Raw genomic sequence first — 72089 nt, 5'->3', positions numbered from 1 at the left:
TTGGAATCATGGCCAAATGGTTATTGGTGGAACACAAGGCTCTCATAGAATTATAATAAGAGATCCTGGAGGATGAGTAGACAGGGCCCAAGTTATACAGTGTTATGTATGTTAACAGAGAGGTCTTGAATAAAGTTGACTTGTTTACAGGAAGCCAGAACAAAGTACGCAGATGTTGGGTGGCATGCTCTCATCTAGGAAGACATGAGGGCAAGCCTGGCGGTCGCATTCTGCACTGTCTGTAATTTCCTGTGGCCAACTGACATATAAACCATTGGCATGGTCCAGCCTGGACATTTTCCAGAATCACTGTACTCCTAATTGGAACCAAAAGGAAATGCAAAAAAGTTTTCATCATACGCAAGAAGCCAAGGCAAACGCCAATCATCAACTTGATTTGCTTGTGGAAAGAAATATCTTTGTCAAATTTAAACTCCAGGTTTTCACCGTATCAACTTGAGTGTTGGGTGGGGAAGCCCCTTCTGGCCAATGCACTTCCAGATTGCGATCAAAGTTGTGTCCTAACCTGAGAGCCTCAGTCTATGCGATATTGCACTTCTGTTGATTATAGGTCATCCAGCGAAAAACCACAGAGAGACAAGTTTGAATAGCATCCTGTTAGATTGGTACTCCCTTATCAAAGGAAAAGATCATCTGTGCATCATTGGCATACAATGTTAATTTAGCTCTCAAAGATTCCACTAAATCAGTAAGGAGAGACATATAGATGTTAAACATTGAGGGGTTAAGGGCCGAACTATGAGGAACCCCTACAGAGACATTTTGACTGCCTGACGAGTAAAGGGGTAGCCAAACTCTGTGACTCCTTTCTTCCAGGAAGGATTTTATTCCCTTCCAGGCATTGTCCCTAATGCCAATCTCTTGAAAGCCGGCGAGCAACCTAGCATCTGGAATAGTGTCAAATGCTACCAGCTGGCAAAAATCAAATAAATTAATCACCTTCACTCACATTTCTTAACTCTCTGAGGTAAACTAAGTCCACACCAGGCAGCAGGATAGGTCAACTGCTGTATTTACAAGACCATAGGAAATTATTGGGTATAGAGCTACCCATGTTGATAGCACTAAGCAAGGTTTATCTATCCATTGGTAAGAAATAGCTTTTTGTATACTACACCACACAAAGAAAAGTGAAAATAGTTGTAAAGTTAATCTGTAACTGGTCTAATGAAAGGAGTTTGACAGGAGGACTTTAAAGGTCTCCGAATTTAGCAATGACATGTTCTAGCTGGTATCCTCATTGTGAACAGATACTCACTGTGCCTTCTCAAGGTTTTTTTTTTCACCTGAAGAGTGGGTGGTTTCTGGTGGTGTGCAAAGTTTGTGTAATTTACTTTCCTATAATTACAAGAAATGTTGGCAAAAGTGCACAACATTATGTGAAATGCAAATCCGTCATTTTGTGTTATAATATAGCGCATTTAAAAAAAGCACCACTAACAACAATGGCACACGTTCAGTTGTTCACATGTGTTTGTGGCAAACATTTACTATGAATGCCATGTTTCAATGGCTGGTAATTATGTAAAGTTGTGTAATTGCATCATTTTAGGAAATTCACTAAATTATTTGAATTAGGCAAGTGTAAATTTAAAAAAAAAAGAGAGGTCATCACAGATCATTGAGCAAGAGTGTCCTAAGTGTTAAATGACCATGGACTACACATACAGCTTTTATATTCTTTCTTCATACACCAACAGGTCAATTCAATTGCAGGGAGTCGAAAGTGGGACCCCAGAATGTGGCAGAAGGATGATGCTGACTACTATGGAAACTCACTAGTGTCAAAGATGATGAAGGAAGAAATTGGCCAAGCGGCTGAGAACAAGGTAAATGGGACAGTATGCTGCGAGGATGAGGGAAAACCTAGGAAGTGAGAAAATATTTAGACCAGGTCAGCTGAAGAAGAGAGAGACACAATCTCAGGAACAGTGAGGATAGAACACTCTCGCCCTTATTATGAGGGGTGTTGTTAATTGCTATATGTGAGGTAACTGCTGTTACAGCACATATCACAGTAATTACTTTTGTGATAAATATCAGCAGGTCAAACTTGTCAATATTTAGAGGGGGAAAATGCTTAGTATTTACTGGTAAGCATTAAAGTCTGCATGTTGTTCCCCTAAAACTCCTAAACGGATGCTATTTATCACACATGTGTGAAAGTTCCTCTCACACCAATTACTATCTGCTCATAATTAGGGCCTAAGACTTGGAGTTGTTATACTTCAAGGGTCCCCACTATAGAAATGGAAGATGGGTGCCAAGCTAGGGCAATTTGAGGATAAAGAAGAAAGAGTCAGGCCTGCCACCTGCCTGTGGCCTCCAGTTCCTGCTTATTTCAGAGTAATCCTGTGACACTGCCGCTGTGCGGGTTTTTCCTGCCTGGCTTTTCCTGCCCGGGTTTTACCACTCGCCAACAGAAGCTCAGTCCATCCCAAGACCTACTTAATGCAGGCTGTAGCGCAGGCACACTTCTGATGCACCAAAGGCAAGCTCGTCTCTGCCCATTCGTTCCTCAACCACACCCAACACCACAACCCATGGCCCTTCCGCCCCTGATGATACCTCATGGACGAGCTCTACACCCTCGACGAAGGAACAAACACTGCCACCACACCGACCCACGGAAGGACTGCACACCTGCCCTCATTGCCACTTCACCTGCCACAGTACACACACTAGGCCACTGACCAGCCCCACCCAAACACACCACAAATACCACCTGAACAAAAATTCCAACTTGCATGCTCCCTTCTCAACACACACTCACTATGCAAGCATTCCACCGAATTATGGGACCTCATCACTGCCCTTGCACATCATCTTCCCCACTGAGACCTGGCTCAACCCCACATCCACCCCAGAAATTGCCACATTGATCCCACCATGGATATAAAATCACTCACCAGGACCACACCAACAATCCAGTAGGAGGAGCAGCCATCATCCACAAAGAGACCATGCAATGCACCACCACCACTGACAACACCACCACCCCACATAACATCTCAACTTTAAGCTCCACATTAATGACAAGACAACCATCATAGGCACACTCACACACTGACCTCAAGGCCTGTGCTCCAGCTTCTGCAACATCATCACAGACTTCATTCAGTCTCTAGCCTTCGACTCCAAGAACTACATCTTCCTCGGCGACCTAAATTTCCACATTACAACCCCAACTACGTCAGTACCGCACACCTCTTCAATAGTATAAGCAGCCTCGAATCGACCCAGATCGTCCACAACCCTACATACACTGCAGGACACACGCTGGACCTGATTTCACCTCCAACAACTGTGTCAAATACAGCCATACCACAGAACTCACATAGACGGATCACTCCATCGTCCACTTCAGCATCTCCAGCCCCTGAACAGACACCCCCAAGACAACCAGCGCCTCCCACTGGTTGTGGAGTAAAATCTCAGTGGCCAGCTGGACGGATGCCCTCAACACCTGCAACCCTGCTACCGTCACCAACCTTAAACAGGCAGATAAAAACGTCAACACCTGGTTCGCCAATTGCACTAACAGCATCGTCCACATCAAGAGCAACACCCAGAGAAAGTCCTCTAAAAAAGGCAAGCTACTACACCCAAGTACTCAGAACAGCGAAACAAGACAGCGAACAGCTGGAGAGGAGCTAGCCTTCAAGACCTCCCTCAATCTCTATCATCACCTGCTGAGGGCAACAAAGAATTCAGTCCTAGACGCGCTCATCGCAACCAGCACCAACAACACCAAGGAACTTTTCAACATCATTGAAGAATTCTAAAAATCGGCTGCCAGCAAAAACATCACACTCTCACAGGAACTGCACAACAACCTTGCTGACTTCTTCCAAAAAATTACAACCATATACAGAAGCTTCAAACCACAACCCAAGGAGCTTCCACAGACCCAATCCCACACCACATTTTCAACCTTGGAAACTAAAGGATCAGCCAGGAACTCATTACCCTGATCAACACCTCTAGCATCACCGCAACTTTATCTGATGCCTGAAACATGCTGAAGTCAGACCACTGCTCAAAAAATTCTCTGTTAACCCCATCGACCTCCAAAACTACCAGCCAATCTCCCTGCTCTAATTTCTATTCAAGATACTGAAAGAGATCATCAACAAGCAACACATAACACACCTGGAGCACAACAAGCTACTTGATGCTCTCAGTCTTTGACACTGTATCCCACCAAACAATGATCGAAAGACTCCATCACATCGGCCTCCAAGGGGATGCGCTCAGATTGATCACTTCCTTCCTCATCGGAAGAACCGAGAGGATCCACCTTGCACCTTTCACCTCTGAACCCAAGAACACTTACAGTGTTCCCCAGGGTTCATCCCTCAGCCCCACGTCTTCAATGAATATATGACCTTGCTGGCCAATATCATTAGATTCCATGGTCTCAACATAATTTCCTATGCAGATGACACCCAGCTCATCCTCTAACTCACGAAGACCCCCTCCTCCACCGGAACCAACTTCCACAGATGCATGACAAGCATTGCCGACTGGATGAAGAAAGCTGCCTGCAAATGAACTTAGACAAGATGGAAGTACTGATCTTTGGCAACAGCAGCAAAACATGGAATGACTCCTGGTAGCCATCAGACCCAGGACCCGCACCCACTCACTCTGACCACACCAGAAACTTCAGAATCATCATTGTCAACCATGAAATCACAGATCATCGCTGTCTCCCCGCCTGCTTCCTCACACTGTGAATGCTACATAAGGTCTTCAAATTTCTAACTCTAAACATGTGTCAGGGGGCATCGTCTCAGAGTACACTGATAGCCAACAGCAGGATTCGGAGTAAGAAAAGCACTTCGGGCTGGAAGAACTCTGTTTCCTATCATCCAGTTCCTGACGCATCACACGGTCTTGAGAGTGCTGTCAGGAAAACGGAATATAGCAGGAGGATGCATCCACGGAAATGCCAATTATTTTGTGGATGCTCGAGAGGAGGTCGAGGTTTGGTAAGGGTGCTCATTGCACCAACGTTTGTCCTTTCCAAAGAAGTATGATCATGTTGGGTATGAAGTTACATTTTGTTTATTTTCCCCCTTTGGCGTGACAGGCCTGGTGACGGTCTCATGCGGGGGAAAAAATTGTGATAATCCATAATATTCATCAAACACTACTTTATGCCTTATTTTTCATGTGAAAGGGAAAGGATGTATTTTCAATCTGCTCCGTTGGCGAGTTTTAGTTCATTAGGACTCATGCGTAGCAGATCTTTTATCATGCAAATACCTGGGAGGAACTGATCTCTCACCTTTAAATCTGAGTGGTCATTCTACAACGAGCTTTGCAGGCATGGAGAAGAGATTAGCCCTAAACTCTATTTGTACTCTCATGCATATACGATTGTGGAGTAAAGGAACTCCCAACCATGATTATTGTTACTTTTGTATTGGTAAACGATTTACACACCTTTGCCGTGATCATTTCGAAAAGACTCTGCAGTCTGTTTGAACCAGGAGTTGTTCCAAGAGAAAATAACTATAACAGTGGCCTTTCTTTTGTGTTTTCTTATATGTAAGGTCAGAAGGGGGTGACCAGGCAGTCAGTCGCCTCGTGCACTTTTGAGTTCTTCCAAGATGCCGTACTTGGTAGGTGAGGCGGTCTAGGTGTTTTCTGTTGTTCATAGTGCATCGGATTGCTTTAGAAAAGTATTTACACATGATCTCCATGTTTTTCTTTCTCCATGACAGTGTTTGTTGTTGGTATCCTGAAAACACCCTCTCATCTCTCCTGGTAAAGGGTAGCTTTTTTCCTTTACAGATAGCTATTACACACATCTTGTATGCTCCTACACTTAGCATCTAATGAGGTCTTTACATGAAGATTAGAGGAACAAGATTGTTTATTACTCTTTATTGTCATACTGAGATCTCCCTACCTCCCTGCAGTTCCTACCCTTTCCTTACACCGCTTGACCATCCTAACAGTCTGTGCTAATCTCTATATTCCGGACTTGGGGCTTTCGAGAGGTGGGCCCCTCTGAGCATCGGCACAACCCTGAGGTGAACTGTAACAGAATAATCGGGCCACGAATTACTTATCCTCCTGGTCGGGCTGATTCTGGAATTGCCACCTTGGAAGATGTTCTAGTAACCCTTGCCTTGGTGCAAACGGAGCTGAATGTTTCATGCAATGAGACTGCAGCCTTACAAGCAAGAGTAGAGAGGATGCAGGAAAACGCTTTTGATGTTGGTGGACCTTCACTCTCCGCTACTAGTCCAATAGTGCTAGAGGTTCCACCACAGATCCCTCCTGAGAGATTTTATGGGGACATTAACAAAGTCCAGGTGTTTCTAACCCAGGTATTGTTACATTTTACTTGTAAACCAAAGATGTTTGCTACTAATCAAGCCCGATTAGCCTTCCTGATCTCCTATTTAGCTAAACGGATTGGCCGGAGTTAAAGCAAGCTGCTCTCTTCTACCAGGGGTCAAGGATGGCTTAAAAGACATCATTGCTCAACTGGATCCTCAGCCTCGGACTTGTACGCCCCTTATCAACTTGACCGTGCAGTTCGATCATCCTTCGAGAGAACGCAAAGGAGACCACAAACGAAAATAATGATTCCCACTGTATTATGAACGTCCTAAGACACTAGAAATTGGAACAACCCCACCGGAACCATTGGAGATCTGAACTGTGTGAGCATATCTAACTCCTAAAGAGAGAGAAACCAGACATAGGTAAGGGATATGTCTATCCTGTGGGAAGAAAGGACATTATCTAAAGGACTGTCCCAACAAACCTAGAAACAGTCATCCCAGATTTGGTCAAGTGGCCACTCTCACAGCAGACAAGACATCAGAAAACTAAGTCCCTTGAGGTATAGTGAAGGGGAGCCCTCAAGCGTTCGTGTGATCCCTTCAGTGAAACAAGACTCTACCTTTGGACAAGAACACTTCTTCATCCTTATGGAAATCCAAGTTATTTAAGACCCTAAGAAGATCAAGGCAATGGTTGGATCAGGAGCCACAGGTTGCTTCTTGGATGAGATAGAAGCCCAAAGACTGGGCGTGATGCTGATACCCAAAGCCACTCCTGAGAATGTTTTAGCTGTAGATGGCAAGCATTTGGAGCAGGAGCCATTTGTTATGCAACAGAAGATTACGAGATATGGTACAAGGAAGACCATTGTGAACAGTTATCGTTTAAGATTATACAGGCACCAATGTATGGAGTGATCTTGGGCCTACCTTGGCTACAGAAACATAACCCTACCATTGAATGGCCAAAAAAGGTGTTGAAGATGGAGTCCGACTATTGCAGAGAACACTGCATATGAACACCAACTATCCCTTCAAAGCCTTTAGCATTGCAACATCACATAGCTACCACCTTGGAAAAAGAAGTGGTCTTGAATACCTGTTACCAGAAGTTCACAGATATCTTTTGCAACAGTATGGCAAAAGAGTTACCTCCACACAGGATATACAATTGCCAGATTGATCTCATCCCGGGAGCTGTGGTTCCTTGTAGCAGAATTTACACCCTTGCTGAGCCAGAAAATGAACATCTGCGACAATACATTGACAAATATCTCTCTTTGGGGTTTATTTGTCACTCCAGGTCTCCTGCTGCTTCTCCATTATTCTTCATACCACAAGCAAACAGAAACCTAAGAACGTGCATCGACTTCAGAGCATTAAATGCTATCACTATCAAGAATCAATACTCGCTTCCTTTGATACCTGTCTTGGAACAAGTGAAGGTGGTGGTGATTTATACTAAACTTGATCTCAGAGGGGCATACCATTTGGTGCATATGCGTGAAGGAGATGAATGGAAGATTGCCTTCAAAACCCGGTACGGATTGTACGAATATCTAATTCTGTATTTCGGCCTCTGTAATGCCCCCGCAGCCTTTAAGTTTTTCCTGAATGATGTTCTCAGATAGTACCTGGATTGTTTTGTGGTCGTCTACATTGATGACATGCTTGTTTTTGCGTCCAACAAAGGAGAACATACGGAACACATGAGTCTTACTCGGCAGACTCTACAGAAGCACCATCTTTTTTGCAAGATCAGCAAATGTGAATTTCATGTTACCACAGTGGAATTTTTTGGGAGTCATGCTTACCCCTTCAGGACAAGTAATGGCTGAGAGGAAAATAATGTCAATTTCAGTGACCACATCCTCAAAACATCAGACATTCAATGTTTTTTAGGCTTTCCAATTTTTATAGGCGGTTCACCAACCGGTTCTCGAATACGGCAGCACCTATTAAGAGATTGTTGTGAAAGAAGACTCCATTCCAGTAGACTGAAGAAGCACAAACCGCCTTTGAATCTCTCAAGAGGGCATTTTCTTCAGCCCCTGTATTGGCTCATGCTAATCCAGAAAAATCGTTTATAGTGGAAGCAGATGCCTCGGAAGTTTCAGTAGAAGCAGTATTGTCCTAAAGGCATGCAACAGGCCAATTGCATCCTATAGCTTTCATGTCCAGAAAATTGAATAGCGCTGAACAGAATAAACCATAGCCGAAAAGGAGCTAATTAGCCATTAAAGAGGCCTTTTTGGAATGGAGACACTGGTTGATGGGGGCCAAACACAGAGTGACCGTTTACACTGATCATCGCAATTGACAGTTCATGAAGTCAGCCAATCAGTTAACTCCAAGTCATCTTTGATGGATGCTGTTCTTTGCCGGGTACCATTTTGTCGTAACCTTCCGACCTGGCAGAGAAAACAGGAAAGCAGATGGTTTAACGCGTCAAGAAAATCAAACAAAACTGAAAGCAGTTCAAGAAAGGACGATCATCGAACCACACAAGGTCCTTTGTGTGACACAAACCGACAATTTTCTAAGAAAGGTGATTCGGGGAACACATACGTTCACCTGGAAAGATTGGTTAAAAACAACATCCTGAGTGACATTTGCAACAAGGTATTCCGGTGAAAGGAAAACAGGTTTTAATTCCTACCAAGGAATTGAGACAAGTGTTTCAGTGGTGTCATACACTCCCCTGTGCAGGTCATTACGGTACGGAGAAGATAACTGAAAAAATCTTGGGACAGTTTTGGTGACCATCTCTATGACAGGACGTCATATCATGGGTAAAAAGCTGTCCCATTTGTGCTCAAATGAAGGCTGATAAAAGCAAATCCCAAGGTCTCTTACAACCATTTCTAACTCCCGAGAACCCATGGGAAAGATTATCTGTGGATTCTCTGTGGATTTTATAGTTGGCATATACAGTTATCCTAGTGGTCATTAATTATTTAACAAAAATGGGACATTTCATTGCTTGCAAACAGATCACTTGTGCAGGACAGTTAGCAAAATTACTGCTAGTGAATGTGATCAGGTTGCATGGTCTACCACATGTGATAGTATCAGATCGTGATACACAATTCACAGCAAAGTTTTGGAGTGTGTGGTGTTCTGAGTTATAGATATCTTCTGCGCTGTCTAACATATTCCATCCGCAAACTGATGGTCAGACGGAACGACTAAATCAAATGCTCAAACAGTTCTTGAGATGTTACATTGACAGTAATATTGAGGCATGGGTGGAATGGTTATGGTAAGCAGAAGTCACATACAAAGTGCCACTCACAGTTCCACGAAACAGCTCTGTATTATAGTTCTTAGGATTTCCACCCTTGTTTCAGCCTTTCTTATCTCCCAGTCACAGTCAAAAACTTCCAGAGGTACATACAAGATTGATCCATATTCAAAAGACCTTGAAAGATACACAGAAACACCTTCAGCATGTAATAGAACTGTAAAAGAGGCAGGCAGATATACACCGGAGACCCAACCCATTGCATAAGAAAGGAGGCTTGGTTTGGCTCTCCACAAGAAATATACGGTTCAAGAAACATAGTGTGTTTAATCCTGAATACATAGGTCCTTATAAAGTATTGAACCATGTAAACCCTGTGGCAGTGAAGTTGAGTTTACTAGCAAATTTCCAAATACATCCTGTATTCTATGTCTCTCTTTTGAAACCATCCCATTGTCCGGTCAAGAAACAACCTGTTTCCTTGCGAGTGAATCAGGATAGGGAATTTGAAGTAAAGGGAATACTTGATTACAAAATCACTAGACAAAGATTGTGGTAGCTTGTGTCTTGGAAGGGGTATGGTCCTGAAGAGAACTCCTGGGACCCATCAGCTGCCATACATGCATCACTTCTGGTGGCGGCATTCCATAAGAGGTTCCCGGACAAACCATGTACCTGTCAGTGTTCTCCGAGGAGAAGTTGTACTATCAGGGTGCATCGTCTTGGCGTACACTGATAGCCGGCAGTGGGAGTTGGAGTAAGAAAAGCACTTTGGGTTGGAAGTTCCTGATGTATCACCCGGTCTTGAGCATGCCATCAGGAAAATGGAATATAGCAGGGGGACACATCCACGGAACTGCCGATTATTTTGTGGACGTTTGTGGCTGTGGATGTTCGAGATGCGGTTGAGGTCAGGTAAGGGTGCTCATTGCATCAACCTTTGTTCATTCAGAAGAAGTGTGATCGTGTTGGGTATTGAGTTACATTTTGTTCATTTTCCCCCGTTGGTAAGACAGGCATGGTGACAGTCTCATGCAGGGGAGAAAATTGTTATAATCCATAATGTTCATCCAACACTACTTTACGCCTTATCTCTCATGTAAAAGGACAAGAATGTGCTTTCAATCTCCTCTGTTGGCGAGTCTTAGTTCATTAGGACTCATGCAGAGGAGACCTTTTGTTATTTTGTATCATGCAAATACCTGGGAGGAACTGATCTCCCACCTTTAAATCTGAGCTGTCATTCTACATCGCGCTTTGCAGGCTTGGAGAAAAGATTAGCCCAAAGCTCTCGTCGTACTCTTATGCAGATACGATTGTGGAGTAAAATAACTCCCAATTGTGATTATTGTTACTTTCATATTGGTAAACTAATTACACACACTGGAAACTTTTGCTGTGATCATTTCTAAAAGACTCTGCAGTCTCTGAACCAGGAGTTGTTCCAAGAGAAAAGAGCTATAACAGTGGCCTTTCTTTTATGTGTTCTTATATGTTCCTTACAGGGGAGGTCAGTAGGGGTTGACCAGGAAGTCAGTCACCTCGTGTACAATTTGAGTTATTCCAACACGCCGAACTGGGTAGGTGAGGCTGTCTTGGTGTTTCCTATTGTTCAGAGTGCTTGGGAGTGCTTTTTAAAAGTATTTACACATAATCTCCATGTTGTTCTTTCTCCATGACAGCATTTGTGTTGGTACCTTGAAAACACCCTCTCATCTCTCCTGGTATAGGGTAGCATCTGTTCCTTCACAGGTAGCTTTTACACGTTTTGTATTCTCCTACACTTAGCATCTAATGAGGTTGTTACATGAGGATTAGAGGAACAAGATTGTTTATTACTCTTTATTGTCATTCTCAGATCTCCCTCCCTGCAGTTCCTACCTTTTCCTTCCCCGCTTGACCATCCCAACAGTGTGTGTAAATTTCTATATTCTGGACTTGGGGCTGTCGAGAGGTTGACCCCGCTGAGTATGGGTGAACCGTGACAACACGAGACACACCATGACACGCATGCTATGTAAGATTTTCATGTGGCTACCCTTGCACACAAGACACATCATACCAAACAACCTCATCACCAGCTGACTGGACTACGGCAATGCCCTCTATGTTAGAATCATGACACACCTCCTACAGAGACTTCAGAACATACAGAAAACCTCAGTTAGACTTATCCTTGGCCCTCTCCCACTTACGCACATCATGTCCCACCTTGGGCACCTTTACTGGATCCCCGTACAAAAGAGATGCCAATTCAAGCTGCTGACCCACGCAGACAAGGCTCTACACAACCAAGGATCCACCCACATTAGCCACTGCCTGAACTTCCACCAACCATCGGAAAGACTATTCTCCACCCCCTCTCACTATCTTATACTCCCTGAATCTATCGAAGCAGAAGTGGAGGATGCTCGTTCTCCAAAATTGCAGCAAAGAGCTGCAATAACCTCCCCACCCAACTCTGGACTATCACCTCACTTCTGGAATTACAAGCAGCCCTCAAGACCTGGCAGTTTGAATAAGCCTCCGGGACCTGCAAGCACCTGGATACCCTATTGGGTGATTAGCCGCACATTATCAATCCTGATTTATTGAGTGGGATGCCAGGGTGGGTGTGACGTAACAGCCAGAGCTGCCGACTTTGGAGCTGGGAGAATCAGGTCCGAGTTCCGGCGTCAGCTAAACATCCTGTGATTCTTGGCAAATAATCTTCCCATGCCTACAAGTCTATGCCTTGAGACCCTCACGGGTGATTTGCCTCCCGTTATAAATTCTGGATATCCTTTTTTTATTTTATTTTCCTGGAGAAGGGGTTGAGAATATGGACACAGAAGTACAATTTATTAGCTTAGGGTCACAGCATCACAATGGGGCACATGGGGTGCAGTGTGACATCCCTCTAGAACAATGAGCGGGACATACAAATGATAGAGGGCCACAGGGAAAAATCGTATCTAGAGTTGTGATCACAGGGAGCGTCAATGCCATGAGCTCATATGCATGGTAATCACAGGCATTCAAATACAATTTTGGAGTAGGAAAGGTAATGTTTTAAATGTTCCAAAATAATTAGATGACTATTAGGTTCACTTTTACTCATGCGCTAGTGTTCACAATGACTCAAAAGGATTTGCACCCATTGTAACACTATCACCCATTCAGAGAGGAACACACATTGTTACTCCTGAGTTTGTTTGGGTGCTTATCACCAGGTTCTAGCAAAAATCAGTTAAAGGGTTTGATAAAGGAGACGATTAACAATTTGGACAAGTTATTGCCCATTTTTTTACAGTCATGTGTACATCAGAAACAAATAACACTTGACGGCAGTCCCAAATGTCACACATGAGTGCAAATGACAGGCAAGGGGTCAATCTTCTGAGCACTCGAAGGATGTCACCTTCCTATAGTTGCACACCCATGCATTGGCATAATCCCTACAGACAATAGTTAACACTGATTGTTTCACACCTGTGAATAAATCAAGCATGATAGGCTCGTTGGCAGTCTTCCTAGGGCTTTGATGGACATCATCTGTCTGTTGACATGCGGTGATTTTGGTTACTCATCAAACTACTCAAACTTTATAAGTGACTGTTCCTTAGTTTAGGAACTTCTAGATTAGAGGAGCAAAACATGCTAATTGGCAACAACAACCTACATTGTTTCCATCTGGTAAGTTCTGTAGCAGCAGCAGATGGCTGGATGTGCGTCACCTCTGCTCCAGGGACCATGTCTCTGAAGAGCCACCATAGATGTAATGTGTCCACTAATTCAATATAAACAGGTGAGTACGGGGGAGCACAGGTCGCACCTGTAGAGAGGGAATTCTGCACCTCCAACTTCATTATTCTGAGTTCTTGTTGCTTCCTGACTCCAGGACGAACTGTGGTTTCCTGAAGCCTGCTAGGAATATATCTCCTCTCTTCTTCCAATGCAGAGTGAAGCCTGATTACAAGAAGTGGAGCTGGGTGCCACCTCCTGACTAAGGTGCTTGTGCTGCAAGAATTTGTAATAATTTTTGAACAGTGTGAATGTGCCTTTTACTGAATGTGAATTCCTCTAGGCAATCCTTCGCAGTGCCATTTTTCGGATGGATATATGAACAATTCAAGTCAAAATCATATCTCTTTTAGATGGTACTAAAAACCTAAAGCAAGTGGACCAGTCTCTGGCTATAGTAGTGCAGGTCGGACCCTCCTCAGCAGCCCTGGTGGTGACTACCCACATGGATTCCAGCTTTTCTGCAGCTACAGGTCTTCAGTATGAAAGGTACAGTTGTGAGTGGGGCGGGAGCTACAGACTAGAGGATAGAACATCCTATTTTCAATTGGAGAACCAGGGTTGAATTCAGACTCCATGACATCATGTGTCTCTGGGTAAATGACTTAGGCTTTCTGTTCCTAAAAGATAGGTAGCTAGGCTGATCTGGGCTCTTGTAAAGTGATCTAATGTCCTTGGGCCAAATCCATGCTGTATAAACCTGCAAAAAAAATAATATTTGCAACCCCTTTTATTAGAGGAATGAAGCCACTCACAGGCAGATTTACAAAATTTCTATGCAAGCTGGTTGGTGTTTTGCATGTGGTGTTAGGAGCAGAGAGCAAGGCAGCGCTTTATCTACTAAGATATGGTGCTGATGCTGTCATCCCCAGGGCTGGTACACAAGCAAGCTAACTAGTGCCACCCTTAAACACCTTTGCACCATACTGCAAAGGTGTCTGTCTGAGTTCTGGCATAGGTTTTGTACTGAAAGGGTACCCGTACAGAGCAAAATAACATTTAAGAAATAGTTAACAAATTTAAACATTGTGTGTGTGCTGCACACTGTAGCACACATGCAAGTTTGAAAAGTTTGGAGAAAGGTTTATGCCAGCCTCAAAGACGCATTATTTGTTGTGCACAGCCCTGTCTTATAAATGTTAATAGATAGGGCATGGCATTGGAAGCCCTGGGTAGTAGCATAGAAATGTAAAGGTACTTTACAGTGTAAATTGTGCTGGAAAGTAAATCCAGATTCTACACTTTGCGCTATTTTACGGCACTTTTGTGTTAGCAAATCTGCCCCTCAGTTTCTTCATTTTCTGCATAAAGGATGATCTTCTATAGCTAAGTTTCTCACTATATCCAGTTTGATGTTTCTAGAGATGGCTGTGTAGGCTCCACCAGCCTCAATGCCTACAGCCTGACACCAGCATCAGTGGGCAATGAGACTATGGTCAGGACATTTCTGCTTCCTTGGAACTCTCACTGCAACTGTCGATTGTCATCTGGTAGTGTGAGTAAATATACTACAGAACATAAAGGGGCTTTTTTATTAGAGCCCTGTGTCACTTTTGCACCACCTAAAGTTGTACATGCGTGACACAGAGGTCTCATAAAGATTTATGGAGCCACACAAAGCCAAGCGTAAATCATGAGTAAGCACAAACCCCTGCATCACCTTACTCTGCTCCTTCGAGCCGTTCCATGATCATTGTGGTGGGTTTTCCCATGCAACGCCCAAGTAAACCTGGGGAAGCACCAAATCCATACGCCTCCTGAGGTGATATGTAATGAGGATAAATATGTAAATTTCTCCTCAATTTTCCCTATTTCCTTGTATGCTGTAAAGAAGGGAAAACGCAACAAAGACTGGGTTTTTAATTCAAACAAGGAGTTTGATGCTTCTCAGGGTAGAGGTATTGGGAGATGGCCCATTACATTTGAGAAGCATTACTTATTTTCAACAACAAGAGAGCATTGGAATATTTAACGCCTTACTGCTGCGGTGCGGGGCGTTCCACTGAGCGGGCGGGGCCGCGTCAGCAAACGGACGTGCGCAGCACTACCGAGGTAGTGCTCGCGACGGCCGTTGGCCGACGAGCGCACTTAAAGGGTTAATGAGTGGCTTCTCAGTATTATCTGTAAAGCCTAATGAGTCAGTGAATTTATTTGATCGCTGTGCTGTAAAATGCCCATTATAACGCCATTCTATTCAGTATTTAATTTTTGAAGAATACTCTTCTGATTAACCTTTTAAGTGCGGAGGACAACCTTTTGATGTCTACTGCAGTATCTTACTCAACGAAAATGAAGAAGGTCTGAACCTGTGGGGGATTATACAAGATGGTCAGACTAAACGTCTGTAATTCTCATTCCAGTCCAGGATCGACAAGTTCTTTGCTTCGTTTCCTTTTAGGAAAAAAGCTACATATTCACCTCTTATAGCAGCAGTTCATCAGCACCTTCCATTCTACACTTTTCTAGGTGTATTTTACCCTCACTCCTTTCCCACTTTGCATGACATCCTCTCATTCTTAATCCTCTGAATTTCTCAGCATACCTTGCAGCCCAGTTGCACACATCCATCAACAGTCCCATTGAACCTGTCTTTCTTCCTCCCAGTTTCTCCTGCCTCACCCTAAGCCAGTACCCTCTTTTCCCCTTGCATTCTCTAATCACTGCTTAATTTGTGCCGGTGCTTTCCGGTGCTCAGCACTGGCACTTATTTTACCGGGCCGGGTCTATACAATTTTCCTCCTGGCCCGGTAATTATTAAAAATAAATTCCTGCCCTCCTTCTGTGGCTGCCTGCTATGTCCTCGGCAGTCCCACCCTAGTCCAGGCATATTGAAGAAGCGTCGTCATCACGTGAGTGATGTCACGTCGCGCCTGCCTTTCACTGAAACTTGGTTTATTTCCGGACCGTTGGAGAATGGCTTGGGGCCAGGCAGTCTGGAAGTGTGCAGGACCGCCAATAAACGTTTCACAGTAGCACAACGTCCAGCAGTAGTGAGTATGTTCGAGCGCCCGCTGTCAATACAGGTATCATTTTCATAGATTTTACTTGGTTCATGAAGGCCACAAGAGCAGCTCCAAAATTAAGGCATGTTTTATTATTCCCCCGTCTCCCGTGCTGACCGAGGGTCTGGCTTCAGACTTATTGCCTTGTAAAATCTGTAGGAAGGGTACCAGAGGTTTCTTTTTTTGAGTCTCGTCGTTTTGCTAGCATTTAGCAGCATGCTATGAAAAGGAAATCCTTCCTAGATTTATTTTGCTGTCCTGCCTTTCAGAAATTGAAAAAGAGTGCGTAGCATGCATCTATATCAGCACTGGCTTAGATCTGTTTCTAATTCTGCATTAGAAGTGCTCATGGTGTGCACTTGCGGCTCTGCCCTCATTAGTCTATCAGTTTGTGTTGGTCCGTGCCTAAAATATTTCTTTTGCTGGCTTAACGTTGAAAGCTTATTTCTATGCCTTTAGGGTATGTTTATCCAAACAAAGTTGATGCACACCATTCTAATTAATTTATTTTAAGTTACTTGAAACTAATTTGACATTTGCATGCAGCCTGGGCTTGCGTGCTCTGCCCCTGTAACACACATGTATGAAATCAACAAAACTGGAATGTTTGGCTGGTGTAATTATAACTGCCTCGTCGATCGTTTGCACCCAGGAAAGTTTAAGCAGAATAAACAACATGATGTCACATGTAAGGTGATTTGGTAACATCACGTCCACAAGTGGTAATTCACATTTAGAGTTATGGACTAACAGACTGTCATTGCTTATAATCATTGGATGTATAAAAATGTTTTTTCATCAACAAATGATCAATGCTATGTAGAACATCTTAATTGAAAAAAAATTGCTATGTTGTATAACCAAAAATGTGGAAATCGTCAATATTAACTGGTTGTTGGGAGGGCGAGCCATGTGATTTAATGGGACTGGTATTTCTGAATACACAAGTTCTTGAATGTGTTAGAAGCCAGAGGTTAATTAGTAGGTGTAGGTAGTTTCGCAGAGGGGTAGGATGTAATGATTTATGGGACTTTTATTTTTCTTGAGAGCACATGGACCTGAACGGGCAGGTAGAAACATTTGGTTAATTTGTAGGGTAATAGTAGTGTGTGATCATGCTGCATGAGCTACAAAGGGGAGGATCACGTGGTAGATGCAAATTGAGCACTTTCACACAGAAGATGTGGAAAGCGGTTGGAGTTAATGCACTGTGAGATGGAGAAACCAGGTACACAAGAAAACTCAGTTCATTTTTGTTTTCATTACTCTCGAGTCCGTTTTTAATCAGCTGATTGTGAACACAATGGGTGTGATCGCATGGGCCAAGCACTCACAGGGTGCATGTGAACACAGATGTAGAAGATAGAAGGAGGGTACGCTTTGGGAGCATTTCTAAATATGATTTTATGGGCACAATTTGCACGAGTTTAAACATGTTCTTGAGGGGGCAAATGTAGATCAATGAAAAGGTGTTGTCTAAAATATGGTTGGAGTTTACACATAGCGTAATGCGTTTAAAACTAATTTTGACGGATATTGGTCTGAACAAAAAAAGAAAGGTAATTTTTTAAACTTTATAGTTCCCCCTGAAGAAGGGCTATTGGAGGCCGAAATGCATTGGGTAGAACATGATAATACTGCCATGGATGAACTATGTATTTCTGCGTGCCCTAGAGAAAGGCCTAGATCGGCATAGCTGTTGCACGAGAAGAAATGGGAAAACATATAACCTTACATGTGAATGGAGTGAGCAATGAATGAAAAAAGACACTGGATCAAATGAAACAAAACTGTTAAAAATGAACAAGGCTATGGTATGTTTATGAACATTCACGAATTACGCTGTGCGTCTGGCATAGGAGCGTAATCACGTTCCAGTTTTGTTAATTTAAGCTATGTTTGGCACATTAGCATATAGCAATGGGCTCACTTCATCTTTTTTTATTTTTTAATACATTAAGGATGCAACCATGGGTTTACCCTAAGTTCAGTTACTAGATGAATGAACACAACAGCTGAAACTGACTGGCTCGTACATAAGTGTCTGTTGATTAAAGTGTCAAAACGCAAAATGAGTAATAGTATGCTGCGGAAAACATCGTCTGTCTCCTTAATTAAATCTACTTATGGTAAAATGCCACCCTGACCCACTACACTGTATGTAATTGGCTTATTATAGGATGGAAAGGGTTAACTTTTGAATAAAGAATTATCATTTAGGAACTAAATTGAAAGAGTCATGCATGACTTTCATTCTTCCACTCCTGTTGCCTCTTGAGGACCAAAGAGTCATTCATGTTGTGCAAAGAATTTGGTGCACACTTGTTAAAATGTAGAATGTTTAGAATACACTATACAGGCAGACCTGTGCAAACATGCCTGAAGAGGAAAAATTGTAAAAGGAAGCGTAATTTAGAAAATATGACATTGTTTCTTGCTTCACATGGAGTCAGTTAATCTGGGATGTATTTTTCTATACTTAAGTCAATGTGAGTGGTTGAATTAACGAGTTTGTAAGTGAACGTGTTGGCAGTGCCGGTTTTAGCGCTCCATGCGCCCGAAAATCTCTTTTGGCGGCGCATGCACCTAGCTCAAGGAGGTGGGAGGGAGCACCATGTTCATATACCCTGTGAAAGAACTAGGCCTTAGAACTAACAATGGCACGGGCTTTCACAGTGCGTGCACAAATGGCAGGCCCCCAAGCTTGCCACTCAGTGATATGATGTCCTAAATCGCTGCTGTGTGTCTTGGACAGAACAGCTGTGCATTGATGAGACAGGCCCAGAATGATACAGCCTTGTCACCCCTCACCTTAACATAATTGATGACTTTATATTTAATGAGGCAGTTGTATACTCTTTTCTTGCTCTAACTCAGTATCTGCTTTTCTTCCTCCCCTTCACACCATACTCCTTCCCTTCTCTCCATTTTTCTATCACTTTCTGCACGACGGCCATATTTCCCCTTAATCCCAGTTCCCCTCATTAACTGCTTTTCATTTTTCACCTTCTCATCTTTCCCTTCCACTTTCTTTTCACACATCTACTGCTGTCTGCTCTTCTTCACTTTTTCCTCTTTTCTTTTTTCATTGCCATAATGTTCCACTCCAGTCTTGCACTCCCTATCTCTGCTTTCCTCTCTTCTCTTCACATTCTTTGTCTACCGTATCTATCAGACCTCTCCTCCTTCCTTACTCTCCCTTTTATGTTTTTCCTCCTTGCACATGTCTTCATATGCACTCCAGGAATCTGTGTTTGTTCTCAGGGTCATAAATTTAAATCTTGGGGCGGCAACTCAGTCTTTCATATTTCTGAGATCGATAAAATGTGTGCCATTGAGCTGGTTAACAACATTTTAAATTCAATGTAAAGGCCCCCTGGTGTGCTTTACAAACATACATGGTATGTTAAGGACACAAATGTATTTCAATCTTATGTTTTTCAATTTCTATGCAATATTATACTGTCATTATTCTCTCTGTTCCTCTTTGACCCAGTACTTTTCGTACTCATATTCATTCCCCTGACCTCCTTTCTTTCCTTCGTCCCATCTTTTTCTTTTCCCTTTTTCTCTTCCTCAGCACCCCCAACCATGCCTCCATTCCCCTCTTGCTTCTTGCTTCCTTACACCCTCATTCCATTCTTGCTTCCTTACACCCTCATTCATTCCCCATGCTTCCTCCCTGGGTGCATTTAATCCTTCCTACTCCATTCTTTCCTTACTTTGTTTTCCTGCTCCTTCCTTCACCTCTTCTTTAATTTCTTCCTTTCTTATCATCAACCATTCATTATGCTTATCTTGCGCCTTTCCTTTCTTTCTTTTCATCCATCTCACATCATTCACTTCCTTTATCCCTCTATTCCTTATTTCTTCCTTTCACATTGTTTTCTTATTCCCTCCTTCTTTCATCCATTGCTCATATATATCCTCACTCTAGTACTCCCCTTCCTGCCTGCATTTGTTGCTGCCTTCTTTAATGTATTCCTTCCTTCACCCCTTCCTTCTAAACTGCACAGTACAAGCACATTCTTTTTAATTTCCAAAGCTGCCTCAAGTCCTCTAATGACCTTTTCTGAAGCTGCATTTTGAGATTTATACACATTCTGCAATTTGAGTTCACTTTTAAGTTGTTATCACAGGCTTCCCATATGTTACATTATGTTAAGTAATATTGATTTGTAGAAATACTAATCACCCGAGAGGGTATCCAGGCACTTGGGCAGGTATGTATATGTGAGGTCCCCAAGGTGCTTATGTGAAGAGCCAGGTCTTCAGCTTCTTGCGGAACTCAAGATGTGAGGAGCGACTATGATGTGTTGAGGCTTGTAGATGTGGGTGGAATCAATAAAGGAAATGGGTGGAGCCAGTTGAAGTGAGCGGTGCCAGGAAAGTGGGCGTGGCCTCCGGGGAAAATTGGAGCACCTGCACTTAATATTTTACAAATTAAGCCATCTTGTTCAGAGGTCCTTTGTTTTGTATTCCAGTTTGAGCTCACAATAATTCATCCTAGCAACGTGTAAGATCCAAGCCATTGACTAAAGTCAAAGTGGAGCTCACAAAAAGTGGCATTATCTACATTACTTGTGTGAATTCTAATCGTAGACTGGAATATGAGGACGTTTTTTAGGGCCTTAGATTTAGAGTTAGTGTTTAGCTTCCTCTCTCACTTTTGAATCAGGGGATGTCCCAGGTGTACTCTTGAACAATTATACTGGCTCAACCAGTGTGAACCTCTAACCTTGCTGACCATCTGCCAAAGGACTGCCAGGTCACAGCGACTGGTGTCTCACCCTATTTAAGGGGGAACAACTCTCACTCACTTTACCAGCCTACTGCCAACCTGCGAGTCAAGCAAGATGGCTGCAGGGAAAATGTCGAAGGGACCGCCAGTGCAGGGGGAAAACTCTTTGTACATCAAGGCAATTTTTGGTATTGAAGAAAAAAAAGAAGTTTGCAGAGTTGACCATTTAAGTGTCCACTCTGCAAACTCTCATTTCTGTCAAAGGAGCCTCCAAAGCCTTGGTGATCAGAGGTCCTGGCTTCGAGAGCCTTAATGACCACCTTAAAGTTTCGACTACAGTTTACGTGTGTGCCAGTGTGGTGTAAATCCTCTGCTTCACTGGTCATGGGCATTACTATCATTAAAGCAGTAGATGCCTTGGCACTGGGCCCAGGGTTGTGAGGGGCTCACTACCCCCCCCATTACAGCTGCCTTTTATTACACAATTGGGAATGGGTGAGGCCACATTTTATGTTTGCATTTGTGCCCATGCATATTTAGTGTTCCACTAACCTAGTGGAATTTTAAATTCTTTTTTATTCTTTGCCATGGTGGCACAATCTTCTCACTAAAAGTAGTTGTCGCTTCCCACCATGGGATTGCGGATAGTCTTGTAAAGTTTCTGCTAATGCCAATGGATGATGATGGAAACTCAGGGTTAAGTGGATGGTACTCCATCTCTAGGATGAAAGAGGACATTGCCTCTGCCACCCTGACGGACTTTCATCCACCAAACGTATAGATGCGGCCGGCCCAGCGTTCACCTCTGTACATTGAAAGGAACTGCTGTCAAGTCAGTTCCTTGCATTGTACAAACAATGTGGTGCAGGGCCACTTTTGAATTTAACGGCCATTCACTGACCTTTTTAAGAGTTTTTATTTTTCATTAAACTATACACTCTGAAAAGGGCAGGTGGTGCAATATCCTTCCTCTGACAGCTGATGTAGGGAAGTTGGAGAGAGTTTTCTGTCGATCGAGGCTAAGGGGACCCCTGACACTGGAAAACCTGTGGTCCACCAATGTGTAAATGAAGCAGGCAGACAGAGGGTTTGGCATGCAGGGTACCATGTTGTGTTTGCAACAGAGTTTACCATCCACCAAACTCTTAATCAGGCCTTATGTTTTCCTTTTGTAGAAAGGCTATCACCGTATCTATGGTCATATTGTACAGATTAAATGTTCAGACATGAAGATTGCCCATGCACACTGGACTTGCCTGCTGACATTTTTGGAGGAGTTGCTCCCGCAATTTGGCAGACAAGACATTCCATTCTTGCTTCCTTACACCCTCATTCCATTCTTGCTTCCTTACACCCTCATTCATTCCCCATGCTTCCTCCCTGGGTGCATTTAATCCTTCCTACTCCATTCTTTCCTTACTTTGTTTTCCTGCTCCTTCCTTCACCTCTTCTTTAATTTCTTCCTTTCTTATCATCAACCATTCCTTATGCTTATCTTGCGCCTTTCCTTTCTTTCTTTTCATCCATCTCACATCATTCACTTCCTTTATCCCTCTATTCCTTATTTCTTCCTTTCACATTATTTTCTTATTCCCTCCTTCTTTCATCCATTGCTCATATATATCCTCACTCTAGTACTCCCCTTCCTGCCTGCATTTGTTGCTGCCTTCTTTAATGTATTCCTTCCTTCACCCCTTCCTTCTAAACTGCACAGTACAAGCACATTCTTTTTAATTTCCAAAGCTGCCTCAAGTCCTCTAATGACCTTTTCTGAAGCTGCATTTTGAGATTTATACACATTCTGCAATTTGAGTTCACTTTTAAGTTTTTATCATAGGCTTCCCATATGTTACATTATGTTAAGTTATATTGATTTGTAGAAATACTAATCTCCCGAGAAGGTATCCAGGCACTTAGGCAGGTATGTATATGTGAGGTCCCCAAGGTGCTTATGTGAAGAGCCATGTCTTCAGCTTCTTGCGGAACTCAAGATGTGAGGAGCGACTATGATTTGTTGAGGCTTGTAGATGTGGGTGGAATCAATAAAGGAAATGGGTGGAGCCAGTAGAGGTGGACGGTGCCAGGAAAGTGGGCGTGGCCTCCGGGGAAAATTGGAGCACCTGCACTTAATATTTTACAAATTAGGCCATCTTGTTCAGAGGTCCTTTGTTTTGTATTCCAGTTTGAGCTCACAATAATTCATCCTAGCAACGTGTAAGATCCAAGCCATTGACTAAAGTCAAAGTGGAGCTCACAAAAAGTGGCATTATCTACATTACTTGTGTGAATTCTAATCGTAGACTGGAATATGAGGACGTTTTTTAGGGCCTTAGTTTTAGAGTTAGTGTTTAGCTTCCTCTCTCACTTTTGAATCAGGGGATGTCCCAGGTGTACTCTTGAACAATTATACTGGCTCAACCAGTGTGAACCTCTAACCTTGCTGACCATCTGCCAAAGGACTGCCAGGTCACAGCGACTGGTGTCTCACTATATTTAAGGGGGAACAACTCTCACTCACTTTACCAGCCTACTGCCATCATGCGAGTCAAGGCAGATGGCTGCAGGGAAAATGTCGAAGGGACCGCCAGTGCAGGGGGAAAACTCTTTGTACATCAAGGCAATTTTTTGTATTGAAGAAAAAAAAGAAGTTTGCAGAGTTGACCATTTAAGTGTCCACTCTGCAAACTCTCATTTCTGTCAAAGGAGCCTCCAAAGCCTTGGTGATCAGAGGTCCTGGCTTCGAGAGCCTTAATGACCACCTTAAAGTTTCGACTACAGTTTACGTGTGTGCCAGTGTGGTGTAAATCCTCTGCTTCACTGGTCATGGGCATTACTATCATTAAAGCAGTAGATGCCTTGGCACTGGGCCCAGGGTTGTGAGGGGCTCACTACCCCCCCCCATAACAGCTGCCTTTTATTACACAATTGGGAATGGGTGAGGCCACATTTTATGTTTGCATTTGTGCCCATGCATATTTAGTGTTCCACTAACCTAGTGGAATTTTAAATTCTTTTTTATTCTTTGCCATGCTGGCACAATCTTCTCACTAAAAGTAGTTGTCGCTTCCCACCATGGGATTGCGGATAGTCTTGTAAAGTTTCTGCTAATGCCAATGGATGATGATGGAAACTCAGGGTTAAGTGGATGGTACTCCATCTCTAGGATGAAAGAGGACATTACCTCTGCCACCCTGACGGACTTTCATCCACCAAACGTATAGATGCGGCCGGCCCAGCGTTCACCTCTGTACATTGAAAGGAACTGCTGTCAAGTCAGTTCCTTGCATTGTACAAACAATGTGGTGCATGGCCACTTTTGAATTTAACGGCCATTCACTGACCTTTTTAAGAGTTTTTATTTTTCATTAAACTATCCACTCTGAAAAGGGCAGGTGGTGCAATATCCTTCCTCTGACAGCTGATGTAGGGAAGTTGGAGAGAGTTTTCTGTCGATCGAGGCTAAGGGGACCCCTGACACTGGAAAACCTGTGGTCCACCAATGTGTAAATGAAGCAGGCAGACAGAGGGTTTGGCATGCAGTGTACCACGTTGTGTTTGCAACAGAGTTTACCATCCACCAAACTCTTAATCAGGCCTTATGTTTTCCTTTTGTAGAAAGGCTATCACCGTATCTATGGTCATATTGTACAGATTAAATGTTCAGACATGAAGATTGCCCATGCACACTGGACTTGCCTGCTGACATTTTTGGAGGAGTTCCTCCCGCAATTTGGCAGACAAGACATTCTGCAGGGAGCAAATGCCAAGTCTAGCCTTCACTGGTTAGCCTGCTGGAGGCAGCTCCTCTGTTATGTCTCACCTACTTTAGACCATGTCTGTCTGGAGGGCGCTATCACTGCCCGCTGAGTGTGCTTTCCTACAGTTCCATTAAAATAAGACATAGACAGAGTAGGGCTGAAAACAGTAAATGTTGGAATTGGGAATGTTAAAATCAGTTATTAACATTGTCTGATGCTCAGAATATTTAATTATGAGTGATTAATACATTTATATAGGAATACTGATTATTGCGTACAATCAAAGGCCTGTAAAAGTGATTGTATTTATCAGGCAGTTTAAACTGAAATTTGAAAGAGCAATCTGTTAACAAAAGTGTTTGCACTTTTAATGTTTGGACGTTTGTTTTATAGAATGAAATATTTATTGCGGGATTTTTACAAACTGACTAATCATAATATTGCAATCAAAGAATACAAAAATGAATGGGATAATTTGCACACACCTCCTTCCAGTATTGACATTTGTCTGTTTGTATGATTCCAACTTCACAATTCTATCCCTGGAAATTAATGCTGTTTCCAATAATGGACTTTTTTATTTCTTCTAGCCAATCATCCGCATGGATTTAATCAGCATCTCTTCAGAAATGGAAGATGGAAATATGACATCTTGGACTGAATTTATTCTTGTTGGCTTTTCGGATCTTCCAGACGTGCGGGTCCCCCTCTTTGTTGTCTTTCTTCTTATTTACCTGGGAGCCTTTGTAGGGAATCTTCTAGTCATGACAGTCATTTACACTGACTCACAACTCCATAAACCAATGTACTTCTTCCTCTCTAATCTTTCTTTTGTGGACATCTGCTACACTTCAATTACCTACCCAAAAATGCTGGCCAGCTTCTTTCTTTCTAACGTACGTATCACTCTCGGGCAGTGCCTGCAGCAGATCTACTTTTTCATAGCCATGATTGCAACTGAGTTTTTTCTACTGGTCGTCATGTCATTTGATCGCTATGTGGCCATCTGCAACCCTTTACACTACACAATGACCATGAGTAAGCCAGTTTGTCTCCAATTGGCCACTGGATGTTGGATTCTTGGCTTCCTGGAGCCAATATTTCACACTCTCATCATATCAACATTTTCCTTTTGTAAGTCTCGTGAAATCAACCACTTCTTCTGTGACTATCCTGCCCTTCTGAAGCTTTCCTGCACCAGCACCCTTGTCATTGATCAAATTACTTTTATTGTGGGTGTTGTAAATGTGATATCATCTGGAATTGTAATTCTTGCATCATACATCAAAATTCTCTTAACCATCCTGAAAATCCAAACAACCACTGGAAGGCACAAGGCCTTCTCCACTTGTGCCTCCCATCTCACAGTGGTGATTTTATACTATGGACTCCTCATATTTGTGTACATAAGACCAGCTTCAACATATTCAGTGAGTCAGAGCAAAATCTTCTCATTGGTCTACAGTGGAGTGATCCCGATGTGTAACCCTATTATTTACACTCTCAAAAATAAAGATTTTAAAGAGGCAATAGGAAGAAAGAGAGGCAGAAAATGTTAGAGGCAATGACTACTGAACACGTTTGTCTTTTATATGGGTATTAGCAATATGCATGCCTCGAACAAAACAAATAAGTTGCCATGCTATTACAGAGAACATTCATGTTATCAAGGTTGTGGCAAAGGTAAGATTAGCAAAACATTTGTATGTTTTGATTGCTTGTTGTGGGAGACGGTTTTTCATAGATTGGTCTGAGAAAAGTAGAGACATTTTTCACAGTCTGTTTTCTAGAGGCAAGATACAGTCCATCACAGGTGTTCGCCAGGTGGCGGTGCGACACTCATTTTTGGTGACTCCCCCTCGGATTCCCTCACTACCACTTGGAAAAAGTGCCCCCTATCGCTCCATAGCCCCTCTCTCACATCCATTTAATTCATTTTAAAACACTTGCAAAGGCTGACTTTCCTAATAAGAATGTATATGTAACCAAACAAACCCTTTTTAGCAACATTAGGAATAAGTGATAGAAGCCTGGGGAAAAACCTAACATCCTAACCTATTTAATGCCTTTTGCATGCAGCTCTTTCATGACAGTTCATAACAATCACTGTTCTGTACTAGGGATGTAGATTATGTTTTGTGGTAACAAAAGGATCTCTGTGACAAATGCAGTATTCCACTCAGCAAGCCACCTACAATTCAGATCTGTTCTTTGCAGCAGGCATATTAACCCTCTGTACACATTTATGCCACTACACAAAACTCTGATCTCTTTAACCCCTTCAGTACCACGCCCTTTCCCCGCCCTGTGCCGGCCGTTACATTAGCGGGCGGGGTTTATGACGAGCTGGACTCGTCATGGGCACAGCGCAACCGCGGCCCATGACGAGTCCAGCTCGTCATGGGCACTGAAGAGGTTAACAGGAACATTAATCACAAAAGATATGTTGACATATTTACTGATGCCTGAAAGCTGGAGGCATAAGGATCTGTGGAGAAAGTGTTTTTAAATTGTAAGGTAAGTGCCTCCTTCCCAGGTCAACGCCCAGTGCGGCTGCACTAGTCGCACTGCCCTATTGCCGGCCCTGCAAACAGTAGGGAAAATGGAACAGACACCAAAAAGGGGCTGAGAAGTGAAACAAAAAAAAGGGAGCAGTTTACGAATGCTTTGCACTGGATTCGCATCACTTGTGTGACGCAATAGGGCACAAAGTGTTAGGATGGAATTTACTCTTTAGCACAAATCAAGTTTTGCGTTGGATGATATTCCAAAGTAAATCAAAATTGTGCTAGGTGCTGCCTTGAATTACTGTGCGTATAGTGGGTGATCCATGGGTGGGCATTGGCATTCCCAAGGGCTTTGACGCAAGTCCCTATATATGAACATTGCATCCTCAAGGCAGGCGTAATGAGGAGAAATGCTTTCATTTGTCCTCATTTTTCTAACTTTGAATGTGTGCTGCATTCGGAAAAGCATCAAAGACTAATTTTTGCAGTGACAGGGACCTCGCTCAGTACAAAACCTGTGCTTCAGAGATGCGCACACGCTTGCACTATGGAGCAAGGGCGTGTGCTTTGGTACATGGCTGCAAAACATATGCTGGCGCTAAGGGAGAGAACAAATGCACCCAATCTTAGTGGTGCAGGGGTGTCCTGTATTAAAGAATAGTACATCTGGACCCAAGAGTTCAGGCATTACTCATGGGTAGAAGAAAAACAGACACAACATTGAATGAGGCGATAAGGGGAGGCACACTGTAGTGGAGATGGACATCCTAAAGATATGGACAGGGAGAGAAAGAAGAATACCAAGTCGGGTAAAAATAAATGATTAATTGGAAAGTGAAAGCAGCATCTTAGCTTTGTGGTCCTGATATGAATATGCAACCCTCATATGTGCCCCCCAAAGAAAGAGGAAACTGCAACATGCAGTACAGCAAGTATGTGATGCAAACAATGTGAAACCCCAGAAACAAGTGGGTCTAAAGGGAGTGTGCTACAACACACAAACCTTTGATGGAGACTTAAAAATGATGGTAATTTGAATCAGCAAACTTTTCACCAGGAAGGTTTTGCAGCTGCAAACGGAACTTGTGGCTCAAGGGACGTGTTCCTTACCCAATGGCACAGAGAGAACGAGTGCGGCTGACTCAAGGTCAGCGGGACAGTAAGAGGGGAGCTGTCTTGGCAGTCGTCTCCTGCCTTGAAGATGTTCTTCGTGAGTTCTCGTCCTGTGCAGCACCAGATTTCTGCGCCAGGTCTGCCTCCAGGTGAGAGTCTCTGCCGCACGTGATTTTATTATACGTGGCCATGTTTCATGACGTGGCTGTGTCACCTGGAGCCCCTTCACACCGCCTGCTTGAGGTCTTTCATTCAGAGGGCGACACATAAATCAGTGCTTAATTTGAGCCTGTGGTTGCCAGTGCTCGGTACAGGCACTTAATTGTCAACACTGGCGCTAATGACAGTCTGCCACATGGAGGGGCTTAATGCCTGATTTAGAGATGAGCACAACACCAGTTTGTTAATTCAATATACATTAAAAATGACTAATACCTGCTTCCCGAGTCATACTTATAGCTTCAGGGGTCTTGAATGGTCTGAATTGTCACACTTCTAGGAGTGTGAGGGTTAGGTTCTGTTGGTACTGTCATTGGAATCAATGGCAGGGGCAAGGGGTGGTGCAAGTTCCAGTGGCCTCCTGACAAGAGCCCTGGCAGTTATTTTATCACACATTAAGCACTAGTAGAAAGTAACAACATTGGTGTGTAATCCCAGCGCGTCTAGTCTGTTTTCCATTTTGCCATTGGTCGATAAAATGCATATGGCTGGGTCTATACTGGGGTACCGAAGTGAGCAGCAGAATGATGATGGAGTTAACCCAGATCTAATCGTGACTGTGGGTGAGTGTCTGAAGAGTTTCTGCCTTCCGTCCATCATCATATAGTGTTTACTACATTTGACCTTGCCAGTTATATGACAGAGATCCTTCAAGAATCATCCACAGATGAAAGTCTACTTTTTACCAAAGTTCTTCTGAGAAAAGCTGACAGACGATGGAGCTTTAGGAAAGGATTTCTATTTACAAGTCGCCCGACACCCGAGGACACTAAAGTGCTGCTGTTCCTTCACACTCGAGTGTAGGAAATAGACCTATGCAGAGGTGTGTAGCTTGCAGCCAGAGAGAAATAAATGTGTAATATTGGAAAGCTCAAAAACACTCCGAAAATATTGAGATTGCAGGATATTGCTGCTTTTGAATAAAAAGGAAGGTTTTCTTGGAAGAATGTTAGATAAATCCCACCGCAGATACAAAGTAAACAAGCAAAGGCAAAGCCAATACATCTGGCATTGACCACCAACCTTTTTCTTTTGATCATTCTTATTTTGTACTCTCAATGTTTTTTACTAAACTTTATTGTTAGGGAAGATGACAGGCCCTAAATTCACTGACTTGGCTAAAGACAGAAATATATAGTCTAAAAAAACATGAATTACCTCAAAGTCACTGTTACTGAAGGGAAATACTGTGTGTGTGGGTGCACCTCTTATGAAGGGCAGCATGAAGTATCTCACAGTGAAGACAGCCAATAGCTGAAGTGGACTGACCCATCGCCCCATGATGCATGTGGGAGTGTCTGGAAACAAAATGTGAATGAAGCAACAACAGACTGATGGAGGAAGCCTGGCTAAAAACCATTATAACTATACTATGTAACACACATAATTTTAGTAAAGTCGAAACGTCCTGGCTAACATCTGAACTGAAGAAGCCAATCATTCTGTCATTAGCTCCCATCTTCTTGCCTTTGGAAACACTTATTTTTATTAATAAGAAGCCCCTTCTGTAATACAGATATCAGGAGGGCATTTCCTCATTTGCATGGGGCATGGTCCCATGCAAATAAAGAAATGTATTTGCCTCAGTGCTCGTGCCGTATTATAGACCCAGCACAATGCCAAAGCAGCAATGAAAATGTGTCACAGCAAGGTGGAATGCCACCTGCACTTTGAAACACAGAGTAGTTTTTTGAACAGTCTCTCCTTATTTCACTCAACTGCGCTGCCCCAGAACAGACGTACATTACCAGCCCCCCAAGGCAGCACACTCACAGTGATAGGGCACACTTTCCCTGTTTGCCCCTAAGGCACCTTTTCAAAGGTGCGCTGTAGAGCAAACCAGGAATTTGTACCCTGTGAGTAATACGGCTCCAGATCTACACACCTTTTTAAGCAATTTTGCAATTGCGAAAATTGTGTTTCATAGAATCACACCATTTTTTACAAGAAAACACTGAGTATATTGGGAGTTGGAATTGTCTTTTAGAATCTCAAAGCAAACTCTGGGTCTCACACCAATTGCAAAGGACGCGGCATGTGATGGACACCCCCCTCTCTTGGCAAGTCACTATGCAACGTGTTTATGTTAGTCTGAAAATCCCCTAGCTTTGTTATTCTTACTCTATGCCATATTTAGTTAGCATTATATGCTAAGTTTGTAGCCGTCGCCACGTTTGTATACAACCCACTGAGTTATCCTTGCAGCATGTAAGCTTTAGTTAGCCAGTGTGACTACATTTTTTATTTCGCAATTCTAATAAGACTGCCTATGTAGTGCTCATGTTATACCTTAGAATTCAGAATCGCTTGCCTCAGCAGAACATTGCATTTCATTATATTTTCTGTTCATGATCAAGGCTGCAACTCGACTTGCTAACAGTAAGATTATTTTGCTCTGCATTACATTGTATACATGTAGCTCTGCTCCCACGTTAGGAGGCACTGAGACTTTGCACAGTGGCCTTGGGTCGCTAATGGCATGCCAATCTGGCAGGTGTTAGCTCATCTCTCTGTGCCCCCTTTGTTCGTGCCCGGCTCAGACTGGTACTTTTCCACTAGAGGTGTTGCCGAAGTGTCCTGAAGAGTTTATCTTCTATTAGTGAATGTTGGGGAGTCAGTCCCTCGCCAGCCATCTCAAGGTGCAGGTTATGACGGGCTCCTCTGCAGTGTAACGGTAATAAATGCTTGTTTGTATTCTCAACTGTCTGACCGACTCTTCATTTGGAAAGGCATAGCAGGTGGTCATAAGTACCCACGTGGCCCTAGAGGGCCACGTCCTTCAGTGATGTGCTACGGTAAGTGCAGTCATAAGAAACTGTTCAGTTACTAAGGCCCGAAAGTAGTAGTAATACATTTTCAAAATAGAATCTGTCCCCAAGCAAAAGGGTCTACCTTGAGAATTCAATCTTTGGCTATTGGGAGGGACACACAGCAGTCCAGGCTCTTACAGGCCTTAATTCCAGCATTTGCATCTGTTTGCAGAAAGTCTCAGAGAGACTCGCAGTGATGAATTTTCATGAGAAAGGAATTTTTGCAGATGTCTGCACAAGGGCATCTTGGCTGGTGCTGATTAGTAAATCAGTAACTTTGGGAAATTAATATGTAAAGTTGCAAAGTAGTGGGAGTGCAAAAACAGTGACTGATTTGTGACCTAGCCTAAGTGCATTCAGGTCCTAGGTTCCCAAGATCAAGTGCATAATAGAATCGAGTAAAACATAATCATCCCACCAATGTCAAAGCCCCAGATTTTTAGTACCTGTAAAAGTACGTTGCCTAAATGTTGAGATGACATGTAATGCCGGTGCTTAATGTGTAAAAGCATAAGTGCCAGGTCCCTCATCAGGAGGCTACTTAAGTCTACACCACCCATTGCCCCTGCTAGCCCTACCAATGATGGTACATAACCATCTATTAACCATCACACTCCTACAAGTGTGATGATTCAGACTATTCAAGGCCCCTAAAGCTATAAGAGAAGCATGGGAGGCAGGTATTAGTCATTTTTAACTATATTGAATTAGCAAAACAATGTGGTTGTGCTCGCTCTAAATCAGACAAACATCACCACCATGTGGCAGACTGTCATAAGTGCAAAGCACCCGAAAACACCGGCTCAAATTCAGTACTGGTGTTGGCAAACTGACTAAAATTTTTTGCAGTTGATGGGTACATCCCCATACACATCACAATCTTACAACTATTATGGATCACACACAGACCTTACATAGCTACAACCATGTAGTCTTTACACTTACTAATTGCACTGGGATCCTGAAGGTGTCAACTTCTCCCCAAGCGAATGGGACAATTTTGCCTACAAGACAAAGATGTGAACATTGCATTGTCAATAGTGCAGCTACATACGGTCTGAATTTGATAATAAATACTAAGACAAACCAGTGATTTCATATATTTAACACACTTAACATGGCTTCTGCTTGTCCAAGCACCTTAGGCCCAATTCCATTGGTCCAGGCCTGGCAGGCACCACTTGGCAGTTCAGAGTGACAGATTGCAGTGTGCAGGTGCTGAAGCAGGCTGGAAGTAAGTCTTTAATGTACCTGAGACTTAATAACAGGAGGCCAGGCAGATTTCCCTTGGAGTCAGTCTGGGTTCAAGGGATGCATGTGCTGTCCTTATCACCCAGCCCGGGGACCAGCAGGTAGGAAACTAGAGCGGAATCCTCACACATCAATTTTTCCATACATACCAGGGTATACACCTGGATGTCCCCCACAGTCATATGAGCAGGTAACAATTGACACTGGGTCCTATGCCCCACTCATTTTGATTCCATAATCAGTCCAATCTCTCATTAACTGCAATGTGTCAACATCCCTTCCCTGTGATGTGTCACGGATGCATCAAACACTTAGGGAAGCATGGAGACAGGTTGGCTCCACTACACTCCAATGTGTGTTCCACCCAACTTGCAGGATTGCTGAACTGTCAAACTGGTGTGATTTCAATAATCCTCATGTTTTTACCAGGCAGTCATTTGTTACGCACAAAACTAGGCCTGGTCCTCCATGTAATATAACAGTACAGACACTTCTTCACTCAGGGGTGTATATATAACCCCAGTTGAATGGTACTTGCGCCACACAACGTGGTACATGTGGTACACAAACAAACATCATATTGGTAAAGCCGCTCAAGGCCACCTTGCATTGTACCGAGTAGCTTCTTAAATCTCAATTGAGGCATGGCATCACAAATTGCTTCATTGCCTTACTCTTCGCCATGACTTGGGTGTTCCCATGCAACTCTTATGGATTTAGATGCATTTTCGGACTTAAAATACCTGGTAAACCTGGTATTGGTCCAAAAAGATACACCTTCCCAGGAGAAGCATAATTAGGAGTGTAAACATTAGTTAACCCTGTGTCGTCCACTTTCAATGTGTGCTGCATCCTGCAGCACACGCAGCTCAAGGAATACGCCACTCAGGATTTGTTATTTGCTGGAAGGTGCCCCCTCATGCACAAAAAGCAATCCTGCATGCAAAACAAGCACCTCTACACCATGGTGCAAGGATGTCTGCATTGGCGCTAGACAGCCAAAACAGAAGCAACACAGGGGAAAAAGCTGCAATGTGCCATTTTATTTTAAATACAGCTTATTCCTGCCCCTTCCCTGTTACGCAATGCAGTGCAGCAAGTTAATTTATTGCACTGCGTAACAATACTTGTTAATCTAAACTACTGTTTAATTCTACAATACCTTCGAACTGTAGTAGAGTGTGCCACGTAAAACTCAAAGTAGCAGCACATACACATCACCCATGTGCACACTGTTTAACATTGCAACCTATGTGTTGTATATGTCTTGCACAGACACATGCATTCTGCACATGGGTTTGTCATGCTCAGATTTCCTGAACAACCTGATGTTGGGCAGTTGAAGAGGTGTGTGAACCAGTAGACCTCAGTGCAGTGAGCCAGGGCTGAATGGTAATTGCCTCAGTTACTGACATTTTAGAAGATGTGACATCCATCATTCACTGAGTACCATATAAAACACACTTTGCGACTGCAAAACACTGCGAGACTGCTAGCTGTTCTGCACTGCACTGCTTAAGTGTGTGAGGGAAGAAATGGACCATTACTAAGTAGATATATGGCGATCCTGACCTGTCCCTTTCATGCAGTACATGGCATCACAATGGCTTGTTGCTTTGATTGTTTTATTTTTGGGGTTTATGGATCATGGGGATCAACAGCTCAGACAACATGATTGTTACTTGTTGAGGCCAAAATCTAGTTGAGAAGATGTGAGTGACTAGATTTTTACATACACACAACACAATGAATGAGTTCCAAAATGTGTTTATAAATTGACATATTTTCTGTCAGAATTACCATCAGGTGATACAGTTTAATTTAAATAATTGGCCACAATCTGGTCATGTCTCCCCTGACCGATCATTGTGTAATGGATCTCTCCATTGTCTTCACCCTCATCCAGTTCCTTTGCATTTAGTGGCTCGTAGTCCCATGAGACATTTGTTTTTACACAGATGTTGTGCAATATAGCACCAACAGGATTAATCTGCACACCATAGGAGGGAAGTACAACAGTCTTCTGCCTTAAATATACAGCTACCTGAACCTGGACTTTAGAACACCAAAAGTCCTCTCCACAACATTCCTCGTCTTGGTGTGTGCTGTGTTATATCTTTATTCATCCTTCATCTGGGGATGGGTAAATGGGGTCATGAGCCACGCCTGCACCCATATCCTTAGTCACCTGAAAGTCCAAAAATTAAATTAAATGATTTTGCAGGTTGTTGCTCAGAAATAGCTGTACATGTGTGTTATGTATGCAGGCAAACTCATACACATTTCGCACAGTTTTGACAAATCTGTGATAGATACTGTTGACCATTGATTTACACATGTATCTTCAAATTCTATGTGTTATTGCAAATATTGACCAAGTCCTGATACATAGGACACATCTACATGCTGTCTGACATGTTTACACAGTAGATATCTATGATAAGTATTTTTGAAGTTGTGCCTGATTATAAAAGCTGCCATTTTTACATACGTACATTTTCCTAACTTGCCTTCTCCTTCACACAATTACTTTTGGCACACATTTGTGTGTATGACAGTGCAGGATTAGTTTCTATGAAACTACATTGCTTTCAAATTCCACTTTGTCAGAACACTAACACGACACTTTGAACATTCCGTACAAGGTCTGAACATACAATGTGCAAATATGATTGTTTTTCGTCCATGCCATGACATCGCTATCAAATGTTATGTTATGTTAAATTAATTTATTGAGCGCACATACACCGATAGATCAGAAACAATGGCAGCCTGAATAAGGTCTCACTGGGTGAGGATGCTTTTTGTTATAAATAAAAAAGCATTTCTGGGTTGAGGCAGAGGGGCACTTGCTGTCATTGCGAGCTCACTACACACTGAAGTCTCAGCCCAGCTGCTAGTTGATCATTCTACAAGAAAGGATGTCCAACCAGTGACCAAGTATAGACCTAAATACTTTCCAATCAGGTGAGCCAGGGCTGAATGGTAATTGCCTCAGTTACTGACATTTTAGAAGATGTGACATCCATCATTCACTGAGTACCATATAAAACACACTTTGCGACTGCAAAACACTGCGAGACTGCTAGCTGTTCTGCACTGCACTGCTTAAGTGTGTGAGGGAAGAAATGGACCATTACTAAGTAGATATATGGCGATCCTGACCTGTCCCTTTCATGCAGTACATGGCATCACAATGGCTTGTTGCTTTGATTGTTTTATTTTTGGGGTTTATGGATCATGGGGATCAACAGCTCAGACAACATGATTGTTACTTGTTGAGGCCAAAATCTAGTTGAGAAGATGTGAGTGACTAGATTTTTACATACACACAACACAATGAATGAGTTCCAAAATGTGTTTATAAATTGACATATTTTCTGTCAGAATTACCATCAGGTGATACAGTTTAATTTAAATAATTGGCCACAATCTGGTCATGTCTCCCCTGACCGATCATTGTGTAATGGATCTCTCCATTGTCTTCACCCTCATCCAGTTCCTTTGCATTTAGTGGCTCGTAGTCCCATGAGACATTTGTTTTTACACAGATGTTGTGCAATATAGCACCAACAGGATTAATCTGCACACCATAGGAGGGAAGTACAACAGTCTTCTGCCTTAAATATACAGCTACCTGAACCTGGACTTTAGAACACCAAAAGTCCTCTCCACAACATTCCTCGTCTTGGTGTGTGCTGTGTTATATCTTTATTCATCCTTCATCTGGGGATGGGTAAATGGGGTCATGACCCACGCCTGCACCCATATCCTTAGTCACCTGAAAGTCCAAAAATTAAATTAAATGATTTTGCAGGTTGTTGCTCAGAAATAGCTGTACATGTGTGTTATGTATGCAGGCAAACTCATACACATTTCGCACAGTTTTGACAAATCTGTGATAGATACTGTTGACCATTGATTTACACATGTATCTTCAAATTCTATGTGTTATTGCAAATATTGACCAAGTCCTGATACATAGGACACATCTACATGCTGTCTGACATGTTTACACAGTAGATATCTATGATAAGTATTTTTGAAGTTGTGCCTGATTATAAAAGCTGCCATTTTTACATACGTACATTTTCCTAACTTGCCTTCTCCTTCACACAATTACTTTTGGCACACATTTGTGTGTATGACAGTGCAGGATTAGTTTCTATGAAACTACATTGCTTTCAAATTCCACTTTGTCAGAACACTAACACGACACTTTGAACATTCCGTACAAGGTCTGAACATACAATGTGCAAATATGATTGTTTTTCGTCCATGCCATGACATCGCTATCAAATGTTATGTTATGTTAAATTAATTTATTGAGCGCACATACACCGATAGATCAGAAACAATGGCAGCCTGAATAAGGTCTCACTGGGTGAGGATGCTTTTTGTTATAAATAAAAAAGCATTTCTGGGTTGAGGCAGAGGGGCACTTGCTGTCATTGCGAGCTCACTACACACTGAAGTCTCAGCCCAGCTGCTAGTTGATCATTCTACAAGAAAGGATGTCCAACCAGTGACCAAGTATAGACCTAAATACTTTCCAATCAGGTAATGGGGTTTGGATCATCCAGTTAGGGGATTCTTGGCAGAACAAATACACACACCCTAGGCATGCAGGTTAGGGAATGCATAGTAGGAGTACACTGTAGCTATATATTGTTTTATATGCCTGCATAGATACTTTGTTTTAGCAAGATGGTGGAACTATTTATTTTGGTCACTGTCCTTGTACTACTAATTACTTTCAGCTGCTTTTGTCTATTGATCATTGCAGCACATGTATTCTTTACAAGAATCACACTGGTTCAATAAATATTGAAAACGGTCCCCTGTGTATTCTTTGTATATTTCTCTGAGAGAGAGCACAAGTGACTGAGCGAAAGGGTTCTAGATCTGTTACCACAATTTCTGGGGGAGTCAGGGTTGTTAAGTTCTCTGGTTGCTCAAGTCTTGTGCTACCTGTCTAGGTTTAAGGGCACTTATGGTGGCACTGTGAGCTAGCTGGTCTCTAGGTCAACATATCCTGAGGGGGTGCACGGAATCAGTTTGGCAGCATCCTGAAGTTTATGTTGCCCAATAAACATGCAGTTCCTACTGGAAAGTGGAAAGTATCTGACATGGCACTGCCAACATTGGTAGAATGGGTTCTTATTTAATGGATTGCATGATCTTGTGGATTCTCAGGGACCCCTACTTACCTCTAACCTGCGACGTCTGTGCTGGTAGGGACAATCCTCCTCAGCAGAGTAGGTAAATCTTATGTATTGACTATAAATTGTTGAAGCCTGAACTTTTCAAAGGATCTATTCACATTGTGTAACCCTCTCTGTAATTCATTTACAATAATGTCTTGAGACAAAGGAGCTTCAGCACTCAACATTGCTGAGAACTGCAGACATGCAGTAACTCAGAAACTATTACAACATGGTCCCACACCTAGAGGTGGAGATGTCACTTTTGTGGTTGAGGCTCCTAAAGCATATAGGGCAGAGGTGTTGTATTCTTGGGTTACATTCCCGGCGGCAGATAACAATGCTAGAATCAGTCCCCTTAGCAATGAGGGAGTGACGCGGGCAATCTTAGCTGGATACACACTGTGTCCTAATATAGATAATTTATCAGCAGCACAGGTGCAGACACCTTACAAACATTTAGTAACCATATAAGATGTTTGACACCGTTCATTATGTTTACTCTAACACTTAACCATGCTTGGACTGCTCAAGCTGCACAACCACAATTGGCTGCAACGGGCATCAGCCCATAAACACTAAATGCAGTCATGGGTAAGGGTCCTATCAGACGGGAGAAGATTCCATTCTGGATTGCACAAAAAACAAACCAGCTTGAGACAGTGTTTTCTCACATGGGACCGCAGGAAAAGCACTGAATATTAACAATATGCTTACCGATGAAAATGGCTCACCCTGTGGAAGACTGCAGAACGTTTGTTACAGTCTTTGCTTCAGTATTTACCAGAACACACTGTACCCCTTCATTGGCTGTATGGCCAGATGTGCTTAAACAGATCCAGAATGAGTATGGAGCAGCACCTGCCCTGGACTCAGGGATAAAAACTGATGGGCAATTTTCCGGTATCCGTTATTATATTGAGTGAAGCAGCAGTGTTGGCTATATGCCTAAGGGATTTTACCCTAGCACAACAGGAGTGCGAATTACCAAAAATTATCAAAGAAACCTGTGCTACGCTGGGTGGAGATAATTTGGGAGCCAGACCTGGTGACCACAATTAAAGAGTAAATCTGAAAAGGATAACTGTAAGCAAGCACCCAATATTACAACAAAGAAGAAGTGGGACAATAAGAAAAACAAAGACAAAATTAAATCACAGGGTGGTTCTCCTCAACAGGAAGTCATTGAAAAATATTATAATCTCAGAAAGGATGATAATAGTACACCACCTGACAGGTATCAGAAGATTGATTCACGTTTGTCTCGTTCCTTCCAGGAGTAATGGCAAAAGTGCTCAGCGAGAGGTGGATGGTCAGAGTGCAGATCAGAGGAGCATGTGAAACCGAAGAAGGTCTCACAATGCTCATCTGACTACATCATTAAAAATGATAAACCCAATCCTTGCAAGCCTCAATGCAAAAAGAAGAAGGTAGCCTGACTTAAGGTCAGGCATGTCCTGGATCTTAAGGACACTGCTTCTGAACGGGAAATGGGCAGTGACAATGCTGGACAGCATGGCAAAAGTGACTTTAGTTTGCCATAACTTAATGGACTGTCTGAAGGGAGTAGATCTGAGTGAGCATATCATGGTGGAAACACTGGACACTAGGTTAAGTGTCCCACATTGAATGAATGAGTGCATTTATAGAGCGCCCAGCTACTCAACAAGAGTGTCCCGGCGCTAATAGCCTCCGTCTATCCGGCAGACGCCCCTGGATGCAGAATACCAGGCTTTAAGCAGCATCTTAAAAATGGCTAGGTCAGTTACGGAATAACCGGGTTTTAAGCAATTTCTTAAAAATGGCTAGGTCAGTCACAGTTCTGAGATTCATCAGAAGAAGGTTCCAGGCTTAGGCTTCCCACAACTGCCTCCAGATCGGGCACAGTATATCTATGTTGGACCTGGGGTTTCCAGGCCCTATGGGGCGGTAACGTGACACGAGCGGTCGGGCCACCAAAGGTCTGTGTGTAAAGCAACCATACAACACGCACCTCACATGCGACGAGGAACACACACAATAAGTGACGCCACACTGTAGGAATTATGTAAATACTCAAGTTTATCCAAGTAGGTCACGTTAAATGAAGTTCATGAGGTAGCAGTACATTTCATATGCGAATAATACAATAGCTAGCGATGTACATATCGGTCATGAGCTATACAGGCTGTTTCTACCACATATGCAATTTATGAAATGACAGTACTGCCTGGGGCACAACTACCACTCACGTAGCTGCACACGCGCGTGGGGCGCGTTACCCGGTGACGACCTCAGAACGGGGCACCTAGCATGGAGAGCTACTCGTGATCTCTGGCACATAGCACTGTATTAGGCAATATAAATAACAGAGCGCTACTCGTAATCAATAGCGTTTAACACATCAATATGGCACAGGAATAACAGCGCGCTACTCGGACTTGATAGCACGTAACACTTCAACCTGGCTCATGAATAACAGCGCGCTACTCGGACTTGATAGCACGTAACACTTTGACCTGGCTCATGAATAACAGCGCGCTACTCGGACTTGATAGCACGTAACACTTCAACCTGGCTCATGAATAACAGCGCGCTCCTCGGACTTGATAGCACGTAACACTTTGACCTGGCTCATGAATAACAGCGCGCTACTCGGACTTGATAGCACGTAACACTTTAAGGCAGGGCATGTAAACACAAAGCGCCGCTCGTAATTGATGACTCTCAGTACCTTGCAGCGGAGCGTATAACATAGAGCGCCACTCGTAATCAATGACACTCAGTACTTTGAAACGGAGCATATAGCATAAAGTGCCACTCGTAATCAATGACACTCAGTACTTTGAAACGGAGCACATAGCATCAAGCGCCACTCGTTATCAACGACACTCAGTACTTTGAAACGGAGCACATAGCATCAAGCGCCACTCGTAATCAACGACACTCAGTACTTTGAAACGGAGCTTCCAGCGGGGAGCTCCGGTGCAGTTCGTTGGGCACCACGCTTCAGTATCGCTCGAGGGGGCACACGGGAAGGATCCCTCGGCGGGGTTTCTTCCGTCGTGAAGACAGGGGGGTGGAATCCCACGGAGAGGAATCCCGGCTAAGGGTGCGGTGTGGCTCCCAACCCGCAGGGGGCGCACCGGGGGCGATTTCAGCCTCCGGGCTTACCTCGGCCCCGGCCTTGCACACCTCCTCACGCAGCTGCGACGGCAGCGACGGGGCCCCGGGCTTCTCCGCGGGCCTCGTGACACGGCAGGGCACTTCTCCAGGCCTCCAGGCCACAGCGGTGAGCGCGCTGGCGTCGCCGTCACAGGGGGGGGGGCTCAAATTAAGGATGGGGTTCTGTGCTCAGCGGAGCACGCTGCCGGGGGTCCCAGACCAGGGCAGGAAGCGCAGGGGTCACAGCGCTAATACCTGGTCGATCCCCAGTGGTTCTCCAGTCAGCTTTGCATCAGGGGTCAGTCTGGTCACGCGGTCTCAGTGCTTGGTGAATAGGTTTCAGAGTTCAATCTGGACACGCAGTCTCAGTGCTTGGTGAATAGGTTTCAGAGTTCAATCTGGACATGCAGTCTCAGTGCTTGGTGAATAGGTTTCAGCTGTTAGGTGAAGCCTTATTGGCGCAGATGTATCTGGCGCCCTTAAGGGGTTCTGTTACAGGGGGTTAGGAATGGAGAGGGCGACTAGATCCTTCCTAGTCAAGCTGGCGGAGAGTCTCTGGGTCCTCCTACTGCTGGGCAAGATCGGTGGGTTTCACAGGGTCCCTCACTCACTTAAGAGGCAGCACCTAAATCCTGTCAGTCTCAGAGGCATAAGTCCCTGGCTAGGCCCTACCGCCTACACTCCTGGTGGATTCTTCCAGCTCTGCTTCACCCCAATGGCCAACTCACCACAACAGTTTCCCTCCCTCTCTTAAGTAGCCCTAGGTCAGGTGACCTCTAGCCAAGGCGGCAAAAGAAAAACCACACCTCCCTTCTAGAAGTTTCCAGCACATTCCAGGAATTCCCCACTCTACCTATGGGATAAAAAGGCGGGCTGGAGTCGCAACATTGTTGTGGGGTTCCAGCCAGCTCCTGGCAGCTAGGGTGCTACTATGAAAGACCACTCTGCAGTAGCAGGGGCCTGTGGCAGCCATCTTGGGAGAAGGGAGCACCTGCACCTTAACACTGATTGGCAATGAAAAGGTGCCCGGAGACCTAGTCCAACATAAAAATGAGGGTGGAAAAAATGAGGCCCGATACAAAAATGGAAGGAGAGACCACCCTAGGGCTGACAGGTCCAACATGCGTCCCCCCCAGCCGAAAGAGGGGAGAGCTACCTAACCTCTAGGGAGTTCTCGTCACTAAGGCGGAAAAACCTGGAGAGACTGTCAGCATTGGCGTGGTCAACTCCGGGCCGGTGTTCCACCCGAAAATCCATCCCCTGTAGGGAAATGGACCACCTTAACAACTTGGGGTTTTCGCCTCTCATCTGCATGAGCCAGCGAAGAGGGCGGTGGTCGGTCTGGATAAGGAAGTGAGTGCCTAAGAGGTATGGCCTCAACTTCTTCAGTGCCCAGACCACCGCGAAGGCTTCTCTCTCAATGGTACTCCATCGCCGTTCCCGAGGGATGAGTCTCCTGGATATGAAGGCTACAGGTTGATCTTGGCCCTCGGCATTGAGTTGTGAGAGCACCGCACCTATGCTGTGCTCTGAGGCATCTGTCTGAACAATAAATTCCTTGCTGAAATCGGGTGTTGCTAGTACTGGAGCGGTACACATCGCCTGTTTCAGCGTGTCAAAGGCTTCTTGGCATGCAGCTGTCCATATGACCTTGCGTGGTTGCTTCTTTGAGGTCAATTCCGTCAAGGGGGCTACGATGGTACCATATCCCTTGATGAACCGGCGGTAATACCCAGTGAGGCCGAGGAAAGCTCGGACGTCTGTTTGGGTCTTGGGGGGCTCCCAAGTCAAGATGGTCTCTATTTTGGCCTGGAGGGGTTGCACCTTACCTCCGCCCACCAGGTGTCCCCGGTACACGACAGATCCCTGTCCAATCTGGCACTTGCTGGCTTTAATGGTTAAGCCAGCACGTTGCAGCGCCTGCAATACCTCCTGGAGGTGTTGCAGATGGTCCTCCCAGGTGCCACTGAAGACAGCTATGTCATCCAGGTAGGCCGCTGAGAAGGACTCCAGGCCAGATAGTACCTGATTCACTAACCGCTGGAATGTGGCCGGAGCATTTTTGAGCCCAAAGGGCATCACTCGAAACTGGTAGTGGCCCTCGGGGTGGAGAACGCTGTCTTCTCCCTTGCTCCATCGGCCATGGCAATCTGCCAATATCTGGATGTCAGGTCAATGGTGCTGAGGTACCGGGCTGCTCCCAGCCGGTCCACCAGCTCGTCTGCACGTGGGATGGGGTGAGCATCTGTCTTCGTGACAGAGTTCAACCCTTGGTAGTCCACACAGAACCGAAGTTCCGGTGTCGTACCCGGTGGGGCCGCTTTCGGCACCAACACCACTGGACTAGCCCACGGGCTTCTGGAAGGTTCTATCACCCCCAGCTCCAGCATCTTTGCCACCTCACGCTGGATGCTATCCTTCACTCGGTCAGAGAGCCGGTAAGACTTGTTCTTCACCGGGGGGCTGTCCCCTGTGTCCACATCATGGGTACACAGATGAGTGATTCCAGGCGTGAGGGAGAACAACGAGGCGAACTGTCCCAGGACATGGCGACAGTCCCTCTGTTGCTCTGGGGTCAAGGATAGGGAGAGGACTACACCTTCCACCGAACCATCCTTCTCTTGTACCGCAAGAAGGTCAGGAAGAGCTTCACTCTCTTCCTCCTCGCTCCCATCCGTCACCATAAGGAGAGCAAGCTCTGATCGGTCATGGTGCGGCTTCAGGCGGTTGACGTGGAGCACCCTGAGGGGCTGACGGGGGGTTTTCATATCCACAACGTACGTGGTCTGGCCTCGCCGCTCCACAATGTCGAACGGGCCAGTCCACCGGTCCTGGAGGGCACAAAGCTCCCAGGTTCCATAACCCACACCTTCTGTCCCACGTCTAACTCAACCGTCCGAGCGTTGCGGTCATACCACTCCTTCATCACGGTCTGGCTAGCCTCCAGGTTCTCTGTGGCTGCCTTCCACAGCTTGGCCATCTGGCTGCGGAACGCCAGCATGTAGCTGACAATGTCACGGGGAAGCTTCTGTGAAGTCTTCTCCCACCCCTCTTTCACTAAACTGAGGGGCCCCCGAACGGGATGGCCATAGAGCAATTCAAACGGGCTGAACCCGACTCCCTTCTGCGGTACCTCCCGATAGGAGAATAACAAGCAGGGGAGGAGGACGTCCCATTTATGCCTCAAGCCCTCTGGTAGGCTTCGGATCATCCCCTTCAATGTCTTATTGAAGCGCTCTACAAGTCCGTTAGTCTGGGGATGGTAAGGGGTGGAGAACCGGTAGGTCACCCCACACTCCTTCCACATGGCCTGCATGTAGGCCGACATGAAATTGGTGCCCCTGTCCGACACCATGACCTTGGGGAATCCCACTCGGGTAAAAATCCCCAACAGTGCCCGCGCCACCACCGGTGCAGTGATGGTCCTCAGAGGAATAGCCTCTGGGTACCTTGTGGCATGGTCCACCAAAACCAAGATGAACCGGTGTCCCGCTGCGGTCGGAGGGTCCAATGGCCCAACAATATCGATCCGACCCTCTCAAAAGGGGTCCCGACCACGGGGAGCGGTTCCAACGGGACCTTCAACTTAGTCCCCGTCTTGCCACTAGCCTGACAAGACTTGCAGGTCTTGCAAAAGGTGTCTGATGCAATCCTCATCCTGGGCCAATAAAAATGGGGGACCAACCGTGCAAAGGTTTTGTCCTGACCCAGGTGTCCGGCCAAGGGTATCTCGTGCGCTAACTCCAGCAGAAAGGCCGGTAACATTGGGGGACCACTATGGCCCTCGAAGATCCATGTACCGGCACCCTGGGCTCACTGTATAGGAGACCATCCTCCCAATACACGTGATAACCTCCCAGTTCCTGACTGGCCACTTGGGCTTCGGCCTGCCGCTGCATGCCTTCAAGCGTGGGGCACGCCCTTTGTGCCTGACAAAATTCTTCCCGGGTAGGCCCTCCTTCCACATGCCAGTCAGCAAGGGTCGGCAAGTCCTCCACAGGAACGACATCTACCTCCGCGGACTCCGGGGGCACCTCTGCCGCCTCCCCATCCATCTTACGAGGCATGTCCTCTACCACCTTCTTCCTTCCACGTTGGGCTTTGGGTTGGGCCATGATTCCAGGCTCCAACCCAGGGTGAGTTCCATGCCGGGCAGCCATGGACCGCGTGCTCACGCAAGTCCACCCTGGTAATCCCAGCATCTCGGTGTGAGCGTGAAACTCGACATCTTTCCACTTGGTGTGCTCCAGGTCGTTCCCTAGCAAACACCCCACAGGCAAGGCAGGGCTCACAGCAACTCTCAGTAGGCCTCTGACTCCTCCCCACTCAAATGGAACACAAGCCACTGGATAGTGACTCATACTGCCGTCAGCCAATACGGCCGGATGGAACTCCTCGGGGACTACTCGGTCTGGGGACACCAGCCGCCGCACGACAGTGGTCATGCTGGCCCCTGTGTCTCTCAGAGCTTCCACCTCCTCCCCATTAATTCTCACCCTCTGCTGATATTTAGCAGTGTTCGGGGGCAGGGACACTACGGGGACCACCTCTCTATCCCCGAGTGAAACCAGCATCAGGCCTGTCCACTCCCCTTCCCTATCTAAGGGCAGCTCCACCCCAAGCGCTATACTACTCACCCCGGGACTTTTCCCACCCATTGGGGCTGGTGGTCGCTTGCGACACTTGGGATCTCCCCTGTAGTGTCCAATCTCCCCACACTCGTAACACCGCACAATCCTAGGCTGCTGACTCCTGTCAGAGTAAGTGGGTTTTGTGGAATTGGACGGGGGTGGGGTTCCTACTCCCTTCCCAAACTTATTTTGGGGACCTTTCGAGAACTCCACCTTTTTATCTCCCCCCTCTTTCTTCTGGGGGAAACCCTGTCCGCCTTTCGAGCCATCTCCCCCGGGGCCCTTGTGAGACACCCGGGTGCTCACCCAAATATCTGCCTCCTCCGCAAGCTCACGGGGATCCATTAACTTGCGGTCCACCAGATGTTGGCGCAGCTCCGGAAAGCTCTTATCCAAGAGGTGCTCCCTTAAAAAAAGATCGTACAACCCTTGGTAGTCCTGCACCTCGCTGCCAGGCACCCAACCGTCTAGTGCCTTCCTCGCATAGTCGAAAAAATCTACCCATGTCTGTGTGGACAGCTTATGGATGCCACGAAACTTTTGCCTGTACCTCTCGGGGTTGAGACCAAACTTCTTTAACAAGGCCTCTTTCATGGGGGCATACCTTACCTGATCCGCCTTGGCCAAATATAACAGGGTGTCCCTAACATTGGGAGGTATATACCGGTATAAACCACCTCCCCAATTACTCTCGGGTACCCCATGGGCCGTTAAAGGCTACCTCGTATGCCTCCAACCATTTCATGATGTCGTCCCCCACTGTGTAATTGGCAATTACCTCTCTAGGTAGGTAGAACTTTGGCTCTTGAGGTTCCTTAGGTATGCTGCCACCATTGTCCTTATTGGACATGTTCACTTGGAGGGCGCGTAACTCCAGCTCTTTTAGCTGAAGCTCGTGCGCCAGCTTCTTTTCCTCCATTGCCCATCTCTTGTTTTCCCTTTCTTTCTCATGTTCCAATCTGGCCCTTTCCATTTCTTTATCTTGTTCTAACTTGGCCAGCTCCCACCTTAACTGCCTCTCTTCCCTCCAGTCCTCGTACTCCTCTGGGGACGCGCTCCTCCTCGACCCTGTCCTACTACTGGCCCCAGAACGTCTCCCTGGGAGCACATTTTCAGACACATCTACATTCAATATGTCGGTCACTTCTTGGGCGCTCTCCTCCTCAGGTGCATCTGGTGCCTCCTGTCCCTCATCCCCTCTCCCGTCTGGGTGGGCCTCTACCCATGCCCTAATGGCGGTGCGGAGTTCCGGTCCTTTGGCCTTCCGTACCCAAGGCACCCCCATCCCCTGCCTGAACTCCCTTAGTTGCTTCACTGAGTACCCCTCGAGGTCAGCTAACCGGAATTCCATTCTGGCAGTTGGGGACCTAGACACTAAGGAGAAAATTTCTTAGGGTATAGGTAACAGTTCTCAGCTAACCAGGCTTTCTGTACTCTCAACCTGGACAGTGGAAATAAAAAAATGCAGCAATCAATTGTTTCAGAGCTCTGGAACAATTAGGCGTTTAATTGTGGCGCCCTCTGGCTTACAGAAGGGTGCTGTATGGTCACAGCTCCTAAGGATCCCACCGCTCGCCAACAAAATGTTGGACCTGGGGTTTCCAGGCCCTATGGGGCGGTAACGTGACACGAGCGGTCGGGCCACCAAAGGTCTGTGTGTAAAGCAACCATACAACACGCACCTCACATGCGACGAGGAACACACACAATAAGTGATGCCACACTGTAGGAATTATGTAAATACTCAAGTTTATCCAAGTAGGTCACGTTAAATGCAGTTCATGAGGTAGCAGTACATTTCATATGCGAATAATACAATAGCTAGCGATGTACATATCGGTCATGAGCTATACAGGCTGTTTCTACCACATATGCAATTTATGAAATGACAGTACTGCCTGGGGCACAACTACCACTCACGTAGCTGCACACGCGCGTGGGGCGCGTTACCCGGTGACGACCTCAGAACGGGGCACCTAGCATGGAGAGCTACTCGTGATCTCTGGCACATAGCACTGTATTAGGGAATATAAATAACAGAGCGCTACTCGTAATCAATAGCGTTTAACACATCAATATGGCACAGGAATAACAGCGCGCTACTCGGACTTGATAGCACGTAACACTTCAACCTGGCTCATGAATAACAGCGCGCTACTCGGACTTGATAGCACGTAACACTTTGACCTGGCTCATGAATAACAGCGCGCTACTCTGACTTGATAGCACGTAACACTTTAAGGCAGGGCATGTAAACACAAAGCGCCACTCGTAATTTATGACTCTCAGTACCTTGGAGCGGAGCGTATAACATAGAGCGCCACTCGTAATCAATGACACTCAGTACTTTGAAACGGAGCATATAGCATAAAGCGCCACTCGTAATCAAGGACACTCAGTACTTTGAAACGGAGCACATAGCATCAAGCGCCACTCGTAATCAACGACACTCAGTACTTTGAAACGGAGCTTCCAGCGGGGAGCTCCGGTGCAGTTCGTTGGGCACCACGCTTCAGTATCGCTCGAGGGGGCACACGGGAAGGATCCCTCGGCGGGGTCTCTTCCGTCGTGAAGACAGGGGGGTGGAATCCCACGGAGAGGAATCCCGGCTAAGGGTGCGGTGTGGCTCCCAACCCGCAGGGGGCGCACCGGGGGCGATTTCAGCCTCCGGGCTTACCTCGATCTCGGCGTCAGCAGGCGTCCGCTCTCACGATGATGGGGAACTCGGCCCCGGCCTTGCACACCTCCTCACGCAGCTGCGACGGCAGCGACGGGGCCCCGGGCTTCTCCGCGGGCCTCGTGACACGGCAGGGCACTTCTCCAGGCCTCCAGGTCACAGCGGTGAGCGCGCTGGCGTCGCCGTCACAGGGGGGGGCTCAAATTAAGGATGGGGTTCTGTGCTCAGCGGAGCACGCTGCCGGGGGTCCCAGACCAGGGCAGGAAGCGCAGGGGTCACAGCGCTAATACCTGGTCGATCCCCGGTGGTTCTCCAGTCAGCTTTGCATCAGGGTTCAGGGGTCAGTCTGGTCACGCAGTCTCAGTGCTTGGTGAATAGGTTTCAGAGTTCAATCTGGATACGCAGTCTCAGTGCTTGGTGAATAGGTTTCAGAGTTCAATCTGGACACGCAGTCTCAGTGCTTGGTGAATAGGTTTCAGCTGTTAGGGGAAGTCTTATTGGCGCAGATGTATCTGGCGCCCTTAAGGGGTTCTGTTACAGGGGGTTAGGAATGGAGAGGGCGACTAGATCCTTCCTAGTCAGGCTGGTAGAGAGTCTCTGGGTCCTCCTACTGCTGGGCAAGATCAGTGGGTTTCACAGGGTCCCTCACTCACTTAAGAGCCAGCACCTAAATCCTGTCACTCTCAGAGGCATAAGTCCCTCGCTAAGGGGCTACCGCCTACTCTCCTGATGGATTCTTCCAGCTCTGCTTCACCCCAATGGCGAACTCACCACAAAAGTTTCCCTCCCGTCCCTTAAGTAGCCCTAGGTCAGGTGACCTCTAGCCAAGGCGGCAAAAGAAAAACCACACCTCCCTTCTAGAAGGTTCCAGCACATTCCAGGAGCTTCCCCACTCTACCTATGGGACAAAAAGGCGGGCTGGAGTCGCAACATTGTTGTGGGGTTCCAGCCAGCTCCTGGCAGCTAGGGTGCTACTATGAAAGACCACTCTGCAGTCGCAGGGGCCTGTGCCAGCCATCTTGGGAGAAGGAAGCACCTGCACCTTAACACTGATTGGCAATGAAAAGGTGCCCGGAGACCTAGTCCAACATAAAAATGAGGGTGGAAAAAATGAGGCCCGATACAAAAATGGAAGGGGAGACCACCCTAGGGCTGACAGGTCCAACAATCTAGGAATGGGAGCCAGGCCCAAAGAGGATGACCTCAAGGTTCTTGATGGTGCATATTGGGTTAGTCTGCTTCCGAGATACACTGCACCACTACCATGCAGGGCCTTGAAGAACAGCACCAGAGACTTAAACCTATTCCTCATTTTTACTTTCAGCCAGTGTAATGCCTTGAGGTGCAGGGATAAATGAGTCCTGGGCTTAAGCATAAGTACCATTATAGCGGCTGCATTTTGGGCCACCTGTAAATGATTGAGAAGACACTCAAGAAGGCCTAGGTACAGAACATTAGCATAATCTAGTCTGGAAGTGACCAATGCCTGGATGACGGTATTTCTGTAATCTAATGGTAGAAGGGGAAGAAGTTTCCTCAGCATACGCAGAAGGCCGAAGCAGGTGCCTACTACCGACAGGACTTGGGATCTCATTGAGAGAGTACCATCCATCATCATGCCCAGATTTTTTACAATATTTTGTGCAGAGAGAGGAAGAGACATATCCTCAGGCCACCAGTGTCTCCACTCTTCAGAAAGAAGGGAGCCAAAAAGATAATTTCAAACTTCTCTGGATTACATTTCAATTGATTCCTCCTTAGCCACTTAAACACCCTAGTGAGGCAAGTTCTAATCTTCTCACCCTCAAAGTCCGCTCCCCTATCGCAGGTGAAAAGAAGCTGTGTATCGTCTGCATATGAAATTACTTTTGCCCTACATTCTTTTGCCAGTGGTGCCAAAGGGACATGTATAAATTGAAAAGAGTGGGTCTCAATATAGAGACCTGCGGAACCCCCACTTCCAGACTGGGGATGGAGGCCACAAAAAGAGGAGCCCAAACTTCCCGACTTCTGTCCTTTAGGAAGAAAGTGAGGCATTCTAAGGCAGAGCAACCTATTCCAAGTTCTTGCAGCCTATCCAGGAGCCTGTCATAAGGTACAGTATCAAATGCTGCTGGCAGGTCTAATAAAATTACAATGGCTTTAACCCCCGATCAAGCTTCTCCTTAACATGTTCCAAGACCTCCAGCAGAGCGGTTTTAGTACTATAGTTAGCCCAGAAGTCAGATTGGCAAAAGTTTATTTTTTCAGCACAGTCCGAAATGACTGTATTCACATATTTCTCCAGAACCTTAGAGAAAGACGGCAGTAGTGATATGGGTCTGTAGTTTGCTAACACTTTGGGGTCAGCAGAGGACTTCTTAAGTAGTGGAGGAATTTTAGCATGTTTCCAAATAGAAGGCATATGGCCAGCAGCTAAAGAGGTATTAAGTACCATATTTACCACAGGATTTAAGACTGTGGCCACCAAAGCCAGTAATTTTGCTGGACACGGTCAGCAGAGGATACCAAATTAAGACCCTTGATGATATCTAGGGATACTTTAGGTTGCAGTTGAGGAAACTGGAGGAGAGCAGGAATGTCTCCTCAGGGAAGCTCTGCAGCAGGGGCTAATTAGTCTGCATAATCATCTGGAGACCCCCTTGAGAAGGAATCCTGAATAGTCGTGATTCTTTCATAAAAGAAAGTCGCTAAATGGTTCATCTCTTCAGGAGAATGAGGGAGATGCCTGGCAACTGATGACGGGGCAAAGAAGGATAAAAAGTAGGCCGAAGAAGATGCTAGTACCCATTTGTGCATGATTCTGTGGTGCAATTTCCCCTGATGAAGGGCCTTGCTTGCCAGAAATTAATTGGGACTGTGCAAGCATGCTCTGCCTAAGTCTTTACATTGTCTTGACATGGATTGATATGAGCTCTTACATTTGAGGATTTTATAACATTGATGATTCAATAAATTCAAATTGGGAATTGACCAGCGTTTCAATATTTGATTAACATTGGATAACTAAATGTTGAGATGACAAGTAATGCCAATGCTTAATTAGTAAAAAAAAATAAGTGCCAAGGCCCTCATCAGGAGGTCACTGCAGCCTACACCACCCATTGCCCCTGCTAGCGCTACCCATGGCAGTACCAATTCAGACTATTCCAGGCCCCCAAAGCTATAAGATTAGCATGGGAGGCAGGTAGTAGGCATTTTTAACTATATTGAATTAGCAAAACACTGTTGTTGTGCACACTCTAAATCAGACAAACATCAGCACCACATGGCAAAGTGTCATAAGTGCCAGTGCTGACAACTAAGTGCCGGTGCCGATCAACGGACCCAACTGGCTCATATTAAGCGCCGGTGTTGGAGCACTGACTGTAATTTGTTTTCAGGTGATGGATACATCCCCATACACATCACAATGTTACAACTATCATGGATCACACACAGACCTTACAGAGCTACAACCATGTGCTCTTTACACTTACGGGTTGCACTGGTATTCTGCAAGGTGTCATCTTCTCCCCAGATGATATGGACATGTCCACCTACAAGCCAACAATTTGAACATTGCATTGTTAATAGTGAAGCTACATATGGTCTAAATTCCATTATAAATGTTAAGACATCCCAGTGATTTCATATATTCAACACACTTAACATACATATGTATACATTGTATGAATACAGTGTGCAGCTAGTCACTATCTATGGGAGAATTGGCTAAATAAGATGTCTTCTATACAGCTGGGCATCAACATCTCAGGCCCGCTTGCACCATGGCTCAAGGGGAATCCATTGGTCCTAGGCAAGCCAACGTAGTCCTAGGATGGGAAAGGACAGGTATACAGTGTATGTAACATTGTATAGACCATATCAGACTTTTCCTGGGGCTAGTGCTAACTAGTGGCAATGCATGCTTTCTTGCAAAATGGTGAGGGTGCATGCCTTGTCAGCAGCTTTGTATTGTTTTGTACTGGAAAGGCCACTGTCCTTCCCATAACAAATTGCCAGAGGCATTTTCAGCTGTCTACATGTGCTGCACAATGCAGCACACATAAAATGTGTAAGATATATGGACATAGAACATCGATTTAGCCATCACCTGTGTAGGTTTGTCAAATGTTTTAATCATTACCTGGTCAATCATGTATGGAAAATCAGGGAATACTCTTAAATCAATGCGTGTTCAATGTAAAAAAACACCCACAACTCATAGAATAGCCCCCTGGGACAGCATATCGCAGTACAGCAATTGCCCCTGCATTATATTACTCTGGATTTATGTAAGCCTGGACGGTGCACTCCACTCCGTTCTCAGAGCGGAGTTTTTTTCCACACTCGCGCTCCCTAACAGCAAGTTGGCGAGCGTGGGTGAGAAACATCCACTTCCCAGCGAGATTTCTCAAGGTGGGCAGTTGGATTTCTCAATGCGGGCGGTCGCAGGTGGTCACGATTGCTCCCATTGAGAAACCTTCTGTTTACATTGAGAAAGTTGCAGCTTGAGTAGAAAATCTACTCGAGCGGTAGAAAAGAAGCAGCGCCCTCTAGCACTGCGCCTGGTGCCATATAAGTTGATTTCCCAGTGCAGGAAAAACACCCTGAACTGAATATCAACGCAAACAGGCATCACCAAGCTCACTTCACCGGTTGAGGAACTCTGTGTAGCGTGGCAGAGTTTTTGTGAGACTTCGCCGAGTTCCGCTTAGCAGAACTCCGCGAACTCCACCCTGTCTTAGATTTATGGACCCACTCCGAGGCACACATTTGAAGAAATTTGCATACTGCAGAATCAAACCACCACAATCAAACTTTTTTCCCCTTTCATGTTTAAACCTTTGCTTAAATGATAGTGTAACGTTAATAGATGCAGATGGTACATACAAACATACCTACGGGCCGCCAATGTCCAATCCTAGGATGTCCACCAGATCCACCTCATGTGCCATGATATCAGACCAGCAATGTCTGAGCCGGGAGATGGTGTGCTCAATTCTGATTACCTGACACATTTGCCAACGCACCCTCTCCCAGTGATCCTTTTGGTCCTTTAGGGTGTAGCCGTGGCTGACCCTACCCCATATGCCAGCATGTTTGGCAAGTAATGAGTTAGAAGCTATATGAGGCCATCAACCTCTCCCTCACTGGAATTCTTACCCTCACCCTTTCCCAACATGATCCACATCCTCCTAAACCCACTACATCCCAAACAAAAACCCCTTAAAATAATGCCTACCACTAATATATGCAACCCCTAAACAGATGAACACCCAACAATTCAATGACAAAAACAAATGCAATATACAACACAAATACACAAAAGGTACACAATTTACACAAGACAAGGACAGACCAGACACCAACAAGACCAAAATTCTCTCAAAACCAGCAGACACTCTCAAACCACCCCCAAAACTCAGCACAAACTAACAGACTGTAATTGAAAGGGAAACAAAGTTTCACACTTCCTAGTATACAGCCTGCTACACCCATTATGTAATTTCCTGGGTGTGTCTAGCACTTTTCCGAAATTTCCATCATTTTTTCTTACCCATTGCTATGCAAATGGACACTGCATGATGAATGCACTGAGCCGTAGCACGTCTGGAGTACAGTCAGTTCCACTCAATGGCAGGGATGCGCCGGTTCCGACCAGCACACCTGGTGCGAAGTGTGGGTACAGACCCGCGCAACAGGGCCACTGCGCAGGTTCTGACCCACGCAACAGGGCCGATATGTGGGATGTACAGTAGAAGTGTGGCTTCTGCTTGTTCAAACACTTTCAGCCCTATTCCATTGGTCCAGGGCTGGGGTGGCAACACTTGGCAGCTTAGAGTGACAGATGCCATTGTCCAGGTGCTAAAGCAAGGTGGAAGGATGTCTTTCATGTACCTGAGACTTAATGCCAGAGGTCAGGCAGGTTGCCCTTGGAGTCAGTCTGGTTCAAGGGATGTATGTGCAGTCCTTATCACCCAGCTAGGGGCCAAGCAGACAGCATGGTGGCACAGCATGGCAGAGATCCAGAGCGCAATGGTCACACATCGTTTTTCACATAAATTACCAGGGCACACACCTGAATGTCTGCCACAGTCAGATGTGCATGCAAGGATTGATCCTGGAGCATGTACCCTACTCATTTTGATGTCATAATTTGTCCAATCTCGTGTTAACTGCAATGTGTCAAGACCCCTTCCTTGTGAATTGTTGCAGATGCAACACCCACTTAGGGAAGCACTGAGAAAGGCCTGCTCCACCACACTCCAGTGTATGTCCCACCCAATTGGCAGGATTGCTGAACTGTCAAACTCCATCTGGTGTGATTGCAATAATTCTCATGTTTTTACCAGGCAGCCAAATGTTACGCACAAAGGTAGGCAGAATAACAGCACAGCCACTTCTGCACTCTGGGGTATATGTACGACCTTAGTAGCATGGCAATTTCACCACATAACGTGGTACATGCAGAACCCAAGTCAAATATGATATTGCGAGGCCCTAAGTGGCATCATCAATCTCAATTGAAGCATTGCATCACAAATTGATGCAATGCCTTACTGTGCACTAGGGAGGCATTCCATTGCAGTGTCTTGGGTGTTCCCATGCAACTCCTATGCATTTAGACACATTTCCAGACTTACCAGACCTGGTAAACCTGGTATTAGCCCAGAAAGATACACCTTCCCTGGAGAGGTGTATCAAGGAGTGCTAAAGGTTATTTATTCCATTCTGCAGTATAAGTAGCCGAGGTGTATGCCTCTCAGGATTTGTTATTTGCTAGAAGGTGCCCCTTCATGCACAAAAAAAATTCCTTCATTAAAAAAAAGCACCCTTGCATCATGGTGCAAGGATGTCTACAATGGCGCTAGGCAGTCAAAACAGCACCAGCGCAGGGGAAACAGCTGGAAAGTGCCATATTATATTATTTATACTACAGCACTTTCCCTGTCATGCAGTGCAGTGTAGCAAGGAGAACTGTTGCACTGCATGACAATACTTGTTAACCTACACCACTGCCTTTGAACTGTATTAGAGTGTGCCACGTAATTCACAAAGTAACAGCACACACACATTACCCATCTGCACACTGTTTAACATTTCAACCTATGTGTTGTGTGTGTCTTGCACAGGCACATACATTCTGCACATAGTTTTGCCATGCTCACATTTCCTGATCAACCTGATGTTGTGCAGGAATGAGTGCATCACAAAGCAACAGAACATTTGCAGAGGTGTCTGAGCCAGTAGGCCTCACTGCTGTGAAGCATGGCTGATAGGTAAATTACACTACTACTGTTCACTACACTACATGCTGCCATCCCCACTTTAGCTCCGTCCTAATCGTGGCAAAGGCAGTAGCGTACATCTATTGTGAGCCCAGATGTTAGTGTGGCCATCCTGGTTCAAGCAGACTGCATTCCTTGGCACAGGCCTATGTCATGGCACACATGCTTATTCCCTGTTTCCCTTTGGGTATATACCAGAGTTGGTGATCCACACAACTATGCAGTTGTACATTTGGGGCAGGGTTACACTACTCTTACCATGAAGGGGTAATTCCATATCCAACCTCTCCATTTTACCATATTCAAAGAGATTGTGTATGTACACATACATTTGTGCTTGACTTTTGACATGGGTGCTTCACACTTTTACCATCTCTGTATTCTTGAGGTGAGGTGATGGTTGGCAAATGTCTCCTTTGTCTTACTTTTTTGGCTAATGCCACACATTCCAACTTCATCTGTTTATAGTGTTCAGTTCCAGGCCTTTAAGCCTCCTTGATTGTTGTGCAAAACATGGTAAATGTGTATTTTTTCAACTGTGGCCAGATGTGGTACTTATATCAATATGCCCAGGAAAGGTGTGATATGTGTAGTATTTTGTGGATCCCCACATTTATACTTATGCCTTCTTTACAAATGGTAGTTTAACACCTACACCTGAGACTAGGTGTTCGTTTATGACAACTGTCACTTGTGATCTGTGATGGTATCTGCGACAAAATGTATTCCTGCATCGTGCTGCCATGTTGCATGCTCGTTCATTTGTGTGACACTACAATGAGGGGTTTGCCTCAGATACTGACATTTTTATGTCAGTTCCATCATTTACTGAGTACCATATGGAATACACTTTGCTGCTTCAGAACATAGCGAGACCGCTAGCTGTGCTGCACTGCATTGCTTAAGTGCGTGAGGACAGGAATGGACCACTGCTTTGCAGCAGTGAAATAAAATAAATACAAAATGATAATAACTTGATGTTATTATCATTTTATTTTTCCCTGCTGTGGAAGCTTTGCAGGGTGGGACTGCTCTGCTCACGTCCCACCGACCAAGCACATTGCTGCTTACAGCATTGTGATTGGCTCAGGGGAGCCTGGAAGCTTGGGTGCTTCCTGTTTGTCCCGACACAGAGGAGAGATGACGTGGGAGAGACACGTCGAGGAGGTAAGGTTTTTTTCTTCTTTCCTTACACCTCCTTCCTCCCACCCGCCCCGCCATCCCCGATCCATGCCTGCTGCCACTGGTGGCAATCCTGCCCTTTCCCTTTCATGCAGTACACTGCAGCACATTTTATTGCTGCTTTGAATTTGTAATTTTGGGGGGGTTATAGCTCCATGCTGATCAACAGCTCAGACAACATTATTGTTACATGTTGAAGCCTACATCTAGTTTAGAAGATGTGAATGACTTTCACATACACACAACACAATGAATGAGTTCCAAAAATTATTTTTAGGTTGAAAAGTTGACATATTTTCTGTTTTGGAAAGAAGCAGTGGTTGTCCCCATTTTCAAGAAAGGGAACAGACACTCACCTTACTGTTATCATCCAATTTCCCTCTTAGATAGTTCTCTCAAAATTGTTGACAGAATTATTGCCACTAGACTGGAGGGCTGGCTGGAGGAAAACCAGGCTATCTCTAAGGTACAGTTTGGGTTTCGCCCCAGAGTGGTCACTGTGGAACAAAGCCTGAACCTTCAGCTGGTCACAAGCAAGTATGTTCAAGAACGGATAGGGTTCCTTCACCTAGCGTTTATGGATCTCTTGTCTACCTTTGACTTGGTCAACAGGTCCAAGTTGTGGGGCATTATAGTTGGATGGATATTGATCGGGCTATCATTGGTTTATTGCAGAGGATCCATTGGGACTTTCTGATCAGGGTGAGGTATGGTCCTGAGGGCGAACTTCCCTCTGCTATCAAGTCCTCGCAGGGGGTCAGCGGGGGTGCATGATAGCCCCTTTATTATTTGTAATCTATATTACTGATCTGGAGCTGCAGTTAAGTAAAGCAGTAAAGGAAATGCCTGTGGTGTAATCTGGTACCCTCCCTGTTTTACTGTATGCTGATGATACATTTTTAATGTCCAGAACTGCTAACAGGTTACAAGGACTTTTAGATGCTTTTAACAATTGTATGGGGAAGCTTGACCTAAAAGATAATTGAACCAAATCTTCTGCTATGTGTATCACCCTAAAACATCATTTTTATTGGTAGGGTCGTGGGTATTCCCATGGACCAACGTTTATGTTGGCACACTCTTTTTAACAGCAGGACAATGCAATGCCTAGAGTCGCAGAATCAGTCTTTACTTTCGCATGCAACTAGGGAACAAGCCGGTGCAAGAAATGATTAGCATATATCAAAGTAAGTGTATTGCTGTAGCTACCTACGGCGCCAGAGTTTGGGAATACATGGGTGCGGATCATTTACAGACTTTTACACTGACTTTGAGCAGTCCCTCAATCGACTCCTTTATTTATGTGCCATTCTGAGCTTGGTTTGCCTCTTATAGAGGACAGGATCAAATTTGATCCCCACAAGATACATTGGAAGTTGTTTTTCACATGATCACGCCCAGGCGATCCTGTGGATTACTTTTATTAAGGAGAGCTTTAGGGGTTTAGGCTTCCCTGAGCTATTTTCCAATTCATCAAACATTAAGCTGGATGTAATGGGCGAGGTGAAAGCGGTAATTGGAGAATGTCAGGCCTTTTTCCCCAGGCAAATTTTGATAAACTGGTTAGTAGTACTAATTACAACTCGATTAAAACATCACCAGGATTTGAATTTTATCTAACATCAATTTGTAAATCAAATGCAAGATTTTATATGACTAGGTTTTGTTTTAACACCCTACATTTACTAGTGGCCTTCCCCAGGGAGGTTGACTGGAACAGCATTATGCCAAGTTGTCCTTGCGATAAAACCTCTCTAAAGAAAGCACCATGCACTTTATTCTCTCCTGTCACTTATACTCCCTTTCTCGGAAGTGTTTTCTGATCCCAATTCTGGAGAGGCACTTATGTTTATGAAAAACTGTCTAATTTGGAACTTTGTGTTGCCTTGGTCAATATTGTGCATTGTGCGCTGAGACTAAGAAATAATGTACTAACAAATGTATTTGGTTGCTTTTGTACAGGTGTGTGTGTGTTTTTTAAGTCTTTGTGTTTTTAATATTCTTAAGTTTCATTTTTATTGGTATTTATTTTTTAACTTGTGCTTTTATGGCTTCTGTAAGCCGAATAAAGCTTATTTGACTGATTAACATTTTTTCTGTCTGAATTACCATAATATTGTTTAATTAATCAAATTGGCCACAATCTGGTCATGTCTCCGCCAACCAGCCATTGTGTACTGGATCTCTCCTTCATTGTCTTCATCCTTGTCAAGTTTATCTGTATTTAGTGTCTCGTAGTCCCACGGGAGATTTGTTTTTACAAAGACGTTGTGCAATATAGCACAGGCGAGGAATATTTTGTGCACCATAGGGGGTGAGAACAACTGTCTTCAGCCTGATATATCCAGGCATCTGAAGGTGGACTTTAGAACACCAAAAGTCCTCTCCACAACATTCCTCGTCTTGGTGTGTGCCGTGTTATATCGATGGCTGCAACCCATATCTTTGGTCAGTTGAAAGTACAAAAATACAACAGTAAATGATTTTGCATATTGTTACTGAGGCATAAGTTTACATGTGTAATATGTATGCTGGCAAACTCATACACATTTCTTAGAGAGTTGACCATTATGTGTTAGATACTGTTGACCATTGGTGTACACATGTATCCTCAAGTTCTATGTATCATTGCAAATATTGTCCATGTCCTGATACATATGACACTTCTACATGTTGCCTGACATGTTTAGGCAGTAGATTACTACTATAAGTATTTTGAAATGTTTTTATTATCTCTGTGCTATGTGCACTCACTATATGTGTAAAGTTACAAACTTATAATAAGATTCTCTGGCATACAGTCAGTGCTAGGTAACTTGTGATAGTGCCAACATGTTTGGCACTCACATATACATGTGTCCTTTTGTCACCTCTGATGTCCTTGCTTGCCTACATGACATTAGCACAGCCTTCGATTTGTTCACTAAATTTAACATGGCCACATCCTTAGTACAAGTAGTGAATTTACAACTAAGCTTGGGCAAATCACCACGCTACGCTCGCGTAGTTTGCGAAGTTTGCACTACTTCGCACTACGCGAATTGCACGTAGCACAGTGCAAACACAGGTAGCGTAGCGTTGCGTAGTGCAGCGGTCATTTTTTGCTTGCTCGCGGTCCTCAACATCAAGTTGGCGACCGCGAGCAAGCAAAATGACATTCCGGGGAGACTTTTTCCTCGTTCGCGATCAGCAACATCAAGTTGGCGATCGCGAGCGTGGAAAATAAACCTCCCGGCGAGATTCTCAACGCGGGGAGGTCAGGTTTCTCATTGCGAGTGGCCGCGTATGCTCGCGACCGCTCGCGGTGAGAAACTACCAGTCCGCGTTGAGACAGCTGCCGCTCGAGTAAAAATCTACTCGCGCGGCAGAAAACTACAGCTCGCACTGTGCAAGATGCCGTTTTCAATGATTGCACAGTGCTTGATGCTTGTCCGCACTGTGCAATCATTGAAAACGACATCTTGCACAGTGCGAACAGAGTACTACGCAGTTTGCGAAGTGCTACGCGTAGCTCGCGTAGTGCGAAGTGCACTTTGCGTAGCTATGCGTAGCGCTACTTCATGAACTACGCCCAGGGTTATTTATAACATTTGACATAGATAGTTATATATTTTTTGTCAACCAACAGTTAACACTTTTTGTGTGGCAAGGTGTCATGGTAAACCTAGATTGACACACAGGTATGGCAATGTCGGCCGTTTTTATTTGGCAGAAACTAATGTAGATACAAGTAACTTTCTACTAGAGATCTATACACAACACTTTAGGATTTCACATATCCGCTTTTGCCTTGTAGGTGATTCAGTACTTATGTGCCTTAATTATGACATCATTGATGTGGCAAGAGAGTTCTGAGTTTGGGATCCCGAGTACTCAGTGATACATTACTAGGCCTGGGCTAAAATTTCGTTCCGTTCGCGGAAACTGCGATAATTTGACATTTTCGCGTTCCGCGGAATGCGCGAAAATGTCAAAATTTCCGCATTCCGCAGCTTGGCGATAATTTGTTTCTTGCTCGCACTGTAAAATAATACATTCTCGCGCGCGATCGCCTTACCTGAATGCCTGCGTTCGCCGACAAGTTTTCTTGATCCGGTCGCGTTCTCCATGAGATGTTGCATTGTTTTTAGCCATTTGCGCTGTCTCGCGGCAGTTCGCGCCCGCAGTGACGTCATGCGTCGCACGATCACGTCTTTCTTCTCACGATCATGCACCGCAAGACAACTGAAAACAAGATGGCCGCGCCCGCGAGCAACCACATGGGTAAGTTGGCGAGCCGCAACCATGCAGAAAATCTCGCGAACATGCGGGAAAAAACTTCCGCATCTTCGCGATATTTCCGCGTGTTTGCGATCATTTTTAACATTTTCGCAATAATTTGCGAAAGTGGATTTCGCAAATTTCGCCCACCCCTATACATTACCCTGGTTGCAGTTCATTATATGCTTATTGTTAGACCTGGCACCATTGGCGTGGGTCACCCTTCCATTTTTGTCTGTGCCTCAATGTGTTTTTGTGTTGGTGTTAGCTGCTCAGGGCACTGTGTCACTGCCATCCAGTGCCACAGTGCAAGTGCTCCCTATGGTAAAATGTATTATGTGAATTGACTTCCACGTTTGGCATATTTGGTCTACTGTCAGTCCCTAGTAGAGTGCACCAGGGGTGCCAAGGGCTTGTATATCCAAATGCTGCTAGTGGGCTTGCAGCACTGATTGTGCCACCCACCGAAGCAGCGGGGTAAAATGTGTCTAGGATCTGCCACTGCAGAACCTGCGCGCGGTCTGGTACCGTCGCGCTGACTGAGCAAGTGTCCCCGCTTGCCAGTCCCTAAACCTTCCCTTAACTACATGTTAGTCACCCCTCTGGTAGGCCCAAGCGCAGGGTGCATTGTAGGCATAAGGTAGGACATGCCCTGATGTGTGTGGCATGTCTTAGTAGTGAATTACAGCCATTTTCGTTTTTCACTATTGAAGGCTACCTGCTCTCCATAGGCCAGAATGGGCTGCTGGGATCGCTACACGCTGTGACCCCAGTGGACTCAGAGTGCATGGTAGAAAGTCATGTTTAGTATGCCTGAACTCGGGATAATAAAATACATCTTTTAGTAAAGGTTATTTTAATATCCTGGGTTTGCAAATGCTACTTTTAGAAAGTTAGCCTTTGCGTGCCTGACCATCTCAGTCCGCCTCTGCGGTGGGTGTGTGTTCTGCCTAGCAACAGTACAGGAGCAGGGCTGGGGGATTCCAGGAGACAGGTTGGCTGCCAGGTGGTGGGTAGAAAGATTACACCAGGATGGGTGGGAGGAGTACACCCTGACTCTTGAATAGACCTGTGCTCTGCCACCACAAAGCCGGCTCCGCCCCCTGTGGAGCGGCTGATGTCTCTGCCCTGCTGCTGAAAGGAAAGAGCCGAGTCACCACAACAGAGTGCTCCAAAACTGGACTGAGCCAGGCCCAGGCCCCCTGGCGCTAAAGAACAAAAGAATCACTGTATAAAAGTAGGAGCCTGGCTCCTAAGAAATCAGATCCAGATTGAACCACGAAGGAACTCTGCCCGACTAGAAGGACCTGGAAGAAGCTGAAGGAGGAGTACCTTTCCCTGACCTGGGGGATTGGCCTGCAGTAGGTGCCTTGCTGAGGAAGGAGAGGAAAAGACTGAAAGAGACTTTACACTTTGTTTTTCAACTATCTCCAAGGGCTTGGAAGAAGAGCATGCCCCCTGAACTGAACCCCAGGACCAGTGGGTTCACCGTGTATCCGCTCGTCTGAGAACTCGAGCCGTGTGCTTTCTCCCGCCGGAGTGCTCTGCGCACCTTTGCATCCCTCCTAGGGCCGTGACACCCAGAAGCCTGCCCGCCTCCACTCGCCGAGAGCCCCGCTCTACCTGAGTCGCTCTGGACCCATCGAGTCTGGCCGTCCCGCTTCCCTGTCACCTGCCTGCTACTGGAGCGCGCTTGGTGCCCTCTCGCCCTCCCGCCGGATTTCTAGTTGGGAAGTGAAATCCAGCCTCGGACGGTCGCCCGTACGTCGTAACGTATCCGGCCGCCCCGCTTCACCTCCCAGCCTGAGTCTGACCGTGCTGCCCTCCGCAGTGACCTCCCGCACAGTCCGTGTCGGAGGCCCTGGGCCGCACCTGTCTACCGAGAGCCGCCCGCTGAATTCTTGATCCGGAGACCCGCGAGGTGCAGAACCTGCATCTCCCCCGAAGACTCGTCCAAGCACATCGCACGTTCCCAGGTACAGTGAACTCTCTATCGGACTCGGGGTCCGCAACGTTCTGATTTCCCCGTATCACTGTACCCCGGGTGCACTGCGCATCATCGTGACTGGACCGACTCAACTGAGCCCTGTGAAGCGCTCGTGATCGAATAAGTTACCAAAGACAAGAACAGTGCCTAATTATCATCTTGTGGCTTCCATTTCGCAACCGTTATTTATGGTCTTGTACATGCCTGCGTAACCAAGAATCTTTTATATAAAGCATCCGTATTTTTGATACAACTTACGCCTGGTGTCCGTTTGTGGGGGATCGTTGTGATTTACTGTGTGTGATTGTAAATGCTTAACCGCCAGCGCCCTGAAGTTTAGCCCTGACTGCTCGCGCCACACTACCTATAGGGTGAGCAGGGGTTGTTCTGAAGGGGTAACTCTCTCGCCCTGAATAGAAGAAGGGACCACTGCTTGTCACAAGTACCTACCTGTGCCAACCAGAGGTTCCCCATTCTAACATTGGTGGCAGCGGTGAGGATTTCGAATTTGCATTTATGATTTACATACAGTGAATTATTGATCACCACGTAGAGCAGACCTATAACGCAGCCACAGATTGATTGACAGTTGTTGCTAAAGAAGAATCTCCACTTTAAGAAACCATGCCTAGCTCAGTCGGTGGAGGCGGAGCGTCCTCTATATTCTCTGGAGTTGATGACATCGATTGGGAGCAAGACGCACTGAGGAAGTGCACCAATGATGTCTTGAAGGGATATCTCTCCAAGTACAGAATTAAGCAAAGTGGACTAACCACCAAGGATCAGTACGTGACAGCGCTGAGAGCCTGGCGCGAATCAAAGTTCCCAGAGAATGCACGGGAGGTGATACCCCCCGAAGGTGTTTGTGAGCCTAGCAGAGGCCTGTCGCCAGAGGAGATGGCCGACAGGAGTGCTGCACGAGCACATGAGGTGGAGATGGCAAAACTGCGAATGGAGATGGAAAGGCAAAAGCTGGCCATGGAGCATGAAGTAAAAATGAGGGAGTTGGATCTCAAGGCCAGGAGTTTGGACAACTCACCCTCTGGTGGCAGCAATTCAACAGAGTCAAGGGTGCACATTCCTAAAGATGTAGTCAAAGAATATTATAAGCAGGATGATATTGGGCAGTGGTTCAGGGCCTATGAAGTAGCCATGTCCTCCCACCGGGTCCCTGAGAAAGATTGGGGAGCGGGGTTGTGGGGAAGGTTCCTGAGTGAAGGGCGGGACACACTGCTGGATCTCCCCTCGGAGGTCAAGACATCCTATCCACACATGAAGGAGGCTCTTATGACAAGGTATGGGTTAACTCCTGAATTGTACACACAGAGATTTAGGGATTGCACCAAGAAACCTGATACCACTTATGTAGAATATGTGACCTTTTTTTGCAGAGCGCTGGATGGTTGGGTGAAGGGTAGCAAAGTGAATGATTACCAAGGGCTGTTTGATTTAATTGCATGGGAGCACTTGTCGGATAATTGTTTTCCTGAGCTACGCCAGCACCTGATCGATAGCAAGCTGACTAACCCTAGGAAGCTTGCTGAGGAGGCGGACCGCTGGATCAGCACCAGGGTCCACAAGGGTCCCGTGGGAGGCCCCGCCAAAGGTGTTCAGGGTCCCCAGCAGAAGAGTGGGGGGGACAAGGGTAAACAGAGGGAGTTCTACAGAGGGCCCCAAAGTAATTTCCAAGGGAACCAAGGGAAAGGTTCTCAGCCACCCCCACCCCCGAAGCAGACCGGGGCCCCGACAGGTAACCCTGTTCAAAGAGGGCCCCTCAGATGTTACAAGTGTAACAACCTGGGGCACATTTCCGTGGACCCCAAGTGCCCCCTGTATGGTAAACCAGCACCCCCTGGTGCTCCACCCCCCAAGCAGGTGAATAGTGTAGCCTTTGGGAGGGAGATAGATGTCCAAGGGGCGGGGGATCCCGTACAGATGACCCTAGTCTCATTAGGAGACAGTGAGATGGTCGCTGAGGCCCAACTGCCCCCCAATACTCAAAAGTATGGGCAGTGGGTGACCATAAATGGCAAGAGGGTGGGGGCTCTTAGAGATACAGGAGCCAGTGTGACTGCTGTCAAGCAACACCTGGTGTCTCAAGAGCAGGTTGTCCCACACGCATTCTGCCGTGTTGTCAACGCCGACAACACAGAGAGTCAGTGTCCGATGGCTCAGGTTCCCTTTGAGTGGGGGGGTCTCTGGTACTCTGCAAGTGGCTGTGAGAGAGGCCATGCCTGTTGATTGTCTCCTAGGTAACGATTTGGAGAGCTCCCCTTGGGAAAAGGTGGAGAAGACAACTCACCTGCGGATGGTGGGCTTACCTGATTGGGCGTGCGTGACCACCCGGTCAATGGCAGCCAGTAGGGGTGTTGAAGGAACCCTGGAGCATGAGGGAGAGGCCCAGGAACCGGCCTTAGAGAGAGGGCGAGGGAGGCACGGGAGACCGGCTCCTGAAGTTCCCATGGCCCAGGAGGAAGCAGACCTTGAGGGGGATGCCCTGGAGCCTACCGGGGAACAGATAGCCGAACTGGGGGACCTGCCTGAGCTGACCCATTGGCAGCAAGAAGGAGGCCCCACCAGGGAGGAATTCTGCAGGGAGCAGAAAGAGTGCCCCTCTCTAGAGGGTATGCGGCAGCAGGCTGCAGCCCAGGCCAATGGTGATCAGTCCGGAACTCACTTGATCTACTGGGAGAACGACCTCCTATACTCAGAGCCTAAGGTTGCTGAACCTGGGTCAGCCCGTGCGCTGGTGGTACCCCAGAAGTTCAGAGCCTTCCTACTGGGGCTGGCTCACGACGTACCGTTAGCAGGACAATTGGGGCAGGACAAGACCTTTGAAAGGCTTGTCACCCACTTTTATTGGCCCCAAATGCGCAGGAGTTCTGACACTCACTGCAGGACATGCCAGACTTGCCAGGCAAGTGGCAAGAGTGGGAGGAAGCTGAGAGCTCCACTCCAACCTTTCCCTGTGGTCAGTACCCCATTCCAGCGAGTGGGGATTGACATTGTGGGGCCACTGGACCCCAAGACAGCCATGGGCAACAGGTTTATCCTGGTCTTGGTGGACCATGCCACCCGGTACCCTGAAGCCATCCCTCTGAGGACAGTGACGGCCCCCGTGGTGGGACGGGCACTGATGGGAATTTTCTCACGAGTAGGATTCCCTCTAGAGGTGGTGTCTGACAGGGGGACCAACTTCATATCGAAATATATGAAGTCCCTTTTGCAAGAGTGTGGTGTGACCTACAAGTTCACCACTCCTTACCATCCCCAAGGAAACGGGTTGGTTGAGCGCTTCAACCGAACCCTGAAGGGCATGATTATGGGTCTCGAGGATCCCATGAGGCGTAAGTGGGACGTCCTCTTACCATGCCTTCTCTTTGCGTACCGCGAGGTGCCACAAAAGTCTCTAGGGTTCAGTCCCTTTGAGCTTTTGTACGGCCACCCAGTACGAGGACCTCTTAGTCTGGTCAAGGAAGGCTGGGAGCAATCTCCCAGGAAACCTCCCCAGAATGTATACAGTTACATGCTGGCTTTCCGGAACCAGACTAGGCGTTTCAGGCAACTTGCTGAGGCAAACCTGGAAGCCAACCAGGAGGAAATGAAGCGGTGGTACGACCAGAATACCACTCTGGTTGAGCTTCAACCTGGTCAAAAAGTGTGGGTCCTGGCCCCTGTGGAGCCTTGTGCACTCCAGGACAAGTGGACAGGACCCTTTGAGATTGTGGAGCGCAAGAGTTCTGTCACCTACTTGGTGAACTTGCGGTCTCCTAGGAACCCCTTAAGGGTCCTACATGTCAATCGACTGAAGCCCCACTTGGAGAGGTCCGAAGTGGGCATGCTCTTGGCCACCGATGATGGGACGGAAGAGGAGTACGAGCCTCTTCCTGACCTCTTGGTAGCCTCAGAGCGAGACGGGTCAGTGGATGGAGTTAACCTCTCACCCACCCTGACCCCTGAGCAACAGGGTGGTTGCCGCCAGCTGCTGGGGCAGTTTCCTGACCTGTTCTCCCTGGTTCCTGGTATCACAAATTGGTGCGTCCATGATGTGGATACAGGAGACAGCTTACCTGTGAAGCACAAAGCCTACCGGGTACTGACCGGGTCAGAGCCTGCATCAAAGAGGAGGTCTCAAAGATGCTTGCTCTAGGGGTGGTTGAGTCCTCCAGCAGTCCTTGGGCCAGCCCAGTGGTCTTGGTCCCAAAGGCTGCAGCGCCGGGTGCCACGCCCGAACTCCGGTTCTGTGTGGACTACCGAGGACTCAACTCAGTCACGAAGACTGATGCGCACCCCATCCCAGAGCTGATGAGCTCATCGATCGGTTAGGGGCTGCACGGTACCTCAGCACGTTTGATTTAACGTCTGGGTACTGGCAGATCGCCTTAACTGATGGGGCCAAAGAGAGGTCCGCATTCTCTACACCAGATGGGCATTACCAGTTCCGGGTGATGCCCTTTGGGATGAAGAATGCCCCTGCCACCTTCCAGAGGTTGGTCAACCAGGTGTTGGCTGGGCTGACCGAGTTCAGCGCTGCATACCTGGATGACATCGCAGTGTTCAGCGGCACATGGAAAGAACACCTGCAACATCTCTGGGAAGTGTTGATGGCGCTGCGCAAGGCAGGCCTCACGATCAAGGCAAGCAAGTGTCAGATCGGGCAGGGTTCAGTGGTGTACTTGGGACACCAAGTGGGGAGCGGCCAGGTGGCGCCCCTCCAACCCAAAGTTGAAACCATCCTGGCTTGGGAGCCCCCAAAGACCCAGACGGAGGTGAGGGCCTTTTTAGGACTCACCGGGTACTACAGGAGGTTTGTCAAGGGGTATGGCAGCATCGTTGCCCCCTTGACAGAGCTGACTTCGAAGAAGCAGCCCAGAAAAGTGATATGGACTGACACCTGTCAGAAAGCCTTCGACACCCTGAAAACTGCCATGTGCACGGCGCCCGTGCTCTTGGCTCCTGACTTCTCCAAAGAGTTCCTGGTGCAGACGGATGCATCAGAGCATGGTGTAGGGGCTGTTCTCTCCCAGATCACTGAGGAGGGCTTTGACCAACCAGTAGCCTTTATTAGCAGGAGGCTACTTCCCCGGGAACAAAGGTGGAGTGCGATAGAACGAGAAGCATTTGCTGTGGTCTGGGCACTGAAGAAGCAAAGACCCTACTTGTTTGGGTCTCACTTCCGGGTTCAGACCGACCACAGGCCCCTCAGATGGTTGATGCAAATGAGGGGTGAGAACCCAAAACTGTTGAGGTGGTCCATCTCCCTACAGGGTATGGACTTTACGGTGGAGCATCGCCCTGGCACAGATCACGCCAATGCTGACGGTCTGTCCAGGTTTTTCCGCCTTAGTGATGAAGAACTCCCTGGGGTAGGGTAGTTCTCCCCACTTTTCAGCTGGTGGGGACACGTGTTAGACCTGGCACCATTGGCGTGGGTCACCCTTCCATTTTTGTCTGTGCCTCAATGTGTTTTTGTGTTGGTGTTAGCTGCTCAGGGCACTGTGTCACTGCCATCCAGTGCCACAGTGCAAGTGCTCCCTATGGTAAAATGTATTATGTGAATTGACTTCCACGTTTGGCATATTTGGTCTACTGTCAGTCCCTAGTAGAGTGCACCAGGGGTGCCAAGGGCTTGTATATCCAAATGCTGCTAGTGGGCTTGCAGCACTGATTGTGCCACCCACCGAAGCAGCGGGGTAAAATGTGTCTAGGATCTGCCACTGCAGAACCTGCGCGCGGTCTGGTACCGTCGCGCTGACTGAGCAAGTGTCCCCGCTTGCCAGTCCCTAAACCTTCCCTTAACTACATGTTAGTCACCCCTCTGGTAGGCCCAAGCACAGGGTGCATTGTAGGCATAAGGTAGGACATGCCCTGATGTGTGTGGCATGTCTTAGTAGTGAATTACAGCCATTTTCGTTTTTCACTATTGAAGGCTACCTGCTCTTCATAGGCCAGAATGGGCTGCTGGTATCGCTACACGCTGTGGACTCAGAGAGCATGGTAGAAAGTCATGTTTAGTATGCCTGAACTCGGGATAATAAAATACATCTTTTAGTAAAGGTTATTTTAATATCCTGGGTTTGCAAATGCTAATTTTAGAAAGTTAGCCTTTGCGTGCCTGACCATCTCAGTCCGCCTCTGCGGTGGGTGTGTGTTCTGCCTAGCAACAGTACAGGAGCAGGGCTGGGGGATTCCAGGAGACAGGTTGGCTGCCAGGTGGTGGGTAGAAAGATTACACCAGGATGGGTGGGAGGAGTACACCCTGACTCTTGAATAGACCTGTGCTCTGCCACCACAAAGCCGGCTCCGCCCCCTGTGGAGCGGCTGATGTCTCTGCCCTGCTGCTGAAAGGAAAGAGCCGAGTCACCACAACAGAGTGCTCCAAAACTGGACTGAGCCAGGCCCAGGCCCCCTGGCGCTAAAGAACAAAAGAATCACTGTATTAAAGTAGGAGCCTGGCTCCTAAGAAATCAGATCCAGATTGAACCACGAAGGAACTCTGCCCGACTAGAAGGACCTGGAAGAAGCTGAAGGAGGAGTACCTTTCCCTGACCTGGGGGATTGGCCTGCAGTAGGTGCCTTGCTGAGGAAGGAGAGGAAAAGACTGAAAGAGACTTTACACTTTGTTTTTCAACTATCTCCAAGGGCTTGGAAGAAGAGCTTGCCCCCTGAACTGAACCCCAGGACCAGTGGGTTCACCGTGTCTCCGCTCGTCTGAGAATTCGAGCCGTGTGCTTTCTCCCACCGGAGTGCTCTGCGCACCTTCGCATCCCTCCTAGGGCCGTGACACCCAGAAGCCTGGCCGCCTCCACTCGCCGAGAGCCCCGCTCTACCTGAGTCGCTCTGGACCCATCGAGTCTGGCCGTCCCGCTTCCCTGTCACCTGCCTGCTACTGGAGCGCGCTTGGTGCCCTCTCGCCCTCCCGCCGGATTTCTAGTTGGGAAGTGAAATCCAGCCTCGGACGGTCGCCCGTACGTCGTAACGTATCCGGCCGCCCCGCTTCACCTCCCAGCCTGAGTCTGACCGTGCCGCCCTCCGCAGTGACCTCCCGCACAGTCCGTGTCGGAGGCCCTGGGCCGCACCTGTCTACCGAGAGCCGCCCGCTGAATTCTTGATCCGGAGACCCGCGAGGTGCAGAACCTGCATCTCCCCCGAAGACTCGTCCAAGCACATCGCACGTTCCCAGGTACAGTGAACTCTCTATCGGACTCGGGGTCCGCAACGTTCTGATTTCCCCGTATCACTGTACCCCGGGTGCACTGCGCATCATCGTGACTGGACCGACTCAACCGAGCCCTGTGAAGCGCTCGTGATCGAATAAGTTACCAAAGACAAGAACAGTGCCTAATTATCATCTTGTGGCTTCCATTTCGCAACCGTTATTTATGGTCTTGTACATGCCTGCATAACCAAGAATCTTTTATATAAAGCATCCGTATTTTTGATACAACTTACGCCTGGTGTCCGTTTGTGGGGGATCGTTGTGATTTACTGTGTGTGATTGTAAATGCTTAACCGCCAGCGCCCTGAAGTTTAGCCCTGACTGCTCGCGCCACACTACCTATAGGGTGAGCAGGGGTTGTTCTGAAGGGGTAACTCTCTCGCCCTGAATAGAAGAAGGGACCACTGCTTGTCACAAGTACCTACCTGTGCCAACCAGAGGTTCCCTATTCTAACACTTATTTACTTCTGTATGAAATGTTTGACAGAATATTGATTGACTGTACGAGTTTGACATTGATGGACTGAGATTCAGGAAATGTAGACAACTTAAGCCACCAAACTGTTCATCTATCGCATTGATGAAGTATGTCAATGTGGGCTGATAACTATGTGGATGTTGGACCTAGACTGTAAGAATGACTAAGACATATGTGTACTTTTAACTGTTGTCATCACATACGAACCTGGCTTTGACATTTACACATGAATTGAGACCACACCTACAGTGCAAAACATAAATAGAATTAACAACTACTTCTTCCATTATTGTTCCTGATACTTAGGTCAACATACAAGTTTACTGTCATGTGTGACACATTTACTTAGGAAAACATGATTTGTTCAACACCCCATTATTTTAATGTAACTTTCATAAATTTCTAAGACTAGATTAAACACTGAACATACACATTAGCTAATATTTATCCTTTCTGCTCATATTGGCTTCACTTGTCGATCCCATGATTGTTGTGTTGATTTGTTAACCTGTGCAGAAAGTGTGTTTCACTCTACTCACACAGTGTGAGATGACACAATACTTCTCACAGTTGAGTTTTGCATGAATCAATTGCAGGATTAGTGATGGAATGACACAATGGGAGATACTTGTCTACGTGTTAGAGTCCATTAGTCTCACTATCTGCATATAATATAAGATCCATTTGCAAACACAGCAATGGCTATTACATCACACATTCAATTTCTTAATTAGTAATAAGTGTATTTATGGTTTCCTTACCAAAGAGTTGAGCATTCCTATATCTTCCATTCTGAAACTGCTCATTGATGATACTGTGGTGGAAGATGAAGGCATCATGTGCACTCCCTTGATATTTATCTAGCACACTGATGTACATTCCCTGATGATCCATGACGGCCTGGACATTGATGGCATATATGTGCCTTCGGTTTCAGTAAAGGTGGGATGTTGTAGAAGGGGGCACCAATTGCACATGTTTGCAATCAATTGCACCAAGGACATTAGGGAATCCAGCTATGGTCCATAATCATTGTTTGGTGTCCAGTTGAGTTTTGGGGAAGATAGGGATGTTAGTTTAATGATGGCATCACAAACAGAGGGTAGGAAGGCAGAAAATGCTCCCTGTCAGAGTCCTACTAATCTGACTGTTGTAATCTAGAAGGAACTGGATGTAAGCATGTGAAAGCACTGCCATAAGTTTCACATTTGGGGTCAGGCACTGACCTTGTTAATCAAGTGGGAACGTGATGGAGCTTAGAGTCGCTGGTTCCCAACTT

The 72089-nt window shown here is 46.1% G+C and overlaps 1 long non-coding RNA gene across 1 annotated transcript; it reads right to left on the bottom strand.

Annotated features, from left to right (window-relative positions):
• Positions 1 to 32446: 32446 nt before the first annotated feature.
• Positions 32447 to 51951, bottom strand: LOC146813400 (uncharacterized). The gene is made up of 4 exons (XR_014966030.1): positions 51890 to 51951; positions 36392 to 36535; positions 34799 to 34942; positions 32447 to 32507 (listed from the first exon to the last, which is right to left on the bottom strand). It is a non-coding gene; the product is annotated as an uncharacterized LOC146813400 (long non-coding RNA).
• Positions 51952 to 72089: the final 20138 nt, after the last annotated feature.

The sequence above is a fragment of the Triturus cristatus genome, chromosome 7, assembly GCF_964204655.1.
Source record: "Triturus cristatus chromosome 7, aTriCri1.1, whole genome shotgun sequence".
Taxonomy (NCBI): domain Eukaryota; kingdom Metazoa; phylum Chordata; class Amphibia; order Caudata; family Salamandridae; genus Triturus; species Triturus cristatus.
Note: the sequence above shows the minus strand (reverse complement) of the source record. Positions and strands in the feature narration are given on the sequence as shown.